Source organism: Dipteris shenzhenensis, chromosome 26, assembly GCF_047967505.1.
Source record: "Dipteris shenzhenensis isolate YYH24624 ecotype China chromosome 26, Dip_SZ_1.0, whole genome shotgun sequence".
Classification (NCBI taxonomy): Eukaryota; Viridiplantae; Streptophyta; class Polypodiopsida; order Gleicheniales; family Dipteridaceae; genus Dipteris; species Dipteris shenzhenensis.
This window is the reverse complement of record NC_141621.1, coordinates 25,919,485-25,991,573: the sequence shown is the minus strand read 5'-3', so window position 1 is coordinate 25,991,573 and position 72,089 is coordinate 25,919,485. Positions and strand designations below refer to the sequence as shown.

Genomic DNA, 72,089 nt, shown 5'->3' with positions numbered 1-72,089 from the left:
TTATTGTGAAACAATCTTGGCTTTGTACTTGTCAAAACTACCATCTTGATTCAATTTTACTTTATAAATCCACTTGGATCCAAGGGACCTTATCTCTACTAGAACATCTAATAAAGACAAATTGTGATATTGATGAGGGCATTCTACTCTTCATCCATGGCATGCTACCATTTAGGTACTTAAATTGCTTCTTTCAAGTTCATCAACTTCCATTACTTTTGTCATGAAAGTGAAATTTGTTCTATAAGTCCACCTTTCTATTCTTTTCTATAATGAGAAAGCCTTCCATTTGCATTGGAACTTTTTAACATATCAATTATGACTATGGTAGTTGCAATATCAATAATCTCTTGCATTTTTTGCTTGCCTTTGCTTTTTGTAATCACTATGGATTTAGCACTTTCTCAATATGCTAGCAAGGACTATCTTGTTAAAACATATTTGATAGAACATCAAGTTTGTTCTAAAGTTCATGTGAAAAATGTGCATAATCTAGAGAGCCAAATGCTCTCAAATTATAAATTGAGGGCTTAATTCCTCTTAGTACTTCTAGTGTCATATTTTGCAAGATAGTCATAGGACTTCTATTCAAAAAATAATGTCACAAGCTTATCTCTAATATGGCCTTGGGATTTTCTTATCTTCAAGTGACAAGAAAACACTGAGTTGATTTTTTAGTGACTCTATTTTACCTTTTTGCTACTTCATTATCCTCAAGAATGTATCAAAATCATGTGAGTTGTCTCTTGATCCCAAACTGTTTGCAAAAAACATTAAATGCTGACTTCTATATGCCTGCATTATCATAACAAATGATCTTGTTGAATTTGCAAGTTTTGGTTTTCCATAAGTGCTTTGAAATCCTTGAATATATTGGGTGCATTTGATTTATGTTTTAAGGTTTTCCCAATTTCTTTCCCTTGTTACACTTATTTTTCAATTCCATGCCTACTTTTCATTTGTCAAAATGTTCTACTTCGATTCATCCTTCGGTTGCAGTTTGAGCTCTTTAGTTGGTTGTTACACTTTAGCAATGGCCTCCATCTGATCCTTTTCTTCACCCTTCAATTGTTTTTTGAACATTAATAATTTATAGGTTCAACATCATCCCCAACTATTGATGAAGTTATGTCCCCATGGTCCTAATAGTCTTGTTTGCTCGATGTGTATTTGTTTTCTTCTCTCAATCCATCTCGATATTGGGGGTGTTGTACTATCCATCATAGTTGATTTTTTTTTTTGGGTCTCAACTCTATACAATTTTTAGTATTGGAAGGGCATAGAGTTTGGAATGTGATTAGAACCCTTTTTACTATTGGCTATATCATGTTCATCGTCATATCTAGTAGGAGCATTCTATTGTTTACTACCACTAATCTTATATTTTTGGCTTGAGATCATTTTCTTTTATTGCTTGTGATAATTTTTATTTGGTATTGAGAAGTAGAACTATTTCTCTTGTTGTGTTTGGGATGTGATTAGAACCCTTTTTCCTATTGGCTATATCATGTTCATCGTCATATCTAGTAGGAGCATTCTACTGTTTACTACCACTAATCTTATATTTTTGGCTTGAGATCATTTTCTTTTATTGCTTGTGACAATTTTTATTTGGTATTGAGAACTAGAACTATTTCTATTGTTGTGTTTGGGATTCAGTATTTGTCATAATCAGCTAGAATAATGGCTTTTGGGTTGTTTTCTCCTTTTCATCAAATTGAATCAGATCATCTTGTCCCCTTGTCGAGTGCGTCAATTTTATGAGCAAAAACCTATGAGCAGGTTTATTCGATCGTGTTTTTTAAGAGATTTAAAATTTTATATTTCTTTAGGAAACATGGTTTTTACACTTATATTTTCACTAGAACTAGATCCCTTTATCATAAAAATATATAGAATTGCCACTCATTCAATGTTACATAACATGCTGCAACACTTTTGTAACATACTCATTCTGTGAAAGCCAAAGGAGTTTCCTACTCCGGTCATGCATGATGCGCATACCAAGAATATGACTTGTAGGTCCCAAATCCTTCATATCAAAGGCCTCATGCAACTTGGCTTTCAATGCACCTAGCTCATAAGTGTTCTTGCTAGCCAATAGTATATCATCCGCATAAAGTGCCAAGAGTTTTAGGCTGTTATCCTTAGCCCTTTTAGTGTAGAGGCAATGATCAATCTCACTTCTCTTGAAACCCTGGGACCAAATGAAAGCATCAAGCTTCTGATACCATTCTCTAGGCACTTGCTTAAGGCCATAGAGACTCTTTTTCATCTTGCAAACCAAATGTTCTTTGCCCTTTTCTTCAATTCCGGCTGTACCATGTAAATTTCCTCATGCAGATCCCCATGCAAGAAAGCTATCTTGACATCCACCTACATAGCTCCATATCCTCTGCTGCCACAAGTCCAATTATGCATCTAAGTGTGGTCAAACCGAAGAGAAGATCTCATCAAATTCCACACCCTCCTCTTGCTTGACCCCTTTAGCAACCAAACGGGCCTTGTATTTAGGCACATCATCACCTGTGACCTTCATCTTGTAGACCATTTACATGGCAATGCTTTCTTTCCATGTGGTAAAGAAACCAAGTACCAAGTCTTATTTTTCATGAGTGAATTCATCTCTGATTGCATAGCCCACTTGTGCTGATCCTTGCACATCATAGCCTCCCTATAGCAAGAAGGCTCCCCGCAATCAGTAAGCATCACATAGTCTGCCCCTGGAACAAATCTCTAAGGCGGTTTAGACACTCTAGACGTTCTTCTCGAGGGCATTTTAGCTTGTTGTCTTGCTTGCATATCAGCCACATTTGGTTCATCATTTCCACCAATAGATGATTTATCATCTTCCCTTGATTGTGTACCTATCGGAGTACCTGGTGGCACCATTTCCTGCACATTTGGTGCATGGACAACTTGCTGTCTATCAACATATGCGGGTGGATTCACATCCTGGAAAGTGATTCTCCTCATTTCCACATCCCTCATGGGTGTCATGCATCTTCTTCTCATTGAAGACCACATCATGGTTTCGTATGATCTTCTTTGCTTCTGGATCCCAGAGATGATAGCCCATCTCTCCACTTTCACCATAACCCAAAAAGATGCATTTTCTAGACTTAGAATCTAGCTTCTTCCGAAGCTCTTTTGGCACATGTGCATATGCCTCACACCCAAATATACGCAAGTGAGAGTAAGAGGGCTTCTTGCCACTCCATGCCTCTTTAGGAATACCACCATCCAAACTCTTACTAGGTGATCATATGCACTACAGTCTTCATTGCCTCAGCCCAAAAACCACCAGATTGACTTGCATTGGAAAGCATACATTGCAACCTTTCCTGAATGGTGCGGTTCATCTGTTCTGCAACTAGATTTTGCTTTGGAGTACGAGGGGACGTGAGCTCCCTCTTAATCCCACGTGTATCATAGAAATGCTGAAAGTCATGAGAGAGATACTCTCCACCATTGTTAGTCCGTAGGCATTTAAGCATTCTACCTGACTGATTTTCAGCCAAAGCCAGCCATTTCTGAAATACCTAGAACACATCGCTCTTTCGAGCTATAGCATAAGCCCATACTTTCCTAGTTCTATTATCAATGAATGTCACATAGTATTCAGCCCCGCCTAATGATCATGTAGGCATGGGACCACATACATCTGAATGCACCAAATCAAGCCTTTCAAGATCTTTCTTTCCCCTTCTTTTATGGGCTGATCTAGTCTGCTTCCCATAGAGACAATGCTCACAAAATTCAAAGTCCAAAAAACTCAAATGTGGTACATAACCCAAATTCAAAGTTAAAAAAAACTCAAATGTGGTACATAACCCAAACGACATAAGAGTTTCATTCCATTCTAGTTCATGTGCCCCAACCTACAATGCCACAAAGAAGCACTTGGCTTCTCGGTTATTGCAACAACATGATCAGACACCCTTGGTACATGTAAGGGATACAATGTCCCACACTTGGCACCCCTTGCCAAAACCATAGAGCCCTTCTGGAGTTTCCAACTCTGAAAGCCAAAGTGGTCTGAAAACTAGCGTCATCTAGCTGACCCACCGAAAAATCTTGGTCAGCTTAGGCACATGTCACATTTTTCAAAACAAATGCAAACCCATTTGCAAAAGAAAACTTTATGTCACCTGCTCCCACTATGTCACATGCATAGTTATTTCCAAGATGCACACAACCTGTCTTTCCATTGTCATAAGTATAGAACCATTCCCTACAAAGAGTAACATGGAATGAAGCACCAGAATCCAAAATCCAATCCTGGGAATATGCATCATCTGAAGTGGTAAGCAAGTCTACAGGTAGACTAGACATGAAGAGAATGTCATTGTCACTATTATCAGTGATTGCATTGATCTCCTCGATCTTCATTTTTCCTTTGTCCTCCCTTAGACTCTCTTCCTTCTTATTTGCACTCCAATTTGCATTCTTTTTCTTATCCTTTTGCTCTCTTTTCAGCTTGTGGCAATCCTTTTTCATGTGGCCCTTCTTGCCACAATGGTAACACTTAATGTTCCGTGCCTTGGATTTGCTACAAGACTTCCCTTTCTTGGGACTTCCCCCTAAACTGTGATCTGCCCCTTTGCACTTTTAAGGCTGCATCCTACTGGTTGCCTTCCATAGACTTTCATCTAATCTCCTCGGCCAACAAGCTACCCACAACATCATCAAACTTTAGTACTCCACCACGTGCAGAGTTACTGAGCTGTACGGAAGGTATTCCATAAGGATGGCAATGAACACAAGGAATATTGCCTTAGTCTCCACATCAAATTCATCTTTTGAGCTTGAAGCTAGCTGAAAATAATATTGAATTCATTCAAGTGAGAAGCAATGGAGACCACTTCCTTCATCTGTAGCTCAAACAACCTCTTCATGAGGTAAACTTTACTAGGGATGATGCGTCAATTTTATGAGCAAAAACCTATAAGCAGGTTTATCCGAGCGTGTTTTTCAAGAGATTTAAAAATTTGTATTTCTTTAGGAAACATGGTTTTAACACTTTTATTTCACTAGAACTAGATCCCTTTTTCATAAAAATATATAGACTAGTCACTCATTTATTTTTACATAACATAATTTTTCTTATTAATAGACATCCTTTTGTACCCCTGTTATTACCTTTAAAAAGTGTTGAAAAGAACTCCTTTAAGAAACATCCCTCATAATCACTCTCAATGTAATAGTGTTTTTATAGCATAAATAACAAGATATTTATGGACATGTTTCTAAAGAGTTTAAATTACTATAAATAAGTATTAACTTGGGCTTATATATCACTCTCATAAAATACATAGATGTGCTCAAATGGGGTTTTCCGATCAATTTGAGTGGTTGAATGACTATATTTGGACATTGGATGTGAAAGTTATGTCACTTTTAAAAGTATTGTCCAAGGTAGTTTCGCCAGACCTACTTCAAAGGGGTTTTGTTGTGGCGAAACTACCTTGATGGTTTGCTTCAATGAGTTTTCTTTGGAGAAACCCTTTCATGAAGATAGGTTGAGAGAGGTTTTTCAATGTCACCTCCTATAAGTAAAAGTTCTAAGAAGGATCATAAGGGAATTTTAATAGAGAAGTCTACTCTAGATGTGGGTTTCTTCAAAAGCCATCCCATTAGGTTCTCACCATTCCCAAAGATTCACGTAAATATTTGTGTATAAAATAGGCATTGCTATAATACGTTGCATATTTCTAAGTGAAACTATGTTTTCTTTCGATCCATTTTTGCCATATTTTTGCATAGTTGGAAGATTATTTTGTTCTTCGCTCGGATGCTCGGAAGATTTCGCTCGAAAAATGCTCGTCCCCCTTTATTAGAGGCAATTTCCTTCTCATAAGTGGCACATAATTTCTTCCATAAATCTTCTGTAGTCTGCTCATTTACTACTATGAAATAAACTGACTCTGCAAGATGAAATCTAATTGTAGACTTTGCTAATGCATCCAACTCATTCCAATCATCCTCAGACATATCTACAAGCTTATCTCCAATCCCTGCTAAGGGTTTAATTTGCTTCTTTTGAATAAGCACATCCCTTATCCATTCTTTCCACAAAGAAAAGTTTGTCCCATCAAACTTTTTAATGCTGAAAAACTCCTTTTCAGATATGGAAGAGGATGCCATGATGCAAATGAAACAAAATCCCAAATGCTAGTACCTACAAGAGAGAAATCACACCAAATACCAAGTGCACCCAAATGTGTATGCCAAAATGGAAGGTAATATCACCAAACCTCAAAGGCTCAAAGGATCAAAATGCATATGACTCATGTGCATATACTGTGCATCTATATGGGTAAATCTAGCCCAAAAGAAAATGTCAACTTGCAATGACAAAACAGTGGCAACCAATATGTGCCAAAATGCCTCAAGCATAAATGTTGTTCATGAGCATATGCATCAACAAAATCTCATCAAGAGATCATAGCACAACCTGTGCATCCACTGCAATATGTCAAAGTTGTCCCTCACCATAAAATAGCATATGTGTGCTAAATATCCATCAATAAAGCATCCCACAAGGTAATCTGAGCCTATTAGCGCATCCAACAAGGATTGTAATGCATCTAAATAGCCTATAAAGCATCCACTGCAACCCAATGCAAACCACAAATGAGCACACATGGCTCAGAATGCAATCAGAGTGATTTGCATAAGGTATATTAAAAAATCACGACCCTACGACAATGATCGCTAGTGAAAATAGAACCTGAGATGCCTCAAAACATGGGCATAACTACATAATCAAACTCAGCAAGACAATCTACAAATATCTCTCTTCTGATAGAACTCCAAAATCCCAACCGATGAATGGAAAATAGGGAGTCAACTCTTGCAATTGACCTATAATCCAAAAATCAAACGTTTTGAACCTTTGAATGGATTTATGATAGAGAAACAGATGATTCAGCACCTCTAAGAGACGGAACTTCTCTAAATCTCCACGAAATCACGCAAGAGCTAGCAAGTAAGGGTTTTTGTGCGTCCGAAACACAATGGAACAGACGGTTTTGAAAACCATGGTCCTAATCACCGGGTCCAACACACGGACCAAAAAACGTTTTTGCAAATAGACCTATTTGTAAACACCACCGAAGTGCGAATGATGAGCAACACCGAAGTTTTAGGACCTCCTAAGTCCACCAAAATTGATAGATCTGCGAATGGTTGCTTCAAACTTGATTTCCAACACACTGGTAGAAAAACGTTAAAGCAGAGACACTGAGTTAAAAATCCAATGACATGATCCCAAATTCAAGAATGAAGGTGTTTTTGAACTCCCAAAGTGCAATGGATACCAAAAGCAGGCAATGGCTGCCTCTATAGGTCATTTCGGACTCTCAATAGTCGAAAGGAACATGGGAATCATAAAAAAACGTCTTTTTTTGCTCCAGAACCACTCAAAGAACTTTCCAAAGGTTTCTGAAAGGTCTCTACTCACCAGGATGCAAGTAAAGTCACCCAATTGAGCTTCTCCTTCCTCCCACAGAGCTACAGCAGATATTAGACTTTAGGCTCCAACAGGCTCACACTCGGGCTCAACTAGAACACCCGCACTTTGATACCAGTTGAGAGATCTCAACAATGGAAGCGGAATGGAAGAAGGTGAGAGAGAGGGAGAGCCAAAAGAGAGAGCCATACAAGTTTTGGTGGGTGCAGAACACCCTAATCTTCTATGTCATCTATATATATATGTGTTTGAGTATTGTACATAACCAAGGTTAAGGTACAGTGGCCTTTAACCCCCACACTTCTCTGTATCTACTTTTGTTAACTTTGTCCAAGGTGTATTGAAGCTCCTAAGTTGTCTTGTGATGCCTGAGTCTCTTGGCCTTGTTGCCTTCCTTGATGCCCTTGTATCTATTATCTTTAGGATCTAGTTATTTGCTCAATTACCCTAGGCTCTCTCCATCCATCTTCTTTGCAGAATTTTATGTATTATGGCTACATGTCTTTAAAGAACCACCCATGTAGTGGAAAAATGTTTGCCATCTCGAACCAAACCTCCACTAGAGAGTCCATGGCTCCCTTGACATCATAATTCCTTGTAACAATATGACCCAACCCTTTTTGTAGTTCTAATTTTAAGGGTTCACAAGCAACCACATGAATGTCTAATATTAAGACATGTCCCCATTTTTCATTTTTAAAGGGTGCAATTTCCTTCTTATGAAAAAAGCACTCATTCCCCATTCCATCTCTAAAAGTCCATTTGGGTCTATATAGAATAGCAGCTAAACTCCTAGTGAAGGTCCACCCAAAGCCAATCAAGTCCAAAGAATCATGTATATCATAAAGGCCATGAACTACAAAGAATTCCGCAAGCATTCCTTTCAAAGATAAGAGTTCTAACAATGGATTATAAAAAAAACCATGTACAAATAATCCATTAGCCTTTCTATTGCAAATTAGTGTGGATCTACCATGCATCAATACATTAATCTCTCATTAGACATTAAGACATACTTGCAACACATCATTCCTTGTGTCATCATACAAAAGCTGACAGACTAGGAGGTTGGTGTTGTTGGCATTAGTATATGAAATGGATTTTCCTCCCCATAAAACTTTTGTATGATGTACCTGTGAATTTAGACTGTCCAAGAGGACCAAGGTCTCCGCCGATGACAGCTGCTAGTCAATCAATTTGCTAGTAGTATGGCCCCTCATAGCCTATGGGGTACAAGGTATCATGTGCACGTCCACGGGTCATCCCAATGCATCCAGCAAACCTTTCCCACTTTGTTGGGCCAAATGCCTTCACTGGTTGCATTTTTTGTGATCTCAGCATGAGCTCACCATAAGAAATCACCCTTGAGAAGGTTGTGGGAGTAATGGAGCTTGTGGGTTCTCAAGGTTCTTTATAGCTGTGAGAGTACCAACTCCCTCATGTAGTGAGCTACTGGTAGGTGCCCCTTGCTCTAGTAGGGGTTTTTGGCAGATGTGAGAGCATAATTTTAAAACAAAAAAATGAACTACTAATATTTAAATGACATCTTTAATGTGGGCATACCATACTTGAAGTGTATGTGTTTAGAGGAAAGGATGAATAGGATGGTGCAGCCCCTATGGTATGACCATGCTATTTGATATATTGATAATAATCTGCCAGCTTTCTTTCCAAACCACTGTCTCAAAACAGCTTTCAAATCTTTTCTCCTTTTTATGAAGTCCCATGACATGGCGCAATTATGCAAAGCTTCACTTAACGGACATAGGGAAGAAGCTTGTTAAGGCATAGTAATGCACAATGCAAATATGCAAATTTTGTGTAGCCCTTTTAGCCTCTTCTTTGAGAGTCTTTGTTGAGTCCACTAAATCTACTAGAAACACCCAATTATTAGGAGCAAAGTGGGCCAAAAGGTTCATATCATGGAGCTCCCAAGTCTTGGTATCATAAACCATGAGTTCTTCTTCCAATACTTGAGGAGGGAGGAAGGGATTTGTATATGTTTGAGTCAAACTTTTCTTTGGTATCACCATTGCAATCTCATTAGTCTATCTGAGAAGATTACTTCTTGCACCTTATTGAAGAGACCTCCATGTCACAAAAAAGGGTTGTAAAAGATTGGAAGAAGAATCTTCTAGAATAGAGAAACACTTTAAACCAAGATTATCTGGTGAAAGTGGTCCAGTTGGAGGGGAGAGGCTGGAGTACACATAGAGGTTCCTCATAGTCTCTGGAGATTTTGTGCAAACTCCTAAGACATTCTTATCATCCTCATTGAGCTCGTCCAAGGATGCAGCTAGCTACTTAATGATGCTTATTGGTTTCTCCCTCGGTTCTCCAAGTTGCCTCTTCCAATTACCAAAATTTTGAACCAATCGTTGAAGGATAACTGTATAATAGCTTTATCAAACCTAGTTGGTCCCTTAGCTCTTGCAAGTTTATTCCAATGATAGCTTCATGAACTTTTTTTTAAACATCATGATGATGGCATGGCATTGAAGAGAAGGGCCTGGTAGGCTCAGTATAGCCAAGGCCCCTTAAGTCTAGATCCCTACTACAACAAATCAAGCCCTCCATTAGTCATGAGATTCGTCTTATCTCTAATAATGGTAAGGCTAGCATGTGTTTTAAACTATCCAAAACTACTCTATTATTGCTTATCAGTGCTAAACCATTTCACTCCACCATAATGTTTTACATTATCCATTTCTTGTGTGATAAGTGGGCAATCCAAGTTCGATTGTGGAATATAATATTTATCCTTATAGGTCCCAAGTAAATATGGTTTACTTCTACCCATCTTTTTGCAAAAAATTAACAAAGTTACTTTAACAAACATTGCAGCGAACTATGCCAGTACATCCTTGTCTGGGGGTTACCAAAATAATAGAGAGCTAGTAACAAAAAGGGATACTTCATTGCATCAAAAAGTAAAGTATATATTCCCATCTTAGTGGTTGAAATGACCCTTTGGGGCACCTTAGAAACAATAAATTCATGGTAAAAGATGTTCCCAAGTTTCTTTACTGCATAAAGCTTCAAAATTCTCAATCAAAGGCTAGAACCAAAACAGTATTTACTAAAAGTTCATTACAAAGTAACAAAATTGTAATGACTTAGTAGTCCTCTTTGCCAAGGACTAGACCCCTAGAATGCCAAGGCAAAGTCATGCTACAAAATCCTACAAGCATAAAGTATTGTTGCACCTAGATCCACAACCATAGCTTCCAAAAGAGGTATCATGCAAACCTTGTAGAAAAGTACACCACCACCATCCACCACAAACAACCAAAGTTATTTTGCAAGTGGGAAGATAGGCTTAAGTGCTGGTGTGCAGTTGTCATCCATGTCATCCTACAAGAATTTGTTGTCATAACCCTAGTATTGTTGCACCTAGATCCACAACCATAGCTTCCAAAAGAGGTATCATGCAAACCTTGTAGAAAAGTACACCACCACCATCCACCACAAACAACCAAAGTTATTTTGCAAGTGGGAAGATAGGCTTAAGTGCTGGTGTGCAGTTGTCATCCATGTCATCCTACAAGAATTTTCAAAATACCATCCTTAAAGCTATTTTGGATTTTCAAGTTTATGAAAAGTGAAAGGAGTGTTAAAATTTAGTAAGAGAACACAAATAATGTCCTTAAACATGCTCAGCATATTCCTAAAATTTTCCTCTTTATTTAACTATTGAGAAATTATGATAAAAAAGGTGGAGTGCATCAACAAACCCAATAAAAGATTCCTAATTTCATCATCATCATATGACAACCCTATTCAATGTTGTTGGATCCTCGAATACATGTCTGCCAATTAATCCTCAATATTTACATCCCCATTTTTAACTGGTTTTCCCAAATATCAAAGGTTACTGGCAGTAAAACACCTCAGTTCATATACTCTTTTACAAAGTCAGGTAAAATGCAATAATCCCATTTTCTAGACCTATTAAAAGCTATATGGCAATTTTGTATAAGGTAAAGGAACTCCCTTAGGTTCAAAATTTTCCCACCCAACATAGTCTTGCAATACCAAGACTGAAAAAGTTCCTCCTCTTGTCTCGGGATCCAACCAAGCCTAACACTCCCTCATTTTGAAGTAATTGTCTTATTATTGGGTTATAAACATCTACCAAAGTAGTAGAACATTTTGAATACAATTATGTATGTCTTCCAATGGTAATCGGGTGAGGTCCAAGATACGTGTCATTCTCCTATGTTACAAACCAAGCATATGGTAACAATAACGTATTCAGCCAATACTATAGGCTTATTCATTCCCTCATCAAGAAAAAATTTATGTTACCTACAATAATGATGGCTCATTCCATCTAGTAATACTTCTATTGTTCAATGGCAAACTAGGGCCTTGACTCCTGCCCATCCATTCAAACAAAGACTGTAAACTTTTTATGTTGTCTCTATGCAACTATTCATGCATAAGCAAAGGAGTATACAAGTATTACATGGTGGGGGTCAAGCTTGTGAGGCCATGCCCTGATACTACTAGTCCCTAACACTAGGACCCATGTCACCGACAAGCTCCACAAAGGCATCGGAGTGCCAAAAAAACTATTGGAGGCTAATATAACAAAGGACACCCGCATTTTCCAAGTGAAAAACATGCAGATAATAAGGTACCAACCCTTCAAGTGTCCATAAAGATGCACCATATAAAACTTCTATCAGTTGTATACTTATTTAAAAACCACAAAAACCCATCTTATTCATTGTAATCAAAACCGTTGCACTATGATAGTAACACTGTCCTCAGGGGGTGAATTGGAAATAATTTAAAGACTCTTGGCTAATCAATACAATGAATTTCAATCACTTAGTGCAAGTCGGTACGATCACAATTTGTCAAAATAATATTACACAAGAACAAGGAAGGGTTCATCATGTTCATGGGTCACAGGTACTCTAGAGGCATGGGTCCATTAGGTAGTCTAGAGTCCCTTACATATTCAATCATTTTTTATGATATATAATTGGAAATGATATAATTACATGATTAGGAATGACCAAGTTATTAGTTGCATTTTTCCTCTTGAGAGGTCTATATCAACTTTTCTCATACGATTTTCATCCCGCATAATAAATCTTCACATCCTAGGAAGGGTGTCAAATATGGACAACCAAGTATGTCCGTTGCCTCTATTTTTCTTACCCAAGGCTCACAAAGTAATTTAATGCCCATCAAGTGTCTCGAATTTCTTGATTTTATGATGGAAAATTTTCATAACATGATTAGCTTAAAGTTTGCATGAATGAAAGCCATGATAGCCACTCAATATTGTGGCTAGATGATAGTCCACATCATATAAGAGAAATTTGTAGTAGATAGAGACACATCGTTGCATCAAGAAGCTTGGTGATGACATGTTTAGCACTTGAGGTTTACATAAGTTGTTGACATAGCAGCTTGTCCATTTCCTTAGTTTACTTTACCAAATATCTTATTAGGTAGTCCTTGTCCAACTCTTAAAACATGATTCTCCCTTGCATATAGCGATTAGTTTCATGCACTACCACATATAAATGTGGCTAAGTCCCAAATGTACTCTTCATAATTCCCACATTCCATGGGGCCATAAAAATAATGAGGAGCATTTGAATACAAAATTGATATGAATATAATGAACCATCAAGTCACAACCAAATACATTAAGAGCAAGACAATTCACAAGACATGTATTCTATTACAAGGTAAAATAATCGCGGCGGCAAAAGCCAAGAAGCCAAATGACAGTGATCGAGGTTCGGAGGATGACAATTCCGAAGAGAGCCTTGAAGAAACCAGGAATGAGGAGTCCGACTCAGAATCGGAGAAGAAGACCTGGAAAGCCTCTAAAGAAGGAAAGGTCACTCCAGGGACTTCCTGGGATGGCTTGACTGGAAAAGCATTGAAAGGATTATGGTGCACACACTGTCATAACCCAAGGCATTCAGCAACCAATGGAGTGCGCGCTCAATGAGAAATGGTGTGCGATATGCATGACCAACACCCACAACACAATGGGCTGCCACTATACCGGTCATGGGCAACGTGCATGGGGTCAACTGCAGTGGCCAACTTCTGGCGAGTAGGATTTGGGAGCATCCTACGTGTAAGAGGAGCATCCACAATCGATGGGCCAAAGAGGCGATGGCCGCAGTGGCCCCGCGATCACAGACATGGTGGTGGCGGTCGTGGGCAAAATCAATCGAGAACATGTTTGTTCTGTTTGGGAGAAGGCCATTGGCGGAATGAATGCCTGGACACTCAAGAGTGGGATCGTAACGAGCAGAGCGACAAAAGTTGATGGGAAAATTGCCGAGCACCTCTATGGTGCACATTGTGGAGGATGATCTGTTGATATGCCCAGAAATCAATATCATCACACATGTTGGCACAAAACTCTAGGGTGCAACCGCAAAGAAAGGCGGCACGATGCTGGATTGGCCAGTACAGGAGCAAGTGTGATGTCAGGTCCGAGATTTGGTGGCAGAAGAGGCCCCTTTGATGAAGTCAATTGAGCCAGAAACGGCGACCGAGGTGTCACGCAAGGTGCAGTTTGCAGATCCGGTTGCCCAATTGGAGCCAGAGATTTTGTCCATGAAAATTTCAAACTTCATTTGTCGAGAAATAGTCTGAAGGTAGTCAAAGCAGCTCCACTATTGGTAGCTAATCAAGCCAGGAGGTGGGCAATTTCTCCACAAAGGGAGCCGAAAATGGAATTCATTCTGGAGGCACCTATACAAATTTTGCTTGGTAGGTTGCCCAACTTGGTACCCAGATTCCATCAATAATTGCTGCAATCCCTCAACAAGGAGTTGGAGCCGGAAAAGCTTAGTGTATGCCAAGCTGATTCTTCTCTGGTATTGGCAAATCCTGTCACAAATATGAGGATTCCAGTGATTACGACAAAAGAACAAGGCCGGACTTTCGAGCAAGTTCTAGTGGATGGAGGTTCTGGAGTCAACATCGTCACCTTGAAGACATGTTAGGAGATGGGATGGATGTCATGGGAACTGGCGCCGTTCCTAGTTTGGATGGCGAATCAGCCTTGAGTTCGGCCACTAGGGATCTTACAAGTAGTAGTCTTGGAGGTGGCCAGCATCTTGTTTGTCGTTTCCTTTGTGGTGCTGAATACATCTCGACCAAGACACACACAATTACAGGTAGCCAAAGCTCACATAGAGGCCACACAGTAGTTGCATGCATGAACACATCTCGACCAAGACAACGCACAATTGCATAACCATGCGGGTTAGCAGTAGTGACTGCGATGGGTGTGCACAGGTAGGTTAGTCGCAATGGCTGATGGTTCGAGTCTTCAACAATTCCTAACCGATATCTTGTTCTTGTACGCATGCTATTACTAGCATTCTAACTCTGTTCTTCCCATAGGGATATATGAGCTCTTGCTCTGAGTTATATGCATCTTACGTAGTGTTGTGGCAATCATCTTTTCTTATTCTCTATGTTTTCAGTAGATGATGCATTGTGTATTCATTTGTATACCCCATAGCATCTGCGCGGTATAGTGATGCTACACCCAACAAGACTTCTGCGAACACACATAAGACACGCCTTCAAAGGTTGAGGGAAGTTTGTGTCTCCCAAGGGATGACACTTCTTAAACACATTATGTAAGCATTCCAAGTGCACGCACTTTGTATTGTAGATAGAGAAATCATCCCTATATATTGCAAGAAACTCGTTGATGTACTCTTGGAAGGTTTCCATCATGAAGCATAGGAATATGGCCCATGCAATTATTCAACTCAAAATGCATCACTTTCCTTGAGTATGCTCCCTATTTGGTAATAAAGGTTGTCTTCTCTTGATCTTCTTTGGCCAATAGGATTTGATTGTACCATCCATGAACGTACTGATTGGGAACTATTCAATCCATTTGATGACTTTATCAGTGAATGTGGTGGGGAGGAAGTATATAAGGTACGCTTCCTCCATTTTGACTTGGGAATATCATCATTGTTCGCATAAAACCTTGCAAATGACATTGGAGATTCTCTCCCTCTCATCCCATGTATGTGATTCTTATCTTTGGTCCTCTTGTTGCTTTGGCAGCTATACACAGTCTTGGTGGTGGGCTCGCCCTAAACATATCCATTGGGGCTTGTATTAGATGAACTCAGACTTTGCCCTTGTGAGGGTTATGAGGATGCATTTTCTAATTCTTGGCAATACTTGCCTGAATCTACTTAGGTGGGGTTGTTGACTTTGGTCATCCCCTTCTTCCTCCCTTCATTCATTGTCATCTCCGGTGAGTTGCTCAGCTTGCTCACTCCCTTGGGCTTGAGTCTCTATTTAGTTCTCATCAAAGGTCCTCTTGTGTGAGCTTCGAATCTTGGCATCCATTTGTCTCTTTGCAGTTGGTACCTTTACCAATGTCACATTCTTGCATTTATTGTTTTTGTCATTCACTCCAATTTGATTTACACTATCCCCACCATCCCTGGCTTCTCTAGTGTAAACCAATTCATTCTCTTAGCAAGATCGCCAAAATGTTGATGCTCAAATTGTGGCGTTGCATGTTGGCACATTGTTTTGCACAATTGTGTTGTGCATTCACATTCACTTTGGATGATTTGTATATGTGTGTGTGTGTGTGCATGTATATAGATATATGGAAGGTAGATTGCCTTATTCATTGGCTAGATAATGGCTCGCTCCATAATGAATGAGTGCGAGTGCATGCATAGTGGAACAAGCATAGGGGACAAGGAGAGGAGCTCAACTTAGAAACTAAATGAAACCAATGAGAAGTCTACATAATGAATTGGAAAATAGGCTCTTGTACTACTTTTCGAAAATAAGCTCTTGTATTTATCCAAATAGTAATCAACATACAAGTGGCTTTTTGTCTCCACCTCTACGCACATGAGTTGTATTGGTAACAAGATGACTGTAACACTATGGACCCTAGGACCTTATATACAGGATCTTCGAACACGACATGGTGGGTACTACCCACCCTCATATACAATTGCTTGCACTTACATGTTAGAAGGGTAGGTGCTATTAGTTGGGTACCGAAGTAGCCCTAACACTTCTAATGTGCCTGTCGAATCTCCTAACAGTTGGGCCCTTGTGATCTCACCCTTGTTGTTTTCTAGGAACACTTCTACTTGGATTTGCCTTGGTGCAAACAATGTTGACTTGTACGCGGTCATATGTTCTAAGCCTTATGATGGCAATTGTTATTTTTCACGTAAAACTTGGTAATGCTAGCTCATCACTATGGTAAACCATTGCATGAAACTAGAGCTATCAATTTTGAACTATTGACATGGGATACCACAAATGATATAATTGTATTGGGTACAAAAAAAGAATCATAGCATAAATCTTCCCATTAAATAGTGGCCATAAAGTTGTAATACTAGAGGGCCCTAAAGATAAATCTTTAGAACCCTAATGCCCCACCTTTGGCATCAAACCTATATGACCAACTATGCCAAAAAGGAAAATCAATAATGTTGAAAAAGGCGATGAATTCTTCTATCAAGGAACAACTAATAACTTTACAAACTAGATAATAACGGCCTGCACAAAATTACAGACATAATTTGTAAGATTAAAAACCTACACTTGAGGTCTAAAAATTTGGATTTCAATGTATTTATACCCAAAACATGCATCATTCTAACACTCGTGTTGTTTGGAATGGAAGCAAGTTAGTATAGTTTCCCCAGTTTAGCAACAATAATGTTACACACCTAATGGGACAAAGCATAATCAACATATAATTGCCTAACAAACTTACGCACACATGCACGCACGCACACATTTGCATATATGTGCCCAATATGCATTTAAATGAAAACCTCTTATAGGTTGAACTCCACATATAATGTTAGTAAAGAAAATAAACATGGAAGCTTATAAATTAATGGTGTGAAGATATTGCATTTTGGGTATGCATGACGATGGACCTCAATAAGCCAATCATGTAAAATTGGTGCCTCTAAACACACATATTAATATTGGTAACATTTGTAGCCTCCTACTAATAGATGTCCATTATCATGCCTCTCTCCAAAGCATGAATGAGGTAAAAGTATTCAATCAAGATGTAGAACTGAAATGAAGCACATGTGATCCATAGATAAAGGTGCAAGTAAGGATAAAATATCATATTATATAATTAGTACATGTAAGTCACGTGGATAAGTTGTCAATATGATGGTGCTATCTATACACTTTACTTATGTGAAGATATTCCTTGTTTTATTTAATATAACATGAGATTTTAAAGAACCTTAAAGCAAAGAGATGGCCTTTTCTAAAGGAAAGGGGGTTGGGGGGCATCATTGTGAATAGTGGGTTTGGGGATGGGTGCCTTTCAACAAATGAGTAGCATGTGAAGGTAATGAAGAGGGCGAAGAAGACGGCCAATGAAGAGGGTATGATGTCTTTATTGTTTTTAATAATTTGTGAACTAAAGTGCCACATGTTAACAAACCTTCCCATAACTTTGACACATCTTAAGCAAGGTTTAAGAGTACCTAATTGAGATGATGAGGCAATACCTTGGATTAGAGGGCTTAATGTCATGAAAATGAGAAGAACGAACCAAGGCTCTAGAAATGAATAGAGGGGGTGGTTGTGAAGCCAAGGAACTAGTTGATTCTCTTAGTGCCAAATATGTGCTCTTGAGTAAACTGCCTTTGTGGAAACTATGTCTATAAAAATAAAAATTAGAACCTAGTCAAGCCCTCTGAGAGGGAATTTGGAGGACTTGAAGTAAGGAAACTACTATGAACATTGAACCTCAAAGAAGTTAGAGGAGCTTTTAAAAGCCGATTGAGCACCTGATTGTTCCAAATTCCCAAGTTGCGCCTTGTGAAATCCGTTAAGGTGATGATTCATCGTAAGCAATTCTAGAGATAGGAAGTGGGAGTTTGCCATTTGGACTATGGAGCATGCTTCTCAGGTCGAGGATCAACAGAGCCAATGATTTTGAAGACTCTACAATATATCCAATTAGGCATAGGGGATATTCTCACGATTTCCAATGATGGAAGTGGGACACGTGGCGGGGAATCGGCCCTCCAGGGAGCTGACGTGGGGGGGGGATAATTTTGCGGCATAAAAGTTTGCGTAATTTAAGAAAAGAGGGAATAAAAAAAATCGCGCAAAAATGTTTAAAAAATAAAATAAAATAAAATAAAATAGGATGTCTTCTTCTCCAACGAAGCCTTCTTGCCAACAAACAAACAAAAGAGTCTCATTTTGCTCTGCTGTTTTTGAGCTATGGAGCTCTTTTGCCCTAATTCATCTCCATAGCCATCGCTCCATCCTCTGCCCTCGCCCTCTCAAATGCCACTTCCCATCTCCCCCCCTCGCCTTCCTTCCCTCCTCCCTCATGGGTAACTCCCTTGGCTGCTCTGCCTCCGGTGAGCGCTTGGTCTCCGCTGCCCGTGATGGTGACCTCGCAGAGGCTCGCGCATTGCTGGAATTCAACCCCCTCCTCGCTAAGTACTCCACTTTCGGCGCCCTCAACTCGCCCCTCCACTTTGCCGCTGCCAAAGGCCATGACGAGGTTTGCAGTTTGTTCTTTCGCAGTTCCGCAGCGGCGATTTAGTCTTTGAGCTAGGCTTTCGGTCGGCTAGCAGTCTGATCTCCAGCTCTTGTGAGTCAGATTGTAAATTTGCTCTTGGAGAATGGGGCGGACGTCAATATCAGGAATTATTGCGGTCAGGTATCGTGCACGCGTTAAAAATTTGCGTACGTTTTACTTGAGTCCTCCTCCCGAAAATGTAAATTTGGGCGCATTGATGCAGACTGCTCTGATGCAAGCATGTCGATACGGGCATTGGGAAGTTGTTCAGACGTTGCTTCTTTACAAAGCAAATGTGCGTATGCGTCACCTTATGACTGTTAAGTCCTTTCCGTAATCGCTTCAAAAGCCGTAGCATGCATCGAAATAAGTACTTGTTTTGTTTAAGAAGCAAGTAATCCATTTAAAACAGCACATTAAATCTCTAAAATTAAAATCTGGTTAACATGAGAGTGTGTGTGTGTGTGTGAGAGAGAGAGAGAGAGAGAGAGAGAGAGAGATAGAGAGAGAGGTGTTATTAATATCTGCTGGACACCAATAGAATTGGCCTTCATTGAAGCAAGAGAGGGTAACTTTTAGGGGCGTGTCCACAGGGCTTATGAGCCTCTCTGCACAGCACCGTAACAGTCCCAGTGTCGTCTGATCTGTCCTGAGGGGTGGATCAATAACAAACACAAGAAGGAAACCCTTATGCTACCCGAGAGGTCGATCAATAAGAAATACAAGAATGAAACCCTTACGCTGCCCCCATGGCAGTCGATGTGCTGCGCATGTGGCTGCATTCCCTGATCATTTTCCATGTTGGAAGGCTGACGTGGTTCATAACCATGAAGAGCAGAGAAAGGAGTCGTATTTATTGACATGTGGACAACTAAAAGGCCTATGATAACGTTGGGCGTGTTGCCCTTTGTCAATGGTAGCCCAAAGAAATCCTCTTAGCTACAGTCGCTAGGCAGGCTAGGTTATAGCTCACCCCGGCAACGCTAGTACAGCTGGGCAGAGCCTTAACTAGTTGCCTGGTTACCTTCGACAAAGAAGTAGACGACGTTGAAATGATGATTGAAGATCTCATTGACCGGAAGTCATTTTGCATCACTCCTTCACATGTAGCAGATGTCATCTTAGGGATGAAATGGTACAAGTAGTATTGGGTGATGACCAAATGGGACAACTGTGGGTTTGGTGATTCCTTCCATTCATCCTTCGGAATCTCTTTAGCACCTCGTGACAGTACTGTTCGTGACAGATAAAGATGATGCCATTCTTCTTCCAGGCTTCTATTCTAAGAACGTAGTCGATCTGTCATCTCGAAGATCTTCCTCTTTTGATCACCTCTGACAATTGTCTTCCCTCCCTTTGTGAAGAGGTAGAAGTTAATATTAGATGGACTATGAGATAAGCCTATCGCATAGAAGTAGTCATCAATCCTTTGGTGCCATCCTCTCAAGGTATATGCTTCTGCCGTATTAGCAGAGATGCATATTTGACTTTTTGAACTTTTTGTCCATGTTGGGGCCTGCTGGTTTTGCGATTATTTTTTCTATCTTAAGTGGTGCGTTGCCCTATCAGCTAGATTTAGCACAGTTACCAGGGAACGGGAACGTTCCGAGAAGGGGGAACAGGACCGGAACACCACATCATACATGACATGTCATCATATGACAGAAAACTATGTTAGAAAATGAAAGAACTAGCATTTTACAGCTATAACTTTATATATAAGCTCTAAAATACCCATTTGAAATACAAAGTGAGAGACGTTCCAGGGCCGTTCCGGCTCCAGCCTGCCTCCTGGAACGGCGTTCTAGACGTTCCGGATGTCAGAACGCCGTTCCTTGGTAACTATGAGATTTAGCTGCTCGTCTGGGAGAGACTAAAATGAAATTGTTTAGTCTTCACAAATAGTTGTAGCTTGAATGAAGAGATTTTGGACTACCTTTTGATTAGCCTTCTCCTTTAGTGCTAGCCTTCATCATGGCTGAGTATGCCCTTCACCTCCGGAGTGCCGACAGAAACTCAGTACGCTCACGCATGTGTGGGTGTGTGGATTTGTATATGTGAGAGCATATGTTTATACTATGGTCTACACCCAGTGTTGGACGCTGATGACATTAGTGGCAGGGATGTCATAGTAGCTAGTCCCTGCTATGCGTGATGGAGTTTATGGTTTTCAACCTTATGAGTGACTATCATGAGATTGAAACTGCACTATGTAGCGTTTTTAGAGGATGAGTTTGGGCATGTTCCACTCATCTAGGTATACGGTGCCATGCTCTCAAGGCCTGTTTCAGCCTTGCGAAGCTTGCATGCCTTCTTTCCTTCACTTGGTTGTCGGAATCCTTTTGGCTACTCACCATAAACTTCCTCCTGTAGGATGGTGGCAGCCAAAAGCTATGACCATGTGTATGGTTGTCATCCTGGCTGCAGGAGCAAATGTTTCTCCGTAGTAGACTCCCTTTGTTTGTGCATAGGATTTGACAACAAGTCTAGCTTATCCAAGATCTATCAGATTTATACTTGGCTTGGTAAACCTACTTGGTTCCTAGGGTCTTCCTCTTTCGAGGACTCTTTACGAGGTCTTAAGTATGGTTCTTCATAATGACCTCCATTTTTGTTTTCATGGTAGCCTACCATTTTGGTATTTCATTTGCTTCCTCAAAGGTCCTTGGCTCCATGATCTTGTGGATTTGAACCATAAGAGCATAGTTCGCAGTTGGTGCGTTCTTCTTATATCTCCTTACCTCTTGTGACTTCTGAATCCTCTAGATTCTTCAAGTACCATCTTGGTACCTCTCTCTCCTTTACAATAGAGACGCTTTTTGTTCCAAATTTTCTTTTTCTTATCTCCATTGTCTTCTGACTTGTTGCCTTTAGAGTGGCTTACTGTGACTGCCTGCTGTTCTCGGGCTTCTTGGAGTCGTAAAGGACCAAGCTCTTCAAACGTCTTGGGAGTAGTTCATTATGCAACTGTCACTATCGTGCCTAACTTCTTGAAGCTTATGGAAAGAGAGCCAAGTACAAGCGTGGCTAGCTGACTTCTGTCCACCTTGTGACCAATTGCAGTCAATTGGTCCCTCACAACCTTCACCTTAGTGAGATGGTCATGGATGCGGTCCTTGACACGAACCCAGCACTCCTAAAATCTCTGACTTGCAAGCAAACACAAGAACACATCAAATGTAAGGAAACTGAGTAGGCTGCTCACCACCCAACCACGACATCTACAAGATGTGATCCCAAATCAGGAGATGTCCCCTCTGAGCCACGGGCTAAGCTACTGGCACGAACTCCCAACCAGATCCTAACTAGCCTAGTGTCCCATACCACCAGGTGGCGTTGTGAAGCTTGGGATCTGCTGCTGGGCCTTGGGCTATGCTATGATGCAGGCATGCGTCCGTGACTTAATCCAAGATCAGACCTAGCACTTGGGAACGAGACTTGCTCCCATCGGCTCTCTGAGAATTGAACCTTTGGGCCCCTTACATAGACTTGGGCCCCAAGCGCCAAAAATAGCGAAGACCTCTAATTGGTTCGTACCCTTGCCACTCAACCCGAGAATCAAGCCTACCTAGCCCTAAGCCTCCCCAGGCTACTTGAGCTAGTCTTGTGTACCCAGTACACGTCAGATACCAATCCGTGCACATGACATACTTCCCCTCCTCTAAGAACTCACTCTTGAGTTAGCTAAAAAACCTGGGAAGGTCCTCTGGAGGTTCTGTAATGTCTCCCATGTTGCATCCTTCTCAACACGATCCTTCCACTTGATCTTGTATTCCGTGATAGTTCTATTACGAATCTGTCTTTCACGAAATTCAAGAATATTCTCAGGTTCATGTGGAATAAAAGTCAAATGGGTAACTTCTATTATTTCTTGAGGAGAAACAAGTTGATCATCTGCACCCAGTAACTCTTTCAGTCTACTGACATGAAATACTAGATGTACTTCAACATCAGGAGGCAATTCTAGTTTATATGCAACTGGTCCAATTCTTTTAATAACCTTGAACAGACCACAGTATGTGGGGGATAACTTCAGAACCAAACCAGTACTTAGGCTCTTGGATTCCTTGGGAATACACAAATATACCATCGTTCCTTCAGAGAACTCTCTAGGTGAACGATGTCTATTAGCATAAAATATGTCTTGATCTTGGGCACTTCTAATAGACTCTTTGGCAAACTGCAACATTTCTTGCATGTCTTGTAAGAATGTCTTTGCAGCATGATTTTGGATTCCCTTTAATCCAACCATAACTAGTGACTTAGGTTGAAACCTGTACATAAGCATAAAAGGACTGTAACCAGTACTTGAATGCTTTGCACTGTTATAAGCAAATTCTATCATAGGTAGATAATCTTCCCATGAAGACTGTCTCTTAGAAACATATGCCCGAAGCATATCTTCAACCAATTGGTTGACCTTCTCTGCACTGCCATCAGATTGTGCATGATCTAAGGAACCCATATTTAGAGTAGTTTCCAACTTCTAAAAAACAAGTGTCCAGAAGTTGCTTGTAAACTTCGAGTCCCTGTTGCTGACTATGTTAGACGACAAACCATACAACTTAAACAAGTGGTCCACAAACTCATGAGCTAGCTGAACAGCTGAGATGGTTGTTCTAGTAGGTAAGAATCTAGCCATTTTTGTCAGATGGTCCGCTATGACCCAAATGGAGTCATGACCCTTCTCAGTTCTAGGCAAACCAGTAATAAAATCCATGGAAATACTTTCCCATTTATTACTCGGGATTTGCAATGGCTGTAATAAACCTGCGCTTCTAAGGCATTCTACCTTAGTAACTTGACAACCTGGCAACCTACCACATAGTTTTCAATAAATGCACGCATCTTAGGCCAATAAAAGGTATGCTTCACAAGAGACAGAGTCCGATGTATACCTAGATGTCCAGCACTAGGAGCATCATGACACTCCCAGAGAATATTGGATCAAAGATCCGAAACATCTGGCACACATATCTTTCCATTGCGGAACAGCAAGCTGTTCCGCAATCCCTTAGTCCTGGTCAACCACCTAGCTCCCATCCTGGACTTTTTGCCAATAAGAACTGAAATGACTATCAGTTGTGCAAAGCCCTCTCAAGGATTGAAATAGGTTTGAGGATATTTTCGTAAATGACATAGCATTTACAAACTTGACTCGACTTAAGGCATCCGCCACACTATTCATCAAACCCTTTCGATAATGTATTTCAAAATCAAAATCTTGCATTAACTTTGCCTATCTAGCCTTTCTTCCCCTCAATTCAGACCCATCACACACATACTTGATTGATTGATGATTTGTCAATACAGGAAACTTCGAACCATACAAGTAGTGTCTCCAAACCTTCAGAGCATACACAACTGCATAAAGTTCTTTTTCTAGTGTGGGCCAACGAAATTGGGTATCGTCTAGCTTTTTACTCTCAAAAGCTACAAGTGTGCCCTCTTGGAATAGAGCTGCCCCAATCGCAAAATCACTCGCATTGGCCTCTAAAACATAAGGCTAGGTAGGATTAGGTAATGCAAGAACGGGTGCTTCCTTGATAGTTAACTTCAAGGTTTCAAAAGCCTTGTTCAATGCATCATTCCAAGAGATCGGCAGGGTAGACCTGCCTCCACGACCTTTCAATATGTTGGTCAGGGGTGCCGTGATGTGTGAATAATCACGCATAGACTTTCGTAGAAAACCGTGAATCCTAGAAAAGAGCGAAGTTGTTTCACAGTCTGAGGGATAGGCCATTCTAAAACCTTCTGGATACGATCTAGATCAATGCTAATACCTTCAGAAGAAATCTTGTGTCCTAAGTAAATGATCTCCTCCATAAAGAAGTCACATTTACTCATCTTAGCATAGAGCTTATGATGTCTTAGTATAACTAAGACAATCCGGAGGTGTCCAATGTGATTCTCTAGCGTTCGGCTATATACCAAGATGTCATCTAAGAACACGACAACAAATTTGCTCAGAAAATCTTCGGAACAAATCGTTTATCATTTGCTGGAAGGTAGCAAGAGCATTGGTCAAACCAAAAGGCAATACGAGAAACTCGTAGTGGCGATACCTAGTTCGGAATGCGGTTCGATCTATGTGTTTAGCAGCGATAAGGACTTAGTGATAACCCGTACGCAAATCAATCTTAGTGAAATACTTCGCTCCGGTCAAACGGTCTATCAAATCATCGGAATGAGGAAGAGGGTATCGATTCTTAATTGTCACTTTATTCAATCGTTTATAATCTATATACATTCTCCACAAACTATCTTTCTTCTTTCTTAAGAGGATAGGTGCTCCCCAAGGTGATTTACTTGGGCGAATATAGCCCATATTCAGATAATCTTGTAGCTGTGAAGCTAACTCATCCTCCTCAAGCTGGCTCATCGTATAAGGTGGAACACTAATAGATTGAGCCCCTGGTACTAAATCTATGCGATGGTCTACTGCCCGTTTTGGAGGTAAACCTTCCGGTAGTTGAGCAAGGAATACATCCATGAAATTATCCAACAACGTTCTTAATTCACAGTGTTCAAACATGCTTAAATCATTTTTGTTATAAACAGAGACAACAAATGAAATAAGCGGAATTAAAACACACTGATACACATTATAATGAGAAGTGTTTATTATAGTCCGAAGCTGCATCCCAGATACAATAGGTCCCTGAGAAGAGGGAATATTATCACTCTGAATACAAAATTGGGTGTCCTTATCCAAAAAAAAGAGTGTATGCTCTTTCCATCCAATCTGAATATCGTGGGTTTTAAACCACTCTATTTCGATTAACAAGTCCACATGTTCCAAGTGCATGACATAGCACATAAGAGCAGCTGTGTAGTCTTGAATCCGGATAGAAAGTGCTTCCATCTTGCGATCCCAAAACTGCTTCCTAGCTGGAAGCTGCACCTCGTAGGTGTGATGGCTAGGTATCGTGGACAACCCCATCCTCTGCACAAGTTTGTAATTAGCAAAATTGTGAGAGCTGCTTGGGTCAAAGAGAATGTGAACTCTTTGGTCCCTTACTTCTCCATAAACTCAGAAAAGATAATGGGAACCAAATAACGAATTATTAAAAGTGCAATTACAAGAAAGTGGGCAGGTAATGTCATTTACAAAAATACCTGTCATCAAAGCTCCCTTAGCTTTTGTACTTGGATCCGCATGGAGCTTCAGTCCCGGCGCTTGCATCTGATTCTTGCGCTTAGGACAATCATTCCTAGTATGGCTCCGCTCCTCACATACGAAGTAACATCCTTCTTTCTTTAACTTCAATGTGTAGAGGAAACGGGTACGACCATTCTTCATCCGAGTCAAGTTTTTCTTGGAGGCGTTGTCTATAGACTTCGACTCCTCGGTACCAGTGGTAGACTAGAAGAACTTCCTCTTGTTCTTCCCACTCGTATCGGCAACGGTGGTTCCCTTTGCGCTGGCCATGGTATCATCATAGATGCACGCATAATTCATGGCCTCTTGCAAAGTGGTACACTTGTTGTTCTTGATCTGTAGCTTGTACGAGTCAAGCAAACCATCCACAAAGAAACCTAACAAGGTCACTGGATCCATCTTTGTAGCTCTGGTCTGCAAATCCCAAAACCTTTGAAGGTAAACCTCAAAAGTCAAATTCAGCTTGTGAGAGATTGAGAGGGAGAGGGATTTGGAGTAGGGAGTGAAGGAGACACACTGCACACACAATAGTGGGGATAATCACAATGAGTGAGTGGTACCTCCCCAAGTACACACATATATATATTATGGATAAGGTAGTAACCCTTAAGTACATCTAAGTACAAATGTGTACTTAGTGTACTTAAGTGTCCTACTCTAAAGTACAACATAAAGTACTATTTACATAGGGTGGCCAGTGCCTTTACCCCAACAACCTCCCACTTAAAGGCAGTGTGCCCTCAAGGAGAGAGAGAATATTGACTTCAACCAATACCCATAAGAGATCTGCAGTGTGCAAACCTCTCTGCAGCTAACCCTTTGGTTAACAGATCTGCCGGATTGTCATCTGTATGCACCTTAACAAGCTTAATTTGCTTGTTTTCAAGCACCTCCCTGATAAAGTGATATTTCACATCTATGTGCTTCGTCTTTGCATGAAAGACAGGATTACGTGCCAACTGTATGGCACTCTGACTGTCACAATGCAACAATGGAATCTCCAATGGATAACCCAAATCTGCCACTAACCGAGATAGCCATATAGCCTCCTTGCATGCCTCAGTGGCTGCAATGTATTCTGCTTCTGTGGTAGACAATGCAACGCATTGCTGCATTCTAGATACCCACGACACTGCACCTCCAGTGAAAGTGAAAACATAGCCGGTAGTAGACTTCCGGGTATCAGGGTGACCGGCATAATCAGAGTCTGTATAACCCTGCACTTTTGCATCTTGACTGCCGAAACATATACACAAGTCCTGTGTACCCTTCAGGTATCTCATGACACCTTTCACTGCATTCCAATGCTTCTTGCCAGGTTTAGCCATGTATCTGCTAACCACTCCCACTGCAAACGCAATATCGGGCCTGGTTGCAACCATAGCATACATGAGACTACCACACGCTGATGCATACGGAATCTTTGACATCTCAGCTCTCTCAGCATCTGTCTGAGGGCTGTCCAAAGCACTGATTTTCACATAAGGAGGTAATGGAGTACCAATACTCTTCCCCCCCTCCATGTGAAATCTCTGCAAGACCTTGCCAATGTATTCCTTCTGAGACAAGTATAGCAACCGCTTTTCCCTATCCCGAAGTATCCGCATACCCAATATATGGTTGGCATCACCAAGATCCTTCATATCAAAGGTCTGGTGCAATCTCTTTTTCAAGGCATTCATCTCCTTATGAGATTTTCCAGCAATTAACATGTCATCCACATACAAAATGAGGATAAGTAAACTGCCATCTGAAGCTTTCTTGGTATACAAGCAGTGATCAATGTCACTTCTCCTGTAACCCTGGGTTCGCATGAATGTATCAAACTTATGATACCATTCCCTGGGTGCCTGCTTTAGACCATAAAGACTTTTCTTCAGTCTGCATACAAGCTTCTCTTTGCCCTTCACTGTAAAACCCTCTGGCTGCTGCATAAAAATTTCCTCATGTAAATCACCATGAAGAAATGCTGTTTTGACATCCATTTGGACCAAATCCATATCTGCATGTGCAACCAATGCTAATACAGTTCTGAGTGTTGTCATCTTGACAACGGGAGAGAATATCTCCTCAAAGTCAACACCATATTCCTGCTTGAACCCTTTGGCAACCAGTTTGGCTTTATGCCTTGGCTTTTCACCAGGTGTGACTTTAAGTCTATAAACCCATTTGCATGGCAGTACCTTCTTACCAGTAGGCAAGGGTACCAATTCCCAAGTGCCATTCTTGTGAAGACTGTCCATTTCAGACTTCATAGCAAGATCCCATTGAACCTTGTCTGCCCTCTGCCTAGCCTCTCTGTAGCATGAAGGCTCTCCACAATCAGTGAGCATCAAATAATCAATGCCTGGAACAAATCTTTCTGGCTGCCGCGTCTGTCTGGTTGACCTTCTAACCCAAAGACCATCATCTTGAGCTGGCTGTCCAGCCTGTTCATCACCCAGATAAGGTGGCTGTTCCATGATTCCTGGCTGCATTTGCATGTCAGGAAGATCACCTAACTGTGCCTCATCCATTGGGATGTTTTCTGCCATAACTGGCTGTCCATTAGGATCTGCTGCAGCATCATTTAATGGCTGATTATGCTGCTGTTGTGGCTGATTTACAGCCTGTCTGTGTTGCCCATGATGCCTGTCATCATCAATAGTTACTTTTAAAGGTTCCTGCTGTACAACAGGTTCCTTGAACATGATGGTTTCATCAAACACGACATCATTGCTGCGTATAAGTTTTCTGTTCTTGGGATCCCAAATCCTGTAGCCCATCTCACCTTTGTCACCGTAACCTAGGAATATGCATTTGAGAGACTTTGGATCCAGTTTAGTTCTGTCCTCCCTGCGTACATGCACATACGCGACACAACCAAAGACCCGTAGGTGTTTGTAAGACGGAGGCTTGCCCGTCCATGCCTGTTCAGGCACACCACCACATAGTCTCTTGTTTGGTGACCTGTTAATAAGGTGCACAGCTGTCTTTACAGCTTCAGCCCAAAATGTGTGGGGCAATGCAGCATGTGACAACATGGATCTGACTTTCTCTTGAATGGTCCTGAACATTTTTTCAGCTGTACCATTCTGTGGAGGATCATATGGTGCAGACAACACCCTTTGAATACCCTTTGCCTCACAGAATTCTTGAAATTCTTTGGACAAATACTCTCCACCATTGTCAGATCGTAAGGCTTTCAGTTTTTTGCCTGTCTCATTTTCGACCAGTGCAATAAACTTAGTGAAAGCCTTGAAAGTATCACTCTTCTTCCTGAGAGTGTAAACCCACACTTTGCGGGTGGCGTCATCTATGAATGACAGTATGTACTTTGAACCTCCTAAAGAGAGTGTAGGCATCTCACACACATCTGTATGTACTAGCTCCAAGAGCTGTAATTTCTGATCTGACCTTCTCTTATGAGGTATTTGTACTTGACGACCGTAGAGACAAAATTCACATTTCTGTAAATCTGAATATTTTAGACTAGGCAAGTAACCAAAATGAGCCAATTGCTCCATTCCCTTAATACTCATATGGCCAAGCCGGCTATGCCACAATGAAATCTTTGGCAGCTCGGTGGCATTTACATCAGAATGCGGACAATGTCCAGCATGAAGTGAGTACAAAGTATCAACCTTAGGACCCCTGGCAATAGCCATTGCCCCTTTGCTGATTTTCCATTTCTGATTACCAAAGGTGGTAAGATAACCATCATCATCCAACAACCCTGTGGAAATCAAGTTCTTCTTCACCTCAGGAACATGCCTGACCCCTTTAAGCATTAACTGCTGGCCATTTTCAAGAACAAGCCTGACATCACCTATACCAATGATAGAACATGCATGGTTATCACCAAGAAAGACAACTCCCTTCTGCCCTCTTGCATATCTAACAAACAGATCTCTGTAGGATGTCACATGAAAGGAAGCACCTGAATCTATAATCCAGGAAAACATATCCGATCCATCACCAGCATGAAGTGTATGAGCCTCCAGTGAAGAGGTGAAACATATCTCACGTCCACTGTCACTGTCACTAACATAAGTAACATTCAGCTCCTCTTTTTCTTTGCCCTTAGACTTGCCTTGAGCCTTGCCTTCTTTGGCTCTCTGGTCATTCTTCTTTTGAAAACACTTTTTCTCAATATGTCCCTTCTTGGCACAATAATTGCAGACAAGATCACTTTTAGAGCGGGACTTGCTCCTCTCTCTTTCTCTGTCTTTTCCACGTGTTTTGGACCTGCTGCGTGCATTCAAAGCATTTGACTTCCCAATAGCATTGTTCTTTCTGTTCATCTCTTCCTGTAGAAGAGCACTCTCCACATCTGCAAATAACAGAATGACATTTGAGTTGCTGGTAGAAGTCCTGAATGTGTCCCATGACTCAGGTAGAGAACATAAGATGAGTGTAGCTTTCAGCTCATCATCGAGCTTCAACCCCTGGTTGATCACCTGGCTGAATATGCTGTTAAACTCAATAATATGAGTGGACATAGCTGTCCCCTCCTTCATTTGAAGACCAACAAGCTTTTTTAGCCAGTAAGCTTTTCCCGTGGCACTTTTCTTGGCATAAGTATCCTCAAGGCGTTGCCACATTTTCCACGCAGTAGGTTCATCCCTGATGCCTACAACCAGTGAATCAACAACTGTAAGCATAATGGTCGACCTGGCCAAGCCGTCCATCTTCTCCCACTGCTCATCAGTAATGTTGGAGGGCTTAACACCCTTCTCCTTTATAGGTTTGTACTGGTCCTTCTGCATCAACACATTGTAGCACTGTGTCCTCCATATGTCGTAGTTTTTAGCTCCTTCGAGCTTCTTTATCTGGAACAAGGACGACACGTCGCTGCTGGAACTCATGGTAAAGAAAATAGAGTTTGACTCCCTGTAGTCGTGCAATTAAGCACTAGTTACTCCAAGAAAATGCCCCCGCAGCGGAAGTACGATCAGAAAATGAACTTGGTACTGTTTCAGTGGCATAAAACCAACTGAAAGTCTTTCTCCCACTTGCTGCAGAAACAGTACAGCAAGCTGTTGTTGTCTGGTCTGCTGGTACAGCTGCTTCAAAGTGCGGTACAGCTGCTTCAAAGTGCTCCAGAAAAATCCCAGAACTGTTTTCTTAAAAGATAGCAGTACTTTTTGACTCTTTTTGACAGTCAAATCTGGTCAAACTTGCTGTGTGACAGTCCCGGACTGTCAAAAAAACAGTGAATCTCTGATTGTGGATGAAGATCTCTGATTTTAGACCTCCATATGCTCCAGAAACTTCCCCCCCCAACTGAATTCACAGTTTGGAAGTGAGATTGCTCAAAAGCCCTTTGAATGCATGAAGAAAATCAGAGATTTGACCTCCAATTAAAAAGATTGACCTTTGACCAAAAAACACTGTAAGTCAAATTTGCACTTTCAAAGCATAGTAGTGCTCCACGAGATAGCCTGATGCATGTAGAGTGCTCCCACTTGACAGATTGCCGGTCAGGCTACAAAAGCCCCAAATTTGACTAAAGTCAAACTTGGTCAAAATCGACCAAATCTGTACCAAAAGTGATTGTACTTTCAGCAACAAGCTAAAGCATTTGTCCCAAGCATAATAGCATCAAAAGCCCCTTGAATTGACAGCACATTCCGTGCATTAACACAGTAAATGGCATCAACTGCTACTGCTCACAAGGCGTTTGACTGCAAATCCATTGAGTTGCATTCAACAAGGCATACACTGCAAGTATCAAGTACAGATCTGTCCAATGCATACAATCAGTGCCACCACTGACATACAATCACTGGCTAAGTGATAGACCTGTCTCGACACTGTTTGCGGCATAAGCTAAGCCTCAGTGCGAGTGAAAGCCCTGCCCCAAGTAGAACACCTGGCTCAAATGCCAATGGGAAAGAGGTGTTTTCCCGTGGAAAACAGATGAACAGTGAAGAAATTTTCCTTGATGGATGTTCCAGATTTCGAGAGAAAAGGGGAGAGAGGAGAGGGGGGGGGTCGACGAAGCCTTCTGTTGCTGCTTACTTGCAGTTTTGCAGCCTCGCCCGTCCGTACGGCTGTACGGACGACGTACGGCCGTACGGATGTGTCCGTACGGCGCCCGCGCCCTCGACCTTGCAGCCTGCGCGCTTGCACCCTTGCAGCCCTTGCAGCTGCGCCTTTGCAGCCCGCTCTCGCGCCTTGAAGCCCTTGCAGCTGCGCCTTTGCAGCCCGATCTCGCGCCTTGAAGCCCTTGCAGCTGCGCCTTTGCAGCCCGCTCTCGCGCCTTGAAGCCCTGGCCTGCAGCCCACGCCTTGCGCCCTTGCAGCCCGCCTTGCAGCCTGCGCCCGCCTTGCGCCTTTGCAGCCCGCCTTGCGCCGCGCCTTGCAGCTTTGCAGCCTCGCCTTGCGCCGCCTGCGACCTGCAGCCCTGCCTTGCGCGATCCGTCCGTACGGTTGTACGGACGACGTCTTGCCGTACGGACCTGTCCGTACGGAAGGAGTAGGCTAGGGAGAGATGGGAGTGGAGGCGGAGGGAGAGAGAGCCCGTTGGCTCTGATACCAGTTGAGAGATTGAGAGGGAGAGGGATTTGGAGTAGGGAGTGAAGGAGACACACTGCACACACAATAGTGGGGATAATCACAATGAGTGAGTGGTACCTCCCCAAGTACACACATATATATATTATGGATAAGGTAGTAACCCTTAAGTACATCTAAGTACAAATGTGTACTTAGTGTACTTAAGTGTCCTACTCTAAAGTACAACATAAAGTACTATTTACATAGGGTGGCCAGTGCCTTTACCCCAACAGCTTGGACATATCGAGGGCTTTGAGCTTGCCTACGATATTGTAATCTTTCCTTCAGAAACTCTTTCTTGAAGACCTCTTCGAATTCTATCCATGTTGCAGGCTTGGGTCGGAGTTCCTTCCACCACAATAAAGCCTTCCCTGACATATACCCTGCTGCCAGCTGCATCTTCTTGTCATCTGGGTAAGGGTGAAATTGGAAGTGTACTTGCCACTTGTGCAACCAAGTGTCAACCACCTCCTTGGTACGAGACTTTTGATCTCCGGGAAAAGGATCTGGAGTGATATTCGGACCTAACAATGAAGCCAAAGCATCCACATGCATGAGCGCCTGAATAGTGCTAGTCAAAAGTGAGAGTGAAGTTTGAATCCCTTGGAGTTGCTGTGTCAACCCCGTCTGATTCGTATTAACTCGCTCGAACTTTTCATCGAGAGCAGTGGTGAATTCACTGAAGGCCGTCTTCGTAATCAAATCATCGTAGAGACCCTGGTTATCATCCGCATGGCAGTTCATATTCTGGTCTCCCATCGCAAGCCCGGGGTCTACAGATTCAGCCATGACTGAAATCTGATGTGAAAAAGAAGTTAGGCTAGAGAAGAGAAACAATCAGGTGGCCTTGAAGCTAGGAGGTAGAGACGAAGTGAAAGCTGGCCGGTGAGGAAATGACGGAAGAAGGGAAAGTATGGCCGATGAAGAAGGTAGGTTGGGCTGAGCTGACGATTAGTTCGGATTCCTGGACCCAGGACTCTCGCTCTTGGCTGTCCGTACGGATTTCTATAGCAGGCTGTATAGTGTATCTGGCTCCCGAACGAGGACATTGAGGGGCTTGGAGCATGCGTAGTCCACAGGCTAGGGCAGAAGGCAAAGTGGCCGAATTCAATAAATGGGTGAGTAGGCTTTTAGAAAAGCCCTACTTTTCAAAAGCCCATCCTCCAATCTTGGAAAGATGGTGCTTTTTAAAGCCCCGAGGCCCCTCGGGAAAGCACCCAGCCTAGATCGCAATCTGGCCCTATCCTGCTGTGTACCTTCCTGCGCTTCTCTTCTACCTGTCATCACGTCTCCTGAGCAACTAGCTGCACGAGGGATCCCCCTTGGTTTGCCTCAGTCCTACGCTCTCTCACGACTCCCTTCGCACTCCTCTACTGAGACCTCACTACCTCCTCCTAACTACACCCCAGCCCATCACATCTTGCAACGAAATTGCCCTTCTTACTCTCTCTCTCCTTGCTTCTATCTCAATCGAGTACCACTTCCCTCAGGAGTTGGCTCTGATACCAACTGTCACGACCCTAGCACTCCTGAAACCTCTGACCTGCAAGCAAACACAAGAACACACCAAACGTGGGGTCTGGAGGCCCTGGCGCAGGCAATAGGGCTCACGGTGGGGCTTGGAGCCCCTGGCAGAGATAGCAGCTCATGGAGGGGGGTCTGGAGCCCCTGGCGCAGCTCGCGGGGGGGCTGGGGCCCCTGGTGCAGACTAGCAGCTCACGGAGGGGGTCTGGGAGCCCTAGCGTAGATGCGTGCAGCTAGGCATCCGGCCTAGCGGAGGCCCGGTGGCAGCAAGGCCCCATAGGCACAGTGAACATCAACAGTAAGGCGATGCAGGCGTGGCAGCAGCAGCAGCATCATCAGGGTGGTGACGCGTGGCGGCAACTACAAGGCGAGGGTTTATGGGGGGGTGGGTGTGGAGAGTAGAGCCGTGAGCGTGGAGAGGCAACGACTTGAGCCGTCTGAGCAGGCTGCTCACCACCCAACCTTGACATCTACGGGATGCGATCCTGAACCAGGAGCTGTCCCCTCTGAGCCACGGGTTGAGCTACTGGCACGAACTCCCAACCAGCATGGTGTCCCATACCACCAGGTGGCGCTGTGAAGCCTGGGATTTGCTGCTGGGCCTTGGGTTACGCTATGATGCATGCGCGCGTCCGCGACTCAATCCAGGATCAAACCTAGCACCTAGAAACGAGACTTGCTCCCATCGGCTCTCTGAGAACTGAACCTCTGGGCCCCTTATATAGACTCGGGCCCCAAGCGCCAAAAATAGCGAAGACCTCTAATTGGTTCATACCCTTGCCACTCAAACCAAGAATCAAGCCTGCCTAGCCCTAAGCCTCCCAAGGCTACCTGAGCTAGTCTTGTGTATCCAGTACAAGTCAGATACCAATCCGTGCACATGACAGTCCTCATCCTCCATGCTCATAGTGAATGTAAGATCGGAGGACCACGGTTTGTTTTTGTATTGTGTGCGGTTTTGAATGGATGGACATATATCATCGTGTCTTCTATATTTGTCTTGGATGCACTGTCTATTTATTAGCTTGCACATACATCTATGATTGTGAAGTACACACAAGTTAAGAAGTTTGATCCCGTAGTCATAGTTTTTTTCATACGAATGGAAGTGTTTTACTACGGGCATAGTTGCATCGGTATGCGTACGGACATTTTTTCTGTACGTGTTCCGTACGGCCGCACGGACGGACGTCTGTACGGCTTTCCTTACGAGTTTTTCTTTTTCTTTTTTCGGGGTTTTGGGTGTGGTTTGGTTTTTTTTGTTGTGTGTGGGGGGGGGGGGGGGGGGGCTTGGGGGGGTTGTTTTGTTAGGGAGGGGGGATCGATTTTGTACTTGGCCAAAACCTTGGAAAACACATTTTTAGCACTATTCTAATCGATACATTTTGCTAATCCGTACTCCGTACACTATTGGCCAACTTTGGCTGTGGTTGGCCTCAAGGATGGTCTCGAGAAGGAGAAGGATGAGGAGGAGGATGGCACTGATGATGATGATGATGATGATGAGGATGATGATGAGGATGAGGATGAGCAAGAGAATGAGGATGAGGATGAGGATGAGGATGCAGGCTGCAGCTTGAGGCTTGAGCCTCATCGGTTGTGAATCGTGATGCATTTCAATTTTCAGCTTTATTTCCGGGCTGTGGCAGCCTTTTCTTCTATGATGTTTTGCCTTTGATGTTTTGGTGTAGTACCTACTTCCAAGTTTCTACTCCCTACCTCCTTTGATCATGATGTTTGGTGTAGTATTGATCTATCATTGACACTATGCATCAAAATCGAGATTCCAAATGACTCTAGTTTCTGGAGAAAGTTTGTAGCTCTATGTCAATGTAATGTGTACAATGTATATCTTTCTAAATGTTTTTTAGTAAAATTAGGGTCACGTATGTTTCAATCCTAGGGGCTGAACCATACTCCAATCATACTTCCATACTCGTATGACGTATGCGTATGGTGCCCACTCCTCTAAGTATCTGTTCAAAAATGAAGATTTCATGTCCATTTGAAAGGTGGACCACCCGTGATGTGCTTGCCATGAACAAGAGCTCTTAAGTGTCCTTTATAGCAATAATTCCAAATAATTTTGGATGAAGCTGTTGGAGAAGAGATCACCATGTTCTATCAAGGACCACAACCTTTGAAAAGCTTACACGGAGACACTCTACGATGTTCCTAACCAACCCATGCCTGACCAAGAGGAAATCCCTTGCCCTACCACATGTCCACAACCTATCTAAACAAAGCGATCAAAGGTTGTAAAATGGCAAAGCAAACGATCAAGAGGGTCTCCAAGGAGAATTCCAAACCCTTGAGTGGGAGGTACTTGTGCCAATCCTAGCCAAGCTATTCAATGAAGCTTTTTGCACAAGCCCTCCAACCTCTTGGACTACCAACACCATCAGACCGATTCACAAGGTAGCGGATCTCAGGGATGCTAGCAACCACTGAACTATGTTTGGCCATCTGACGGCCAACATATATGGGTCAGCTCTTGAGATATACATTAGCATGCAAACTGAGAGCAAGGGACAGGACAAGCAGGTTTTAGATGAGATTGCTCCTCACCAGGCCATACCAACACCATCAGACCGATTCACAAGGTAGCGGATCTCAGGGATGCTAGCAATCACTGAACTATGTTTGGCCATCTGATGGCCAACATATATGGGTCAGCTCTTGAGATATACATTAGCATGCAAATTGAGAGCAAGGGACAAGACAAGCAAGTTTTAGATGGGATTGCTCCTCACCAGGCCATCATAGAGGAGGCTAGATTTTGAAAACAAAGGGAGGCCTTCATGGTCCCAGAGATGCATATTCCCATACAAGAGGCTGCTATTGGCGTAAACACTTGGGAGTGTATTGGCAAACTCCCAAGATCTAGAGATAGGATCGATTGGCACACTTACAAAGGAGCCGGTGGAGATAGTCACGCCTTACGTATACTTGGGTGCATTTTCACATGATTAAGTATATCGTGAAATCGACAATTCAAGCATGATAAACAAGAGGGCTTGCTTTTTTGCTAAGACTAGATGGAGAGTGTTTCCAGGTACACTTCTAGCATGTGGACATGAAGTCACTCCTCTTGACGCTCTAGTTCGACCATAGATTTTTTATGTGGGTGCTTTTTGGGCGATAGATATTCGGGAGGATGAGTGGACCTGATTTAAGAGACTACTTGTTATTATGCTATTTCGCATGATTTGGGGAAATCGATGTACCCCACATGATATCATCCTAGCAAAGTTTGCAGTGACATTGGCCCACGCGAACACTTTATTCTAGGTTATTACATATGTACACCAAGTCAGACAGTTTGGACTGATGCGAGTAAGCAAAGACTACAATGGAGAGAGCCCTTTCACATTGAGGCAGGTCACAGCTGAGTCCACAACATCAAACTTCCTAGCATGCCATTTTGCCAGATGCTAAAGAATAGCAAGGTCAAGGTTATAAATACAAGCAGTAACCGGGTTGTCTAGGGACATGGACTTGTTTGCTTAGGAATAATAGTTTGGTGGAAGGAGAAACACATAGCTTGACCTTAATCTAATTAACTTCCACAGTCATCTAGATCTCAGGCTCGGGGTTGGTTCTAAAATAGCAAATGTATGGTTGGAGGTGAGCTTGCCTTACTGGTTTGGTGCCTTTGTATTGTCAAGGTTTCCGTAGGTGAACCTGCGGAAGGATCATTGACACACATCCGTGAGAAACACCGTGAACCGTGGACGTAACGTCGAGGGGCTGCGCTCGGAGGCACGGCTGTCGGTGCCACACTCCCCATCAGAGCCGGGCAAAAGTGGGCGTGGCATCGAGTCGGGGCAGCCCATCGAAGCGGGGGCGGAATCTTCCCCCGTCCGTTGCGCGGGCAGCCCCTCTCCTCCGTGCCTCGGCACGGGGCCGCATGATAAACCTTCCGTCCCCTCACGGGGGGTGCGAGGCACCGAAGAAATGCAACGGTCTGATCTCCCTCCCTCGTGGAGGATGTAACACAAGTAAAAACGACTCTCAGCAACGGATATCTTGGCTCTTGCAACGATGAAGAACGCAGCGAAATGCGATACGTAGTGTGAATTGCAGCGAATCGTCGAGTCTTTGAACGCAACTTGCACCCGCGGCTTGTCCAAGGGCATGCTTGTCTGAGCGTCCTCACCACAACCACGCTTCTCACCCCTCCTCTTCGAGGGGGCCCAAGCGGCGGAGCTGGCCGTCCGTGATGCCCCTCCGGGGTGGTGCGGTTGGCTGAAATGGATCGGTGGCACCGAGTGGCGAGGCGTCGCAAGGGTGGGCCGTCCCCTCACGGGGCGGTAGTTTGTGGATGAATCGCCCGAAGGTGCACGTGCCGAGATCGGGCTCGCGGGGGGTGCCGACAAGCTCCCCCCGTATTGGAACATGGACCTTAGATCAAGCAAGGCTACCCGCCGAGTTTAAGCATATCACTAAGGGGAGGAAAAGAAACTAATGAGGATTTCCCTAGTAGCAGCGAGCGAACCGGAAAGAGCCCAGCTTGAGAATCGTGCGGCCTCGGTGTCCTCTGCAACGGACCGGGCCCAAGTCCCTTGGAAAGGGGCGTCGGAGAGGGTGAGAACCCCGTCGAGCTCGGACCCTAATACCCAGATGCAGTATACTTTTCTTAGCTCTGCCTCTGCCATAAAGTTTGCGGGGAAAGCTATATTATACCTCCAAAGCTTCCGATCAGTGAAGACTGGGAGGGGAGGTAATTGCTGTTGTAAAGAGGGTATCATAGGCAGGCATGATGCACTTGAACAGCCTTGCGTAGACCAAGGATGTCTTGTTTTGTCTTCATTAGTTGCCTGACACTGTTTCTTTGCCATTCATCAAGGTGGTTGCAATTTTGGAACCTCATCCTTTAATTTTAAAAACCATGACATTTCATTGCTGTCTCTCTCTCTCTCTCACACGCACACACACACACACACACACATCATAGCTCAAATAATGATCTTTTATGCATTAAGTACCAAGAGTAAATGTTATAAGAGTCATAACCCAAAGTATATTCAAAGCTGGATGCCCCCGGTACTTCCACGTTCCTACACCGTCAAGGCATTGTCTCTTAAGATGCCCTTAGCAGGGCTTCTGACCAAGTCCCTCTCCCTTTCTCTCTGCCTTTTGAGTTTTTGCCTTTGGTTTGTCAAACTTCATAGCTTTTCTGTTGGGAACTGCGAGATTCTCAATCCTTTCAATGATGAAAAATTTGCAAAAGATTATTAGCCTATTGGCTACTTTAGATTGCATGTAAATGTCATTCAGATTGCAATATTTATCTTTTTGCCAGGGTGCTTGGAACTTGCAAGGTAGAAGGTAACTTCATGTTTTAAATGAGGGCATTGTGCAGGAGGCTCAGATTCTGTACAGGTCTTGGTAGGATGCTTGGGAGAAGTTGAATGGTTCCGTAATTTAGCAGTGGTGATGGTGTATTATTGATGTTTACCTGTTATATGAGATCTGATTGCGCTATTGAGATTTGGCGGAGTTTCCCAGTGCAAATGGGGAGCTTTTGATGTTCTGAGATGTCATTTGCAGGTCAGTAGAGCAGATTACCTTAACCGTCGGACAGCTTTCCACTTTGCGGCAGTAAATGGCCATGCTCGTTGCATAAGGCTTTTAGTTTCTGACTATATACCTAGTGCACCTTATCGATGGAGTACATTGTCAGCCCTTGCAAAAAGAGGCGAAAACTCATGTTCAAAGGTCCAACCGGATCAAATGTAATGTGCCTGTTACACAGAGATTATGTTGACATTGACAGACTTCGATTAGTGTACTTTTGTGTCTGAGGCTAGCTATTGTTGGTAGTCGTATTCATCATAACAGTCAAATCGTTATGTTTTCTGCAGTGCTCTGTCTAAGCTCGTCAGCAAGGCAGCAGATGGTGGCATCACAGCCCTCCATTTGGCTGCACTTAATGGCCATGTTGATTGTGTGCAGCTACTTCTTGATTTGCTAGCGAATGTGTCAGCCACAACATTCCATTATGGCACAGCCATTGATCTCATAGGTACTTCCGTTGATTATATGTATCTATGTACAGGAAACTTAGTCTAAAGCCTTTCCTGAGGTTGTGCTGAATTAATTCATTCACTTTTGAGGAATACTACTGGTTATAAAGTAAAATTTGTTTGGAAATGGCTGGTTCAGTAAGTAATGACGTCAAGTTGCTAATTGAAAATGTTATGATAAGAATTAAGCTATTTTTTGGGCACTCAAATTGATATGTCAACTGTCATGAACAGGGGCAGGCAGTACCCCTTTACATTATGCTGCCTGTGGAGGAAGTTTGCAATGCTGTCAGGTATACGCAAAAATTTCTCCTCCTTTTAAAGTCCAGTTTTCCAAATGGATGTTTTCTTCAGTTTTAACTTAAAATTTCCATGTGCCCAACTTTGTTGCAACCCATACGTGCATATGCGAGCATAATGTCTTGCTGAATGCAGCTTCTTATTGTAAAGGGATCCAGTCGGACTGCTCTTAATTGCAATGGGTATCTCGTCCCATTCCTTCCCATGTTCTAGTTTGTCATTTGAATTTGTGGCTGATTGAAAGTCCTTTCTTAGTTTCCCATGCGCAAAGATATTCTTGTGAGTCATGCCTTTACTACTTGTGAGCATCTTAATTAAGAGACATCACTGTGACATTGTAATTATTGTAATTTCTTTCACAGTGAGAATATATTGTGACACAAGAACACTTGCACTGGAACCTGACTAGATGCCTGCACTGAAACTGTAGAAGATGCTTGAAATTGCACTGGAAATTGACTAGATGCCTGCACTGAAACTGTAGAAGATGCCTGAATTGCAATTTTATGTGGATACTTTTGAAATGTGGCACTTACACTGAAACTATACATGGATGCTTATTCTTTGATGCAGTTGGATACCCTGGGATGTGGCACGCGTTTGGGGGAGACATTGGTTGGAAAGTTTATTAGCTCCCAACTCTCAAGTGTCTTTGCCATCATTTTCAATGTCTCGATTCTTATCTCTTCCATTAATGAGTATCATGGAGATTGCAAGGTTAAAATCATCTCTTATATTATGTTTGCATTTTCCCTATTTATGTCTGTTATTTTCGTTTGTTTGGTTTCTTGCACACATCGGCCAAAATCTTAAAGCACATTTATACCCAGTGGCAGTTGCTAGATGTGGATTTGGATGGGTTTGTGATATTTGGTGGAGCCTGGAAAGATCAATGCTGTGTGTGTTGTGGTCTATCCACGACAGCAAAAATTGCTCAATAACCACATCAGATGGTTCCCAAATTTCAGATAGCATGGAGCAGTGTAAATCAGGAAGGCAGCTTTATTAATGGAGATGAGAGAGCTTCAAGGGATCTGCATTTGTGAATTATCCTTTTTGGCCCAATGTAAGATGCCAAAAATAGTAGAAGAGTTTAGTCTAATGTGCATGGTGGCAGGATGGACACCAGAGGTGATGGCATATTTGTATTTATTAATCTCTGCCTTTTGCCCTCGGTAGGTTGGTGTAAGAAACCCTAGTAATCTAATATCATCAGTGAGCCGAGAGCTGATGCAGCCTGTCTGTACTAGGGCCAGTATCAGCCTCTGCAGATCCCTCTGTCCAGGGTGTTTGCCAGCCATTCCTTTTGGCCAGGGTGGCAGCTCTGGCAAACAACGGGCCCACTTCTTCAAACGTTATTGGTCTTGTTCATTCTCCAGCTGTGAGAGTCGTTATCAACCCTCTAAAGCTCCGTGGAAGCTTACTGTGAAGTGCTCCACCTCCTGTCAATCACATAATGTGCATATGCGTCTCTACCTGAGTATCCCCTCAGCTCGCCCACTCTCAAAATGGAGTCGGTGTGATGAAACTCGAAACTGCCCGATAGAGATCCTCAGTGAGTGTGCTTGGCGAATTGAGATGTTTAAGGTGGGAAGTAGTAACCTGATATGAATAGATCACGGCCCCCTATGCATGGATTCGGACCCGCATGAATCTAGAGTGTGCATCCCTTCTCTCGATCGAGATGACCCCAATGAGAGAAGATCTGTGTAGGACCGCCACTCCTCCAGATCCTCGTACTTCACCCGTCTCCCTTGTCTCATCCCTGAATGCCGTCTCCCATGTGTATCCACTGACGATCGGCAATGGGCGCTCTGGGCTCTGGTGTGTCTCTGTGTAAAAGACTATGTCTCGTCGTGGAAAGGATTTCGAGAAGTTCCGTGGATCAGACTATAAGGCACCATTATAGTTCCAGATGGTGCATGAAAGGGACTCGGTATCCTGGGTCTTGTAGACCCCGTCTCCCTATGCGGAAGAGTGGGTGGGTGCTCGACGGGGGCCTGCCTGAAGTCTGTTGTCTCGGACTACAGCCCACTTTCCCTCCTTGCGGGCCACATCCCGCTGTTGTAAGAGAACATGCCTCTCCTCAACCTGCAGGGGTGTTAGGTCCTCACCCATGGATATCACAAGGTGCTCATGCAGGGCCAGTCTACGTCGGAGCGTTGCCAGTCGTGTCTGGGTGTCTCGGAAGCGTATGACAAGGGACTGCTCTCGGTTGGGATCCCTCCCTACTCGCCAGGCCCCCATGGTCACAGCTCTGAGACCCCCAGGGTGGTGGTCACAAAGGTAATCGCATCGTCCGCAAGAATGCTATCTGTATGTGGAATACCGTGAACATTGATGTTGAGGGCCTTATTGGCCCTTTGTTGCTGCTCCAAGAGGGTGGCTGAAACGGTTGCCTTTGTAGGCCCTCATTTTGCCACATCTACCCACTTGGTTGTCTTTGCAATGGTAGACTGCATAGTGGCGATCTGAGCCTCTACAGTCGTCGATGCGGTACCTCTAGGGGCTGTCCTCAGGGTGGTCACCTCCTCCCTGATCTGTGTGATGTCTCGCCTGAGCTCTTGGATGAGGGTGGCCTGTTCTTGTATGACTTGGGCTTGCTCCTGTTTTATTCCTGTTTTTTGAAAGACTTTGTTTCTCAACTTGCTTGTTTATTTTTGCTTAGTCACCTTCTTGCTTTCTTCTTTATTTCTTGTTTTCTTTCTCTTTTGTTTATTTGACGTATTTCAGTAAGCATTGGGTTTTCCCAAGAGACTCCGCGGGTCTTTAGAAACTTGTATAGCTGCTTATGATTGGGCACTGATGACGACATAAGTGTTGCTTTGCTTGCTAAGTATGTCTTCCTTTTGTTTTTTATAAAACTTTTTGTTTACCTCTTTTTTCTTCTCTTTCATTTTCTCTTTTATTTTCTGTGTAGATTTTTGGTCTTTAGAACAACACAAAATCTAAATTTGTATGAATGGACATATTCTAGTCTTACAAAGGTAGATGTCTTGTTGATTTCGCTTAGGTGACATGATGGAATAGAGAGGCCAATAGGGGATCATGTGAGGCAGTGGATGAAAAATTTGTTACAACTTCTTTGCATTTCGTCCATGCACAAATGCATGGAGCACCTTTTAGCTTAAGGTGGATCTTAGGTGGAGGCTAGAAGGTGAGGCGCATTTCCTATAGGTAGGAGCAAGATTTGCTCTGATACCGAAGTAAGAAATCGTAGTAATCTAATATCATTATTGAGCTGAGAAGCATAAAGAAAACTGTAATGATAGTAGAGAACAAGAATATCTGTATTGCATATATGTATAAAGTCTCTAATCTATACAATGGGGCCTCTCTTATATAGGGAGTGAAGAGCCACACATGAAAAGGTGTGTGCTCCAAGGGGTGTTTGTATGAAGAGAGGTGTACCTCTTGTGAAGGGTGCGACTCTTGATGAGAGGATATTTTACAATGTTTAAATAAAAATGTCCTCTTTGGAAGAACTGTAGCTCTTGTGAAGGGTTGTGGCTAATAGAAAAGTGAATCGTTGAAAGGGCATACCCTCTTGCAAGCGTTTATTCATCCTACCATCCTTAAGTGTAAGGTTTAGGAAAAGAATATGTCACGGATCGTGACGATTGGAGGGTGAGTGGTGACTACAAATGCATATCTGCCAGTCTCGTTGTGTTTTGTGAAGTAGGTTCAACGGACGAACTATGCTTGTGCGCATGCTCATTGTTTTTCTTTTCCCCCCCTTCTATATAATACTTTGATGCGAAGATTGATACAGGATCACCTATCTGCAAGAATGTTGACATGAAAGAGACACCATCTGCTTTGTAGCCTACTTCTTTGGGTTTTCACTCATTGCCTATTGTAACCCTAGAGCAATTGCCAACAGCCAGCATGGTGGATTGTATGGGTTGTGGATTCCTTGATCTATGAAAAAGTAGGAAATGCATGTAGGCCAAACCTTGTAGAAATATTGATGATGCTCGATGTTTTCTTGGAGACCTTTGTAGCTTGCACTTAGATTGGGCGCCAAGGTATATGAAATGTCCAACAATATGTTGATGAGGATGATAGCTGGCACGAGTCTATTATGTTCCCATCAGAAGGTTGCAAGGCACCCAAATATGCTAGCTTGTGATATCAGCTACTACCTCTAGAAACACTCTGGGAAAACTTAAGGGACATTTGCCTAGATGCCGGTGTGGCACTTGGATATTCTAGCATATGAGTGTCTTCCAACTAAAAGCATGCTTTCTCTCTAAGAGCCATGTTGCCATCCCCCAAGTGGACATGTGTTCCAAGGAGTTGATATTGAGTGAACAATGCTAGATCCCTGGAACAGAAGGGAAACTCCATAAGTATGTGAAGTCCTCTGTTGTTGTGTAGTATTGACATGTGCGATCCCTCCTCATTTGCTCTAGTCAATGAATAATGGGGATCCCTCCATGCACCACTAGTTAGAGAAGTTGCATGCACTAGTTAGAGAAGAGGTTGCATGGACCACTAGTCAGAGAAGACGTTGCGTGCACCACTAGTTAGAAGATGATCTTTCGCTATCAATGACTGGTCCAAAACCATGACCCCAACTTGGAGGGACCTTGTGTGGTATGTGGTGCAAGCTAGTCTAAAGTACTCTCTCACTAGTAGTAGGACTATCTTGCCTGAAATACATCTTTGATGCTTGGAACCAATTCGTCCTTGGATGTGGTGATTTTGGGGTGTTTGAAAGTTTGGCAACTTGCCCTTCTATCCACTCATGTGCATTGTGTACGTATACCCATTTCCTTTCATTTGCAATCCAGTGTGCATTGGGTCATTCTTATGTGCACAGGATGATGCTGGTAGAGAGGTGTTAGTACACCCTCGTCAAGCGCTTTGCGTTAGAGGCGACCATTGGTGTGATACAAGAAGGCCCTATTGAAGGAAGAGCTTCCAAGGCTTTGTGCTTGGAGTGAGTCCTCTAACGATGAGCTTGCCTAGGAGGGCTCTGCCCTGCATCTCCAGATCAATAATGCTTAGCTGTCCCCTACTTGGGGGAGGATTACTGCCTGCCAAGCAACCCTCGTATGGGTATCCCGTGTGCAGAGCAACCTCCTAATCTGTTGGGAAGCAACCCTCATATGGGTATTCCATGTATAATCTGATCTTGCCCATATCAAGTTTTGGACCAACATCGTCTGTTGAAGCACCGAGTGTCTCACCCTCTGTAGGTGGTTGGTAGTGTCCTCCACACGAAGGACTGTGTCATGACTTGACAGCCTGTGCAAGGAGAGTGCTCCTTACAACACTCTTCACAATTCCAAATGTGCTTGCTCGAAACAGGTGCAGATGGGGACGGCAGAGGTAGAGGCAGAGGCAGAGGCGAGGGAGCTGATGGGCACTAGGACAGAGACCAACTACTCACAGCTTGTGAGCAGGATGGCTAGAGGGGAAGTGACGGCAAGGTAGAAGGTTTTCTGGGTAGTGGAAGGAAGCAGAGGAGCGGAGCAGGTTGTGTCATGACTTGACAGCCTGTGCAAGGAGAGTGCTCCTTACAACACTCTTCACAATTCCAAATGTGCTTGCTCGAAACAGGTGCAGATGGGGACGGCAGAGGTAGAGGCAGAGGCAGAGGCGAGGGAGCTGATGGGCACTAGGACAGAGACCAACTACTCACAGCTTGTGAGCAGGATGGCTAGAGGGGAAGTGACGGCAAGGTAGAAGGTTTTCTGGGTAGTGGAAGGAAGCAGAGGAGCGGAGCAGGTTGTGAGAGCGAGGATGCAGGTGAATCACTGTAAGCATGCATTGCAAGTCACCCCCCTTGCGAAACATCAAGCCAAAAGACTTTGTGCCTCGCAAATATCTAAAGATGCGTTTTACAGCCTGCCAATGTATTGTCTTTGGGCTGTGCATGCATATATCTGCTCACCTGAAATACTGCATACTGGATATTGGGCTTGGTATTGCACAAGTATGTAAGGCATCCAACAGCCTGGCTGTAAAGTGTGACATCCATTGATTCACCTGCATCATACATAGTAAGCTTCAGCCTTGGCTCCATGGGAGTGGCAATAGGCTTGCAATCATGCATGTTGAACCTATCCAAGAGTTCCTGCACATACTTGGATTGAGACATAATGATGCCACGCTTGTCTTGTATAAACTGGATCCCTAAATAAAAATTTAACATGCCCAAATCTGTCATGTCAAATTCAGCTTTCAACTGAGCTTTGAAATCTGCAATTATATCCTCATTTGACCTTGTGAGCAGCATGTCATCTACATAAAGAATGATGACCAAAATATCCCCCCCATCTTCTTGATGTAGAGGGGTGGTCTCGACTGAAAGAGCCCCCCCGTGCGTGCCTTACTGCACTACGAGTTTTGCCAGGCAATGGGGCCTCAAGCCTACTCTCCCTGAGAGTCTGAAGCAACCAATTCGGGACTGTATTGGCTGCGTGTATCTCTTGAATCTCTTGCCTGACAACTTCATCCACACCCTGTGGAGGTACAAAATCAACTGGTGGCTGAATTGGGACATGTGGATCGGGAGGAGGTGGCTGTAAATTTTTATTTTTAGCATGAACCTCAGTTGGGGAACCAAATGCTATAGGAAGCATCCCCTCAAACACATTATCTGAAGAAGCTAGAATCTGAAATTCAGCATGTGTATGTGCTGAATTTTCAGAGAATCTAACATCTCTACTAACAAAAATCTTGCGTGAAGCAGGATTGTAGAGATGATAGCCTTTGCTCTGTGAACTATACCCCACAAAAATGCATTTAAGTGCCTTATCTGACAACTTGTGTCGAAACTTCGCAGGCACGTGGCCATATGCAACACAACCGAAAACTCTTTAATAATCCACTGAAGGCTTTCTCCCATGCCATGCCTCATAGGGAGTGATTGTCTTCAAAGCCTTTGTGGGAGCCCGATTCAACAAATAGTTGGCACACATGAGGCGTTCAAGCCAAAACCTGTGAGGCAACTTCTTACTTGTAAGCATGCATCTATCCATCTCTATGGCAGTGCGATTCTTCCACTCAGCTTTGCCATTCTGTTGAGGTGTAAGCCTCACTGTAAATTGATGCGTGATACCTTTTTCCTTAAAAAATGCCTCAAATTCATGAGACATATACTCTCTCCCTCGATCTGTGCGAAGTGTCTGTACCTTGAGTCCTGTCTCATTCTCAACCATAGCCACAAAGTGTTTGAAATGCATAAACACTTTTGATTTTGCCTTGAGACCATAGACCCAAGTGTAGTTGGTGAAGTCATCTATGAGTGTAACAAAATAAAGATAACCCCCAAAAGCAAGTGTCCTCGTGGGACCGCAGACATCACTGTGAATAAGCTGTAATTTCCGTGTAGCTTTCACTGCACCATCCTTCTTGAAAGGAAGTCTATGCATCATGCCAAGGATGCAACCTTCACATGCATGAGGAGGAGGCGACTCTAAAGGAGGCAATGCATCAACCATATCATGCCTCTGAAGTGTCATTAAGCTGCCATAGCTCATGTGCCCATACCTGGCATGCCATAACTCCGTATTTTGCATTGCAGCAGTGGCACTGCTCACTTATAATGCAAGATTGGATCTTTTTTCATATAAATCAAGCTGAAAAAGACCCCGATACAAAGTGCCAGACAACATCAAAGCATAGTCATTTTCCTTCTCTCTGACTACGCACTTATCATCATAAAAAACAACTAGAAATCCTCCTCTATTGAGAGAGGACACTGAAAGCAAATTCTTCTTGATATCTGGCACATAGAGTACATCTGAAATTCTGAAATCTGTGCCATCAGTGGATGTGAGAATAATGTTTCCCACTCCACACACTAAATAAGAAGAATTATTTACACAAGTCACCTTCTTTTTGGTAGGTGGAGGATGTAGAGATACAACAAGACTCTTCTTGGAAGTCATGTGCTTTGAAGCACCACTGTCAAAATACCAAGTATAAAGTGTCTCATTGACACTGAGAGAGCATGCATCCTTTGAAGGATCATAGCTGCAAGTCAAAAAAGCATAAGGGTCATCATCATTAGTGGCTGTAGCATTTGAACTACTCATTGAAAAATCTGAAGTGCAAGAGAGAACGGCATAGTGCTCTTCCACAAAGTTGGCTGCAACATCTCCCCAATCCCATTTCTTCTCTTTGGCTATGCGCTTCTTGCATTCTCCAATATAATGACCTTGCTTCTTGCAATAGTGACAAATGCCCTTCTTTTTTTGCTTATCTGCATCACCCTTTGCCTTATAAGAGGGCTATCTTGAATCAGCTTTATGCTGATGTGCGGGCTGATTGGCATGTGGCTTTTGCTGCCCTTTCCCCTTGGGCTTGAACTTGGAAAGCATGGCATGCTCACCAGCCCGGGTTGCCATATTTCTTCTTGTCTACTCCTCTTGCAACAGAAGTCCTACCAACTCGTGAAAAGAGAGAGGATTGCTGCCCCCCCTCAATGACAAATTCAGCGAGGTGTGAAATCCGAGATAGGACTTAGGAAGAGAATTCAGAGTGGTGGTAATCATTTGTGAATCCGGAATGACTTCATCAATATTCAGCGATTGTTCCCTCAAGTCTTGAAGCTTTGTGAGGTGAGAATTCATGGAATCTCCCTCATCCATATGCGTATGGGAAAGCTCTCGCTTCAGAAAGGAAACTCTGGCATCATTTCTTGCTACAAACATACTCTCTAGTATCTCCCAAGCTGCCATTGATGTCTTGCATGACCGAATGTGAGGTATAATGAACCTCTTGACAGAGAAAGAAATCACTGAAAGAGCTTGCAAGCTGCCATTGATGTCTTGCATGACCGAATGTGAGGTATAATGAACCTCTTAACAGAGAGAGAAATCACTGAAAGAGCTTGTGCATCTCTAGAGTCCCATCTTTTCTGCGCTACTGTGGGAGCTCTTGGAGCGGCTGCTCCAACTACTTGTGCTGCATTTGCACCTCTACCCCTGCCTCCTGCTGTAGAAGTGACAAGTGTAGCCACTGTATCTGGTCTTGCTTCATCTCCATTGACATACTCCCAAAGATGTCTGCCAACCAAGATATTGTGAACCATGAAACTCCACAAGGAGTAGTTGGTGCCATCCAACTTATCCTCCTGTGTGAGAACTCCGAACACCTCATTGGGGTTGTTCTGAGCCATTTTCACTAGATAATCTCAAAAAAACACAGCAAACTGACCAAGCAAAATCCCTTTCTGGGATGTCAAATGCACAAGTAAAATCTGCCCACAGTGACAATACTGTCATAGCCTATCAAAGGCTCAAAATGCACCAAAATGCTATGCTGAATGTCCAAAAATCTGCGAATAGAATCTGCAAAAAGTGGCAAAAGTCTGCAAATTGACTCGTACTGAGTCCAAAGCTGCTTGCAAACTTCCAAAATGCTCTTTTACCTGCAAAATTGCAACCCAAATGCAAAAGCTCCAATTTTGCGAGAAATTGCATACAGATGAGGGCAAATGATCTGAAAGCCCCAAATGTTGCATAAATTGCACTCTACCTGCAAAAGCCCCAAATTTCTCGAAAACTTGCAGATCAACTGCAATGTCTGCTAAAGCTTCAAATGTGCTCCCAAAAGCTAATCCAAACAATGGCTGAATGCACAACTGAACTTGTAAATGAACTCTATCCAGAAAATGATGAACAGCGGACACCTTCAGCCTGCAACGATTTGCTAGTACAGAACTGTACGGAATCTGTACAGTGTACGGACGGAATGTACGGAAACAGAGGTACGGAATGCAAGGCAGTACGGCCTGTTACTCCGTACGGTTGTACGGACGGCGAAACCTGTGCAAACGGCGCAAATGTACGGACGACACAGTTGTACGACTGTACGGCGAAATGCAGTACTGTACAGTTAGTACGGCCTGTACGGCGAAGTTCTGCATAGGTGTACGGACTGTAGCAGGCAGCTGGTACAGAATCCGTACAGTCGTACGGACTGTATGGAATGGAAACTGTAGGTCGCAATGAGGCTGTACGGAAGCTTGGCGATGGAGCTGAAATGCGGGAGTTGGAAGAGGAGAGCAAGGAACAGGTCCAGGAAGGAAGTGCTTTGATACTAAATGTGAGAAACGGAAGCAAGAGCAAGAGTGTGCAAAGAGAGAGTGAGCTGAACATAGTTCACTCCCCAAAATGTACTGAACTGAAGTGACTCAAGTGTAGTACAATGAAAGAGATCAGGGTTTTGTCTAAGTGACAAAACCCTATCTAATCACTAACCGTAGTTAGAGATTAGACCATGGTTAGGGGGAAAAACCTTTAAGAGGGAAAAGTGCCCCTAACTCGCTTATTACATTACATTGGCCACTGCCTAGAATATAATTAGAATTCTAACAACTAGCACGTGTCAAGGGCCCCTTAGCCTCTCTAATATTCACGTATCCAAGGTGCCACCATGAGAGGGGTTAGGACCACACAACGAGGCTCATATTTCCAACAGCCCCCCATATGTCTAACCCCACGAATGTAGAACTGCCAGTCAACAGACGCTGCACACCCACTCGGGGCCCGAACAGCCAATCATATATGGTTGCCCACTAAGAGCCCAGGCCGCCAATCAATACTGCACAGTCCACTGTCGCAGGCTATCAATTCCCACGCTTGTCTTCACATCACAGATGTAGACACAGCACACGAGGGTCATTACTTCCTGCATGTGCAGCCAGCTGCCAAAGAATCGCGCGTGTGCGCGGCTTTCTTGAACAGTAGTCATCACCACACATCATCACCACAAGTCCACAGGACAACCGCTTGCTCTGATACCAATGTAGGATAGCTACCACATGGCAGCTTCTCCTAGGATGTGCCGAGTTCGAGGGGTCCCATGCCCTCACCTCCTAGCCACGCATATTCTCCTTCAGCCCCCAGCAAAAGGCCGGCAGGACTTAAGGAGGGTTATATCACCACCTTATTATATACCAAGAATTCGTCACTTCACCATTGTATGTCATATTTTAATCCCCACTTCCACGTGCCAAGGGCCCCTTAGCCCCTCTAATATTCACATATCCAAGGTGCCACCATGAGAGGGGTTAGGACCACACAACGAGGCCCATATTTCCAACATGCTGTACAGGGATCAGTGGCTGTGCAAGAAAATGCAGACAGGACAGAAGGGCTGCAAGCAACACGTTTGTTTTGATAATGATGTTTGCAAACATTCAAACTGCACCACTAGCTCAATTGAGTAACAATGGGCGGGGCACATTTGTGTGGGTCCTGTTGGTTTTGCACTTTGAATTTCTTTCTTCGGGGTGATGTCCAGCAATTGTATTTCGTTCTAGCATAGCTTATTAAATTGAAAAACATGAGGTGGAAATGCTTCATATTTTGCTTTGCACGCCGTTCCTCTTTCTTCCTAAGGACCTTCCATGCATTATACTTTCCTGGACAAGATCAGTGGCTAGAATACATGAAGATGAGGGTCATGATGTGTAAAACTCAAAAGGAGCTCTACATCCCATATAAAAAAGAACTTTTTAAGGAATTTAGTAAAAGACGACTCCCTATCGCTACTCTGTGGTCTTTTATATCTGGGGTCATACGGTGGATGACACAAACTGAGACTGTTGTAGTCCTTTTGACGTAGGTGCCATTTTCTGTCAGAGATCGAAGGGGAAATTTTCAAAAGATAAGGCAAGGAAAGTTGCTCTTTCCCATGATTGAATATGAAGTGCATAAAAGGGAGGGCGATGGGCAAGTTCTGAGTTTAAAAAATAGAATGTGTATAAGGCAACCGTCTTGTCATGCAAATCAATTTGCATATATGGAGAAGTATTGGTCATAAATTTTATTGAATTGATAATGATTGACTATTGATGTGCCCACATACTGCAGCCAAGAAGAGGCATGCTAATTGAGCAAAGGCAGACAATCAAGTGATTGAGAAAGTTCTTGCTGCAGATGTGATTGACTGCATTTCACTGTGTCTTATCTTTAACATATGCATGACCTTGATTTTAGTATGCTTACTGATTGAATGCTAAAATCTAAGCTTATGATCAAGCTTATTTCTTGTTGAAGTAATTTGCAGTCTCTTTAGGAACTTGATCTAGGCTCACACGTTTAACTTTGGCAGGGATTATGGAATAAGAAGTGCAGAACCTCTTCCTGAAGGGAGTGATCATTGTGCTGTATGTTTAGAGTACAAGTGCACTGTTGCGGCAGAAGGTCTCTCTCACTCTCTCTCTCTCTCTCTCTCTCTCTCTCTCTCTCTCTCCCTCCTTGTGTCTGTGCACTTGTGTGCCATGAATTTGGAATTGGATGGATGTTTGTGTATCATCTCACTTGGACGACCTACACTTGAGATTGGATGTATTGATACGACTTGTTGAACTTTGTCCAGTGGAGAAGCATCTAAGCTCTCCCTATTGGATCTTCATGTATTGTATCTTGGTTGGTATCATAGACCTTTTTAAAATTTCTTGAACATGTTGATAAGCTCTCTCTCTCTCTCTCTCCCTCGCTCTCTCTAGCTATCTAGCTATCTATATGTGTGCGTGTGCATGCTTGCATGCATACACATTTTTGCTTGTGCACGTGTATCTATCTATGTATGTATGTATATATGCATGCATGCATTATGTATGTATGTATGCATGCCTGCATGCATACGCATTTTTGTGTGCATGTGTGTGTGTGTGCAGCGTACACGCTTGTACACACTCATGCGCTTGCACATAGTAACATCCCCACGTGGAAAAACTTGAATTCATTATGGTTTCTCTAACTTTGTCTTTTAAGTAGCTTATGCATGGACAATTTTCCTCTTGTGCAGGTTGTGGTCATGAGCTTTGTACCAAATGTGCCCTGTACTTGTGCTCCACGAGTAATATTGCCACGGTAGTGTCTGGTCCTCCAGGTTCTGTGCCTTGTCCTCTTTGCCGGCATGGTATCATCTCATTCATGAGGTTGGAAAGGTCAGTCAACGTAAAAGAACCTGCAGCATGCTCACTGGGTCTTTGCACATCTTATTCAGCAGAGACCTGTGATGGGAATAATCTCTCAGGTGCCAATACTAGAACAGGAAGGAATAAAATTTCTCCAATTTCAACCGAAACTTTTCGGGCAGTTACATGTGCAGGATTTTCTGGTTTGAGTTTGCCACTTTGCACATGTAATGAACTGCTCGGGAGCAAGCCTTCTCCAATTGTGCACTGCGGAAGTCTCAGTTCAGAGCAGAGCTCTCGGCAGAATATTTTGTCGCATGATGTGATTGATGATGCAGGGTTAAATGCTGTTATCCCAAGCTCCTCTCTAGAACAAGAGAGAGACGGAGATTCACTGGAATCCCCTAAATGGAAATTTGCCATAACCCCTTGGAAATGCCAGCTGACGTACAAACCATGTAACTGAAGGGTCCTCTGTATTTTTATTTGTTTTATCTCTTAAAGGAAATTTGTACTGATGACTAATCTTGATTCATTTGTAATGATAATGAACTTCTTTTCTTGCTGGATCATATTGGTGGATCCCCTGGAAAAACAGGAAAAGAAATTAAAGAAAGGTTAAAGAGTTTCTTTTTTGGCGTCCAAAAATCCAAGTACATAAATATTTGAAGATATTGCTAGCAAAGTTTGGACATGGCATGGGAAACATCTCAAAGTTGGGAACAAGCCCGCTTTCTTTCATCTCTACTCCCTCTGAATGAGCATTACCAATTTCTTTGCAAAAAAAAGAGCATTACCAATTTACATGTATGTATGTATCTATGATACCACAATAGGGGACCACTTACCAGGATGACTCTAGATGGTGTACACCCACTTTCCTGCCCCCCCTCAAATGATCCCTACGAATTTACATGTATGTATGTATGATGCTACGACTTGCCCACCTACCTTGACAATGAAAGCTACAAATTGGAATCACACTCTAAACTAAACTTTGATTGTGTCTGGCAAGGATTAACGTTCTAGAACTAACCAAAGTAGAAAGGAATTGAATAGTTGAGGTTGACATTAGCTTGAGAGGATTTATTCCATGAATTTGTCCCCTTTTGACTTGCCTCCCTTTATCTCGTCTCCTTGATACATACCATTTGAAGATGCAAATTTGCATTGCTAATAGAGCCATACATGACATGCAAATATGTTTATGGTGTTTAGAAACTCGTATTGAAAAATAATGTCTTGGATTTTTCATCCAAGTGACAACGTTGAAATCCTATGGATACTCCTAGAATTGATATGCACATGTTCTTTACTTGTTATGCAAGTATCTTTTTGAATAATATGCCTTGTTATATTACTGGATTCCTTTGTTGTCTTTTTGGCTTGCCACGTTTACAGTGGAAGCCTAAGTAATGGTGGCTCAGCTTGGGAAAGCGAAAATGGTTTTTTTTTGGGGATTTTATTCGTAAAATCTACGTGTTATGGGCTCGCGCAAATTACGGTCCACTCATATGCCTTGTTCTGTTTGGCGAGGATCTTTTCGTTGAGTTTGCATGCATGTTGGAGATTGCATGGTTTTGCATGCTTTTTTGTCGCGCCATCCCAGCCACTCTCTAGCTCCCTCAATGCAAGGTTCGTATGCGAGAGAAGGTCCTGGATGATCATCTCCTCCATCGATGAGCATGTCGTGGTCAGTCGGGATTAACTGTTGGACAGCCCTCTCATCCCCACGGCCAAGGGCGTTGAGTCCAAGGTCTTGCATAGCAAAAGGAAGGGGTGGACTACCATCGGCGCCTCACGGAGTTATAGTGGATAATCTTTCTCTGTGGACATCCGACATGCAGGCTTGTATTTTTGGCTATCGACGACGGACAAGGGGCGCGTCAATTGAACTTCGTAGTTTTGACGACTACTCGTGCACGATTTTTTTCTGTAGGTTTGCAAAGCTTTTCAGAAAGAGAATATGGGGGGTGTAGAGGAATTGTTGCCAACAGGGGCTCTTGGGTCGTATTATTGGCGTTCATTTTTGGCTTCCTCAACCGCGGAGTCCCTTGAACTTCAAGTACTGGTGCCTGCCACAGTGAATTTATCGAAGATTGCATCAGCATTGGCAAGCCCCCGTCCAAAAGCGTGAAGACGAAACACAGTTCGGTTCCCTTTGATGATCAGTGCACCACATGCGCGAACGTCAGAGAGAAGCTCGGATTCTCAACTACCCGTTGCTCTCAACCCGCTAAGGCCATTCATCTATTCTGTTGTAGATCGTACAACTTTTTCTGTGTGTGAACAGTTCTCTAGCGAACTTCATTACGTACCCTTTCGTCAAAAACGCTCTGGCGGAACAGATACTCTCACTGCATGGAGGCTATTATGATTTGGACTACAAATTGTCTGCGTCGAAGATACTCGAGTGACGGACAAATGCTATTGTGGTTCATTTTGCCTTGGTGATTTGCCAATACCTACGTTCTCGTAGTACATATCTTCGAATTTCGTTCAGTGAGTCATGGTTATGGTTGAATATTATTGTTCTGAATGCACTGCTCGCCATTCGTCATTGATCGAGTCTCGCCTATAGCTTTGGAATGGCGAGAGTAATTTAGCGCCTGTGTGGGTTATAGATTTCATAGTGTCTTGTATAGAAGAAGGGAGGGAGATAGATACACGCATGAGGTAGCGGCATTATAGGACTCTGGCTTTATTCTTGTAGAGGTTCAAGAACGAAAAAACAGGAGCACGAGGAAGAAGACTTGGTCGTGGGAGGCGGATTGCCCTACTTCGACACAATTTCAAGATCTTCTGGAAAAGGCTGCAGAAGGAAGGCCATGGAGCCCGTTTTAGGAAGAATTGGACACGAACAGGCTTGCTAAAACGACGGTCGCCTATATATTTGTGTTGGTATCGACCATGCATTTGCTTGACGTCCATCGTAGCGTTTGTTGTGTCTCTTTTCTATCCTTGCTTCTTCCACGACCACGTACTAGCAACCATGTCTGAAGCACACGAAGTTGGTTCCCAACACGAATATGAAGGCGATGGCAAGTCCATAGACACAAGCAGCGGAGAGTTTGAGAGAGGTCCACACTTATTCCGTATTCATTTCGAAATTCCTTTCAAATATTTGACGCTGTTTTCGAATGTATTATTCGTGACTAATATCTGTCACAAAATCCCGAAGGTATGATGAACATGCCTGAAGGTAAAACAAACTGCAAAGACGACGCTCAATCTCGACTACATGGTGCTCATCATTCCGTTCCTCTTTTTCCATTCCACTGTTCGGATTCCTGCATTCTTTTAAACGCACCTGATTGCCCTGCTTGCTCGAGAATCCTCCCATACGTCGCATGCTCATTTCAAAACCCACCTCCGCTTCCAGAGCTTTGCTGTCGTTGCCCTTCAGGAGACTGCTGAGGCTTATCTGGTTCTTGGAGGATACCAATTACCTGTGGCAATTCATACCAATACGGTCACCACCACTGCTTGGAGTCTCATCGTCTCTCTGATGCCTGTTCTTTGCATTGACTGTGAATTCTAGTTCTAGTCTGTAAGTTGATAACACTTGGGTTTCACGTTATGGAAGTGAGAGATACAAGGTTGAGCATCATTTGTTGTTCAAGGTGCGGCAGTTGCTTTTGATTGTCAGATCAATTTTGTGTCTGATTCCGGAATGCCGTCAATATAGAAATTTCTATCGACTGTTCATATGTCTAGGATAAATGCAATCTAAAAGCAATCTATTTGAGTGAAGATGCGTGCTCTCTGTGTATGCCCAAATCATCCACGCCTCTTCCACAATATTATGTGTCTGTTTTATTGCCACGGATGCTACCATTCACATTTTCTCTTGGACATGTTCTTTACCCGAGACATCTCCGAGCTCCACCTTCGTCTGATCATACCTCCCCTTTTTTGCTCCAGAAGAAGTACAGCAATCAACCAGCAAAACTAACGAACGCCTATGTGCACCCGACCAAGCTGGTCTTTCTGAAAATCATGCTTGCAGCAGACCAATATCCCAAAGACAATACCTCAAATGAAGGTCTTCACATTGTCCCCCTAGGAATCGATTGCGATTTAGTATAGTTTGGAAGTACAAGCATATGTTCTATCTATGATCATTGCATGATGCGATGATATTTTTTTAGGCCATTTGGGACACAGCAGAGGAATTAAAAAATCGAATGGAAAAGCGATTTTAACCAACGAACCCTTCAATCCGACAGCAGGTAATCAAAGTTCGATCTACATAGTTCATATGCTGCATACAACAATGGTTGCCTCGACTTTTTTGGATTTTGAATCCCTTCTTATACCAATGAGAGATGTTGTCCGTGCTCTGGCGGAACAAGGTTTGGTTTCTGCATCGGGCACTTGCCTCATAAAGACTTCATTTGCAAAGCCGTCATCCATTACTACCTTGCCCTTGAACCTCACCCCAAGGAAGGAGAGCGGTATCCGAAAGCACCCAAAGCCTACATTGAAGACCGCATTCCAAGCTGCAGCAAAGCAAGCATGTGCCGAGGATAAACTTTTATTGCTCTCTTTTTTTCCACCATCTTAGTTTCCCCCCATGGTTTTTCTTATTATTTTATTGCTAGTCCAGTTCGCCAAATAACATGCGACAAAGGCTTTGACACAAAACTAAAGTGCATAATAATTATAGACGTCAGGCCACCCATCGTCGAGGAAGAAAGTGCCTCGGAAGTTTTAGATGGTTGACATACTTACAATTGCGTTTTTCTTCATATGCATCTCCAAATAAGTTGTGAAACCTTTCACGTTTAATGTTGGAGAGTTTCAATACTTTACTTTTACAAACATAAGTTTAATATTGCTTACTAAGTACTGGAAAAATGGCTCCCTCTTCCAACACTTTCCACATGAACGGCATCATTTGCGATCGATGAATGCAATTGATTTGAATCTCATGCGGTTGGCATTTCTATTTGCCGCGGTCAAGATTATATCTAATGTTCAAATACACCCAAAGTGAACCCTTTGACTTTTCTCTTTCAATGGAAAAAGAACCACAACACTTTAATGTCCACGTTCACTATTAGCAGTACTGCAAGCGACTACTTTGTAGATGCAATTGAAGGACACCCTTAAGCTAAATGCTATGTAGAGTTGAGTGTTTTTCATTGGTTTTTATCTTGTTGAGATGAATTCTTGTACCCGCATTTGTTTTAACACTACGTTTATTTTGACATACAAATCTTGTTTTGGCATTAGAAATCTAGTAAAGCATAAAATCCAATAATGAACCAAACACCAACACTTTGTCACAAACTCGTGAAGAGCGGATACTGACATTAAACTTCTCCCAACACCATGTTACTCACCTGCAATGTTAACCATTTTTTCCAGCGAGCAACCATTGTGGTGCGCATTCTAGCAACAATACCTGAAGAAAATTTGAGCCCCTCAAATGTGCTGCAGTTTGAAACTGCACTCATTGATGGAAAGTGTCCTAGCAGAGATGATATGCTCGCATCCACGCATGCAGCAAAGATGATGGCTCTCCTTGTGCTTCTAATAAGCACACTATCTGAGTTTGTGTCATATCGCTTTGCTTTCGAAGGCAAAGCACTTGCGAAACACGGCACATTCAAAGCAAAGGATGTGCCCTACCCTGTTTACATGCGCATCGACTTCACAGACAATGCTTGCTTGGAGACAATCACTTTGCATGTCCCCCCCCCACCTAAGTGCTAGACTTCAAAGAGGTCTTCCAAGTGGACGAGTTCTACCGAGTCAAGGGACCTACAATAACCAAGCATGCACCTGGAGGAGGAGGGACTTCATCATACTCTGTACGTGTTGACGCAACAATGACAGTCATCAAGGGCGAGCCTTTCGAAGGGAGTATTTCCTTCGCTCTAAACAATGTGATTCGTCGCTACACACCGTGGGCAGCAAATCAGATGGAGAACTTGAGGGCGGTGATTGACACACTGGCCTTCGTGATTGTCAAGGTGGACCTAGAAGGGGCTCCAACAGACCAAATCACCATCGCTAACGGGCCAAACCCAGAAGACCGTGCAACAGTAAGCAAAACTCGCCCAATGACATGAATTTATTCTTCTCTCCCACCCCCTCCCTCCTCTCCCCCAGCATGTCATTTGATCCCTACGTTTTTTTTGCTAGCAACTCTCTTTCGTCCAGATATACCCTTGCACGCCTAGTCGAGGAGTTTGTGGATGAGGGGATTGTCATGTACATAGCAAGGAACATATTGTACATGCGTGCCAGAGATGCAGTAGGTGTATTTGACTTCACGATTCCCGATGCAGTGCCAGAGGGAAATTTGAGATCAACGCTGCATTGACGCCTTCATTCGACAAGTGTCACACATGGGTTACAAGAAGAAAGTATGTAGTATTATATGAAACTGTTGTGTTATTCCTTGCCTCTCGGTCTTAAATTACGCATCGATTGAAACGTATTCCGCAGGTGGTTAGTCTCTTGCACTTTGTTAGCCTGAACAACCGCCTGACGGAATACCATTGCGACTCATGTGGAGGCTCCCGCGTTAGCAGGGACCCAGCTCGACCACATTGCCACTCCTACGACGGTGTGCATAGCATTTCGCATATTCCATGTCTGAAAGGTTGTGTCAATGTGGCAGCCCATCTTTGGTTCTCATGACTTTTTTTTTCCAGAGAACCTTTGGTTATCATGACTTAATGAGGATACATGGAAAAATTAAGGGGCAAAGAGTAAGAGTGATGGTCGATGAACGCCACGCACAATTTCTTAAACTATTCACATTAGTTAAGAAATTGAAGTTGCCAGAGAGTCCCAGTAGCCATAAATACGTGGCCTCTCTAGCAAAGGGCGGTGATAAAAAGGTTTGGGATACCATGATTCATGGTGTAGAGATGGATATCCAAGGTTATCAGGATGTCTTGGATTTCCAAATTAAGCATCTCAATTGAACAACAGATGTTGTTCTTAGTTGAGAATGGTTGTATAGTCTTTAGCTTGAAGTAGAGTTATTTAAATAACCCCATTATGTTTGAAAATGATGGTAGAGTTTTCTAGATTCAGGGAGAACATGATGTGCCCAACTGTCCCCTTATTTGTTCGATGGAATTAGGGTGACTTCTACAACAACAACAATGCGAGGTATACCGCTATGAACTTACTTTTATTGGTGATTTTATTTCTACTACATTAAAAAAAATAGGGTTTCTCTTTATGTTATTAAAGACTATAAATCTTAGTCTAATGATTTTATGGTTGAATTTAAAGATGTTTTTTCATGTGATTTGTCTGACGGATTATCTCCCAAGAGAGATGTACATCATAAGATAGACATAATTCCTGGATCTACCCTAGTTTGTAAACTACCTTACAGAATTAGTCAAATGAAAGAATGTGAGGTCGAAAGACAATTAATTGAATACCTTAGGAAGGGCCAAATTCAACCTAGTAATTCACCATGGTCATCACCAATGTTATTGGTAAAGACAAAAGATGGCACTGTGTGTTTATGCATAGATTATAGAGCCTTAAATAAAATCACAAGAAAAAATAAGTACTGTATTCCTTGCATAGATGAGCTCTTTGATCATTTGCAAGGGGCAAAATATTTTACTAAAATTGACTTAAGATCAAGATATCACCAAGTGCAAATTAGAGAAGAGGATGTCCCTAAGACATCATTTCATACTAGATATGGGCATTATCAGTTTAAAGTAATGCCATTTGGTTTAACAACTGCTCCATCAACTTTTATGACACTTATGAACAATGTCTTGAGGCCATATTTAGGAAAATTTGATGTAGTATTTCTAGATAATATCCTCATCTATAGTAAAATGAGAAAAAAACACTTGGAACATTTGAGGAAATTGTTCCAAGTGCTTAGAGAAAACTCTCTTTTTGCAAAAGAATCCAAATGTGAATTTTGGCAAAAGAAGTGAAGTACTTGGGACATATTATATCCCAAGAAGGGATTCATATGGATCATGAAAAGATAAGGGCCATATTGGAATGGCCACATCCTACAAACCTACAAGAGTTGCAAACATCTTAGGTTTGCTTGGGTTTTATAGGAGATTCATCCAAAATTATGTTAAGATTGTTATTTTGATGATGGAACACCAACTGAAGGGGAAGGAAAGTACCTTCATATGGGATGAACCTCAAAAGAATAGTTTTGAGAAATTAAAAATGGCTATAGAATCTGCTCCTATCTTAAAGGTAGTAGATTCCAATGAACCATTCATGATTGAAAGAAATAGATGCCAGTGATTTTATTGTTGGAGCAGTCTTTAAAAGCAAGAAGTTAGAGTGCGCTCAACAGAATTACTTGACATATGAGAAGGAACTATTTGCTATAGTTCATGTTTTGAAGAAATGAAGGCACTTTTTGTGTGGTACCAAAATTTAAGATCATTTTTTATCAAAAAAGCATTAAGTGGATTTGCAATCAGCCAGAGCTTAAAGATAGAAAACCTAGGTGGGTTGAAATAATGCAAGAGTTTGACATCCAATTGACATATCGAAAGGGGAAGTTCAATGTCATAGCGGACTCCCTAAGCCGAATATTCGCCAATCGTCAATGAATTGAGTTTTACTCAATTTCAAAATGAGTTCCTAGAGTCCTTAAAAGGGAAATGTGAGTTTGATACTCAATTTTCTAAAATATGGAAAGCAATTAAGAAACTAATCGAGGAGCTTTCACTAAGGAGTCACGTGGAAATGGTGACATACCACAGGTTGGTGATAAAGGACTCAAATGGAAAAAATATACTATTGAAGATGGCTACTTGCTCTACAAGGGTAGAGTATGCAGATAATAATGGCATTCGAATAATAATGACATTAGGCACCAAATTCTTATCGAGTGTCATGATAGTCCAAGTGCTGGACATGCGGGAATTCAGAAGTGTATGTGCTTCTGAAGAGGCAATTCTTTTGCCCTACAATAGATAAGGATGTCCAAGATTCTGTATTGAAGTGCCAAAAATGCTAGGTCAATAAGGCTGAATGCCTCAAAGTAGGAGGTGTCCTACACCTGTTGGAGATTCCATTTGGCAAATGGGAAAGTATCTCCATGGACTTTATTGTTGGATTACCTAGGACAGAGGGGGCAAGACTCTGTGTGGGTGATTGTGGATCACAGTTGGCCAAGCTGGCTCACTTTATTCCAATCGATGAAGAGGTTAAAACTCTAGAATAAGCTAGGCTACTTGGGAACTCCTCCTTGAATTGGAATAACCTACCAATCTTCTATGGGTCTAAATGCATCTATCTCCTTTCATAGTACGATTGTTGCTAGAGTTGTGTCCTTATAGAATGGGGGACTAGTGGTATCAAGAACTACTTGGTCATCCTATCTCCCTATTGTACCCACCGTGCTTGAGAAAAATGATAAGAGAACTCATATCAATGGATCTATGTGGCTTGGAGATCAAGCCTCATGCTTTTGTAACATTTTGTGAGCCACTATAAGACTAGGTCCTATTCTCTGAGTCACTCTATGGAAGATAGGTCTTGCCTCATTGCTCTCTCATGACCTTGAAGAGAGTGCCATCAACAAAAAGCTTTTGGTCAGGTCACCTCACTATGCATCTGCCAAACAAGTAGCCCAACTACCCCTAAGAGGGTTCTCTGCTCTACAATAGATATTTGTCACTTCCTATTCCATCACCTCCTCCTTGAGTGAAGCATCAAGGATATGGACCCACTTTGGTGGGACTCCACATTCGGGCTGCTCTAGGTAAAGCACAATCAGAGAGTGATATGATATAATCATACTAACTAGAATAACCATGGCTCCCCCTCTATGCATCACCCAATCCCCCCACATAGAACACATCAAGAAGCTCTACCAAGCCATCATGCCTTTGTTGACCTAAGAAGAAGCAAAGGCTATTGAGAAGTGTGGAGAACTTTGCCTCTCTCCATGGTTGATGGTCACTGAGTGCGAAGATAAACTACTCCCACATGCTACTCTTAACTATAGGCAGCCCTAAGAAGGAGGCTCTACCTTACTTGTCCTCATCAAATGCTAGGTCATTGAAGTCACCTCTGAACAACCCAAGAGTCAACACCTAGGAGGCTCTCAATAAACTGTCTGAAGAAAGTAGGGTTGTATATGTTTAGGACCTCAATCCTCTCATCACTCATCTATAAATTTATCCATATGTCTTGCCTTGGGATGAGTTCACCCTAATAAAAAACATCTAGGTCCAATGTCTAGGAAATAGAAATGCAAACCTCTCTAGTCCTACCTTCCACGAGGACCAAACCTTGGGGGCCCTCCCTGAAAGAAGGCAATGTTGGTGTCTGATATCTACTCTATTGAGAGCATCTACTCCTGAATCAAGAGAAAATATTGCCGGTCCTACCACAACCCTCTAGACCTCTTGACAAAGTCTCATCTGCTATGGCTATTATCGTGCATGATTGCAAAGACATGAACATTTTAACTCACCATGGTACAACTCATGGGGAGGAGGTGGGGTTGGAGAACAAGGCCCTTTTGTGGGTGGGAGATAAAACAACAACCGTGAATTTTTGCGACTTTGATAAGAGTTTGGAAAGGGAATAGTTTGTGTTCATGCGATTGTGTGATAAAGACATGGTAGGATCAATACCTTAAGGACTCATTGTAAACATGAAGGAGACCTTACACCAAGCCAGCTAGCATACTACTATAACGTCACAATGTGTTACTTTCTTGAGCTAAAACTCCAGCTGCAAATGGAGCATATCTATTCCAAGACCTAATCCTCATCCGTTTGTCCAAAATCTAGAAGATGTTACTATGGGTAATCTAGAATTCCACGCCTAGAATCCTGAACAATTCTCCATCCGGCGGTGAAACATTTGATCCCTCATCATGAGATCCAAAAGCACAAGGTTCCACTTTTGTCTCCCGTGGGGGCAAAGTTGAAACCCAAAAAATGGCAAGAGGAGGAACCAACTACTCCAATGGAACCCCCCTCCTAGGGCTATAGGATCCAAACCGTCGTCTCCAAGGCAAAGCGTAATGATTTGAGACATCAAGGTAATTTCACGGTCCAACCATATACTAGATAATAGGAATGACATAGAAGGGGTTTTCTTGGATGAGCATTCTAATCTAAAAGGTGGGAAAAGAGGCCCATTTTCCTTACAGTAGTTGAACTTATTGAGCATATTATGCATTAGTAGCCAAATCACTTGTGATAGAGCAACAAGCTCTAGATGCACATATACCTATATTCGTTCGCAAATGCAAGTAGTGGGGCTGATGCACTTGATGATGTTGTAAATATGTCTTCAAATGGGATAGGTATATGTAGTTGTGTCTTGGATAGACCTATGACCTGGAGGGGGCCAAACTAGGATTGAGAGGAAGAAGCTAGAGATTAAGAGGAAATAGTCATAGCCTTGCCCTTGCATCTTGACTTAGGCACCAAAGATGGTTGAGAGTTCATGGGTGGAGGGAAGGAGGAAGCAACGGGAGGAACCACTATAGTTGGGAGGAGGAATGGTGGGGGGTGGAGAAGTGGTGGGTAGATGGTGGGTGGTGAGAGTGATGCAGCAGGATGGATGGGTGGAGGCGAGGGTACGAACGAAGGTGAAGGGGGAGGGCGAGACGAGGGAGGTGATCCAAGGTGGACAAGGTGGGTGGTGAGAGTGATGCAGTAGGATGGATGGGTGGAGGCGAGGGTACGAACGAAGGTGAAGGGGGAGGGTGAGATGAGGGAGGTGATCCAACATGGACAAGGAGGGAGGGGGGCAACCAAGGGGGTTGGGGGGGTTAGAGCAATAGGTTCTCTTATGGCCTCCCATTTTCTATGCATAACACTAAATTCTCTAGGCTACTTCCTCTGGCGTCGTCTGCTAGGAGATCAAAGAAAATCTCATCATGAGGGTGTGAAGATGTCTGAGTACTCCGGGACACTACCTCTAGTAGATTTGTTGGGAGATCACAAACAATATGACCCTCGAGATTTTGGGGACTTTCTAAGGGACATCCATCTATCTGCTCCCCCGAGATGGGGATGCTATTTCCCAATCTACCATCCCTTGCTACCTAAGTCTGGCTTGGCTCATTATCTACAATTCTTTGAGGCCCTCTTACTAGGATTCTTTCTCTCCACCCTAATCAAAGACCCATTGGAAGGCTCCACCAAGGGGAGTGAGACTCCTACTATAATACTTAGGTGGATGTTGGGCTCTCTCCACATTAAACTTCCTCTAATGCCCCTAGCAACCCTTGAAGGAGGGGGAGCCCAGCCGTTCCACTTGAAAAATCTCATGCAAGGTGGTCCATCTATATGCAATCAAGGGGCTAACCTAGTAAACTAGAAACCTAAACCCTTTGTGGAAGCTCTCCCTCGTTAAGGATCTCAAGGAGGATTTTGTCAAGATGAGCCCAAAGCATTCAATGATCACCTTGAGTTGAGGGACCCCATCATCTACCTTATCCAAGCTTGCTGAAGTTGAGAGGGACTCAAAAACTATGTTCCTAAACTCAGCAAGAGCCTCTTATCAGTTGGCCAAATGACAGAACACAACTATCGAGTCATCTTCAATGGAGATGAATGCTGATCAAAGACAAATCCATAGGATATCAACTAGTAGGAAAAGTAGTCAAGGAAGGATGCTTGCTCAGAATGCTAGCTTCAATACTAGATTTGCATGCCATGTCAGCTCAACTGCAAAACAGATGCCACTTTTTGCAGAATGGCACAAGAGATATGGACATATCAAATTTCTTAAAAGCTTGATAGCGCTTAGAAATCAGAATATGGCAATTGGAATTCTAAAGCTACAGTTTCTTGGAAAAGTTTGCAAAGCATGCTGCTTCAATAAACAAAAGCAAACCAACTTTGTTAGAAGAACCTCTTGAGCATGAGGTATTCTTGATTTGATTCATACAAATGTATGGGGTTATGCCCAAAGCCGTAGCATTAATGGTTCACTTTACTACTTGACTTTCATCGATGATTTTGTTGGGTCTACTTTCTGAAAGATAAATCTGATGTCTTTTCCAGATTTCAAGAATTCAAAGCCATGGTAGAAAACAAGACAAGCAGAAAGATCAAAGTCACGAGATCAGACAGAGGAGGTGAATACATGTGTTAAGTCATGCACACATTAGAAGACCTTTAGCTCATGATAGTTGAGCATATAGGTTTGATAGGTTGCCATACCTTGTTAGTTTTATGGGCTTTTCTTTAGCAGAGTAGAGTATCACACTTGCACCTTTAGAACCAAATTTTCAACCATTGGATCACTCTATCCATGCCAATTATGCAGTCTTCTGCAGCATACCTGTGCCATTGCTGTCAATTCTTTTGGGTTAATGACACCCTCGTATGTCACAACCTACCGGTTTCTTTCTTCGTAGCTACATCAACTAGCTTCAGATCTAGATGCATCTTCTCTAAAGTAGTTGCACAGTCCATGGTGACTCATGACATGTTCAGCTTTGAAATGTTTGGCATGCAACCATAGTACATACAAATAGTTCATGCAGTAATCTTTTAATTGACCAGTCTTTGATCTAGGAATACTTTACTTTCTAAATATTCCCAAAGTCATAGGATTACCCACAACTTAAGAGGGGGAAATTCACATTATGTATAGAATCGTAAGTTGTACTCATTGTAATTATGTATAGAATCGTAAGTTGTACTCATTGTACATGCTTCCGGTACATAGTCACTGTGCTCACACACGCACATACTACTCTAATTCTTTTCAGTTTTGGATGCTGTCATATGCACCAAACGAAATCCACAAAAAGCTCTTGTACATGCACCCTCTACTTACCTAGTGCAATTTAAGAGGGGGTGTTGAGGATGGTGTAAATTACAGCATACCTCTAGGGCATTAGGGTCTTTTCTAGATGACGAGTGAGGGCAAGAAAATGCAAAGTAGTTGGTGATAATGTACTCAAATTGTGAGCGTGAAAAAGGTCGAATAGATTAGAGGGGAATGACACGATCACACACACAGAGAGAGAGAGAGAGAGAGAGAGAGAGAGCGAGAGAGAGAGAGAGAGAGAGAGAGGGAGGGAGAGGTATACTTGAATGATTACAAGAAGCCTCTTGGCTAGATTATAACAACACTCTACACTTCACACACACAAGTATCTATAGTTGCAAAACTCATAGACCCTAGCACTTTTGGCTCTCTATCCTTTTATACTAAGCTAACTACCTGACATTGTATTAGATTGGCCTATTCCTAAAAAATAAGGCAACATTGAGCATTTCTAGGATTCATTGTATTAATTTAGAGTTAGTGAGGGATTTTTCAAATCTAACCATTCCTTTGATGAACCTCCTTAAGGAACGGGGATTGTGGTTTAATACTCAATTGATGAGGCCTTTCAAATTCTCAAGTTTAAGGTGAAAGAAGCACTTATATTAGGTTTACTAGATCTTATCTAACCATTCATTGTTGAGGCTGATGCTAGTGAGAAGTTAGATGATACTAAAGTTTGATGGCCTGCTCACCAAAGGGAATTATATGCAATTATTTACACATTGAAAACTTTGAGATGTTATCTTTATGGAGCCAAGTCTGTTGTATTAATAGACCACAAGTGTATTGCATATATATGTGATAAGCTTGGATTGATGGGAAGGAAGACATAGTGGGTTGAATGGATGCAAGATTTTGATATAGAGATTAGATATCAGAAGGATAGATTGAATAACATTGCCAATGCTTTGAGTTGCATTAGTGAGGTAAACTCTTTGAGTTTCATTGTGATAGGAGCTAACCTTTATGATTCCCTGAGAGGGATATGTAAGACCAACAATTATTTTGATCGATACTGGTAGTAGGTCTTGTTAGGGATCCCCACACAAATACACCAAGAATTAAGGATTACATTATCTTTTTATGCGGTGGTTTATCAATTCTACATTTGAAATAGGTTGTTGTTCCAAAATAGAAAGGATTTGTTTCCTAATGACGAAGAGGTTAGGAGGGAAATTTTGCATGAATGTCATGACGTCCCAACTATAGGTCATATAGGAATTCAACAAACCTATGACTTGGTAAAATACATGTTTTTTTAGGGTAAAATTTTTAGGCGAGCAGCCACAGTTTAGGCGAACAGATTGACATGATTCCAAAAACAAAGTCATAGCTCATTTAATGGTCTACAACTTCCTAGTTTACTTCATTACTCTATTTCTCACACATCATCTGATATCTATGTTCAAAAATTGCTATCCACTCTCTTTTTCCTAATGGATGTAATAAACAATGAAAAACACAAACCGTAGAGATAAAATGAATCGTATTTTCTCTCTAGGTCTCCGATTGACATGATTCAAAAAACAACGTCATAGCTCATTCAATGGTCTACAACTTCCTACTTCACTTCATTACTCTATTCCTCACACATCATCTGATATCTATGTTCAAAAATTGCTATCTACTCTCTTTTTCTTGATGGATGTAACAAATAGTGAAAAACACAAACCATAGAGATAAAATGAAACATCTGCTCAAAGGAATGGTCCACAAAATTTAAACAAATATAAGTTCAAATACATAAACATCTGCTCAAAGCCCAGGAGCACAAAATGTACATTGTCACACAAAATAGGGAAAACTCATTCCCCTTTCTTGGCATCTGGATGCCTGCGCTCTAAGGGCCTCAAGTAAACAATCACCATGTCATCATCTTTCTCAAGAGAGACACAATGTCTGCTTAGCTCTACACATGCACGTGCCATGTTGCACGTGCTTGCAAATGCATCCACAACCACATCCCCCTCCTGCATGAATGTGTGCAAGAGAAACTTGGAAACAAGATCCTCAATTGTTAACAAACCAACCATACACAAAGACTGAAAAAAAGCACCTGCAAATTAAAATCACCTGCTTAATCCAAGTTGTCTCTCCACACCACCTCGCACAAACTTGCGTCCCTCTTGTGTGTCTTTGAAGGTGTAGCTTTTTGTCTCCCTTATCCACTTTGACTGGCTAACGCATATGTCATTGCCAAGGCTCTTCTCTACTAAGGCTTTATTATAGTACATGGGGATCTTGCATCCACGGCGCTCCCACATACCCAAGACTAGCCAGGTCATCTGTAACCATACTACCATTTAAATGATATTTCATGTACCATCTCCTTATGATTCTCTCGCATGTAGCCCAGCCAAGGTATACCATCAGCATGTGAACTAGCTCAAATCCATTATCCCTTGCCCCTAATTGAACAAAACACATATGTTCTAGCAAGCAAGTACTGATGAGCCACCCCCCATCTTTAACTATATGGTTTGCAAATGCTAGAATAGCACCCACAAGACCCATATTTAACCATTTCCGCTTCAGAATCTTCTTTCCGGAAATGCGCTCAACCAGAGATAATGGGGAAAGTCTGCCCACATCATGCTTGCAGCTACCTTTGTTTCTTTTTCTTCAATTGTGATGGATGGAGGGGTCAGCAACTTCAGAAAATTCCTTACTTTCACATGAGACCTGAAGAAAAATGATATTCACATCAATAATCATATTCATACCATTTTGAATAAAATACACCTGCAAACTATTGAATACATGCTGGTGCCACTTTCCATCCACTAGTGACAGGTGCACATCCATCCAGTCAACTCTCACTACCCTATGATATACAGCCTCCTCTGCAGCCAGTAGAAAACACAATGTCAAGCAAGTACTTGCAATGCCATCTACAAGTATATTATTGGAGGCACCTTTGTTCCCCTACCATCTCCCCTCTCTGATTCCATGTCATCAGATCTGTTGTCTCCCTCATCTTTGTGACTACCCCTTCCTTCAACAACAGTACCAAATTGCAACACCCTGCTTGCCTACGACTCTCCCCCATCATTCCTTCTCTTGGTATGTAGCTCCTTGGTAGTGGAACCAATGTCCCTTGTCCTCTTGCCCGGCACTTGCCTCCACATGAAAACTTCTAAACCATGCATAAAAACGATGTTAATTCCAATGCATTCCTTGAAATATGAATAACACACTCAAGTAATGAACCGAGAGAAACACATACTTACCTTTGCATAGCTCCTTCTCTGATTTGGAAACTTTGTTGAGAGGATAATCCAACCACCAGGGGCATCTATGCATCTCCCACTCTGACAACCCACCAGGGCGCTGCAACCATGTGTCAGGAAACATGCATAGTGGCCCTTTCATTATCAACCAATCATGGTACTCCGCTGGCATCTCATTTAGAGCATGCTCTCCCACCAGCTTGAAAAACCACCTGCAAACCATTCACATAACCTATTAATCCATCATCATATACTATTATGTGACTTTCCATATGGACTAGAGCATCCAACATTCATTACCTGTACACTAGACGCCGTACAGACATAGCCATTTGTAGCTGCTTCTCTGCAACTGGTGAGCTCTTCATATCGCTTGGTATGTTATTGACACGCATTTTATGAGACAATGTTCCGACATGATTTCAAATATTTGATTGCACAAACAATTTCCCAAAACCAAAATTTCTCACCTACTAAATCCAAAAACGTATTCTGGAAGTGAATCTGCCAACATGCTCTAAAATACTTCACTGCATCGCTAGGGAACTGAATGCCTAGACCATCAAATGGCACATTCATCTGTCCTATCATCTCTCATGCCTTCTCAATCATTTGAGACCAATATGTCTCCCTTGCCACTCCTTATTGTCACGTGGCATTCCTAGCTCCATGTGCACGTTTGTCACCTCCTGCAAGCACTCTCAAGACCTCTTTTTTCTTGCCATTAGAAAACCCATCAATCAAACCCATCTTCCAACAAGCTGAAGCATACAACACAAAGAAATAAACAAAAGAGATGGAAGAGAAACCTCTCTGCAGAGGTAGTTTTGATGCACCAAGCATGGTAAGCTTGTCCTCCATTACGATCTTTCCTTCCTGCTCCCACTTTATGGAGAACAAGATGCTAAAAAATCCCTCACCATTCGTTGGATTGGCAATCAACTGCAAACGATATCCTCTACTCCTCACCTTCTCCTCTGCCTTCTTCAATGCCTTGCCTTGTACCTTCTCACACTCCTCTAGTGATAGGGTCAAAGTGTCCATTTTGTCCATCTCTTCCTAGTACTTCTTTTGGTACTCATCCTACGAAAAAAGGAACCACAAATTTTTTGACATAACATAATCTAGAAATCATTACCAAGTAATCAGCCAACATCTTTAAGGCACTCACCCTAAAAACAAACTGTCCAAGTACGGACATGGTCAAGTTGTACCATGCCTTTAAGGACCCACTCCTCTCCTTCAACATCATATCTTTTGTCCTCTACTGCAAAATAGTGCATGAGTGTCTCTTTGTTTGCAGTGCCAAATTTTTGCATCATAAATATATCATGTGCTACAGTGTGCAGGACATGTACACGTGCAAGCCTACACATGGACATGCAATTGGTTAGATGACCATTTTAACACACCAAAAAACTAGAAAGTCAAAGCATAACAATAAAAATGGCAATGGGTTCATACCTATTGACCTCGGCTAGTGCTAACAGCACTTCATCCTCCTGTGGACCCTCGAAGTACAAGAACTTGTAGCAGTGAACTTGAATGTGCCGATCCATCATATTTGAATACACTATAAAGC

The 72,089-nt window shown here is 42.7% G+C and overlaps 2 protein-coding genes and 1 non-coding gene across 4 annotated transcripts; 2 read left to right on the top strand and 1 right to left on the bottom strand.

Moving 5' to 3' along the window:
* The first annotated feature begins 18,701 nt into the window (after nt 1-18,701).
* On the top strand, nt 18,702-54,052 carry LOC147884885 (E3 ubiquitin-protein ligase XBAT33-like). The gene is made up of 10 exons (XM_087397474.1): nt 18,702-19,031; nt 19,131-19,190; nt 19,273-19,344; nt 39,828-40,012; nt 40,142-40,302; nt 40,538-40,596; nt 40,739-40,785; nt 41,177-41,320; nt 52,682-52,773; nt 53,381-54,052. The coding sequence occupies exons 1-10, from the start codon at nt 18,855-18,857 to the stop codon at nt 53,956-53,958; spliced, it is 1,575 nt and encodes a 524-aa protein (XP_087253600.1). The 5' UTR covers nt 18,702-18,854; the 3' UTR covers nt 53,959-54,052.
* On the top strand, nt 38,284-38,429 carry LOC147884886 (5.8S ribosomal RNA). The gene has a single exon (XR_015543594.1). It is a non-coding gene; the product is annotated as a 5.8S ribosomal RNA (ribosomal RNA).
* A 15,040-nt stretch (nt 54,053-69,092) lies between the features above and the next one.
* On the bottom strand, nt 69,093-71,025 carry LOC147884884 (uncharacterized). Of its 2 annotated transcripts, XM_087397084.1 has the most exons (5): nt 70,808-71,025; nt 70,508-70,719; nt 70,280-70,413; nt 69,357-69,400; nt 69,093-69,274 (listed from the first exon to the last, which is right to left on the bottom strand). In XM_087397084.1, the coding sequence occupies exons 1-3, from the start codon at nt 70,900-70,902 to the stop codon at nt 70,310-70,312; spliced, it is 411 nt and encodes a 136-aa protein (XP_087253210.1). In that variant the 5' UTR covers nt 70,903-71,025; the 3' UTR covers nt 69,093-69,274; nt 69,357-69,400; nt 70,280-70,309. The 2 variants fall into 2 exon arrangements, with proteins under 2 accessions (XP_087253210.1, XP_087253209.1); XM_087397083.1 differs by lacking the exons at nt 69,093-69,274; nt 69,357-69,400 and adding an exon at nt 69,852-69,959 and having other exon boundaries at nt 70,207-70,413.
* Nucleotides 71,026-72,089: the final 1,064 nt, after the last annotated feature.

Excerpts from the sequence above, each read along its gene's own strand:
- LOC147884885 (XM_087397474.1), top strand. The coding sequence starts at position 18,855 with ATGGGTAACTCCCTTGGCTGCTCTGCCTCCGGTGAGCGCTTGGTCTCC. Across the intron at positions 19,345-39,827 it reads TGCTTCTTTACAAAGCAAAT|GTCAGTAGAGCAGATTACCT; the intron begins GTGCGTATGCGT and ends TGTCATTTGCAG. Across the intron at positions 40,303-40,537 it reads CACAGCCATTGATCTCATAG|GGGCAGGCAGTACCCCTTTA; the intron begins GTACTTCCGTTG and ends TGTCATGAACAG.
- LOC147884884 (XM_087397084.1), bottom strand. The coding sequence starts at position 70,902 with ATGCGTGTCAATAACATACCAAGCGATATGAAGAGCTCACCAGTTGCA. Across the intron at positions 70,720-70,807 it reads GTACGGCGTCTAGTGTACAG|GTGGTTTTTCAAGCTGGTGG; the intron begins GTAATGAATGTT and ends AATGGTTTGCAG. Across the intron at positions 70,414-70,507 it reads AGAGAAGGAGCTATGCAAAG|AAGTTTTCATGTGGAGGCAA; the intron begins GTAAGTATGTGT and ends TGCATGGTTTAG.